Source organism: Brachyistius frenatus, unplaced genomic scaffold, assembly GCF_029030835.1.
Source record: "Brachyistius frenatus isolate BFR_SWC_R1_liver_20210118 unplaced genomic scaffold, ASM2903083v1 Contig_340, whole genome shotgun sequence".
Classification (NCBI taxonomy): domain Eukaryota; kingdom Metazoa; phylum Chordata; class Actinopteri; family Embiotocidae; genus Brachyistius; species Brachyistius frenatus.
Window position 1 is genome coordinate 5,254 of NW_027210939.1, and position 71,469 is coordinate 76,722.

Below are 71,469 nucleotides of genomic sequence, written 5' to 3' on the forward strand. Positions count from 1 at the left end.
GACATCCTGAGCTCCTGGTCATTATGTCGGATCCCTGCTGTGAGATACTCAACGACACGGTGATCTGAAGACGGTGAAACATCTCGCTGTGACTTACGGATGGACGATCCGGCCGATCCTCCTCGTAGGATCTGGTTCAGGACATCGTCGGTGTCGCTGGTGCTCGCCATGCTGTTCCTCATCTGCATCATGGACAGCTGAGAGCACGAGCTGGGCTGACGGTCCATCTTCTTCACGGCCTGAGACACACCCACTAATCATCATCAGTACCGTCAGGACCTCATGATAATCATGAGATTAATCGTCGGCGTCGGACCCACCTTGTCGCTGAGGGTGGGGTCGTTCAGAGAGTACAGCTTGTTGGTGATGTCTTTGCCGATGAGGTACCTGAACACCTCGTTGAGGAAAGTGTCCGACTCCAGGAAGTAGGTGAGCCTCTCTCGAGACCAGCACAGGAACTTACAGTTCTCCTCCGCCATGATGGTCACCTGTCAGTCACATGCAGCAACGGCAAGATTCTTTGTTTGATTATTCTTTATATATTTAGCCTGAAACATGTTTAATCTTTGCTGCAGGTGAGCAGAAACACGGTTTGTTCTTCTCTGATCTTTACCTGGAACTTCTCTCCTCGGTGCATGTCGGTGGACCTGAACTCCGGAGAGTCGATGAACGAGTTGGTGTAGATGTTGTGGAGGAAATGGCCTCGGTATGAAACCTTCATCCTGTCACACACACATTCAAAGTCAGTCAATCAAATTAATGCCTTTATTCGTGATTTGTGCAACAAAGCGGTATTTACCATATAATAATGCATCAAAAAAGAAGACATCATCAACAAAGACAACACACATTCAGATCATTATAAAAATAAGTGTGCATATAAAAATGTGAATTGTAATAAAAGTTATAAATACTCTGTATATATTGCACATATCCCGCAGTTATTGCACATTGTTGAGGTGCAGGTCTTAATAGGACTATAGCGCCCTCTAGAGGGCAGCAGGGTGAGGTGGTTGCCTGGGTGATCGGGCATCGGCATCGTCAATATATCGATTGATCCAAACGAAATGAAATCTATTTCTAAGTTATTTTAAAGCTTTTCGTGTTAAAGACAGCAATTTGAGTTTCTACGTGAAACCAAACAAGGAAGTTGCTGTTCGGTGTAAATCAACAAATTAATGACTCACAATATAACAAATTCACTGTCAATATGATTCAAAGGTTCAGTGTGTAAAATTTAAAGTCAATAGAATGTGTCCATCAGTTATCTCGGTGTTGTTAGCTAAAGTCACTCCTTCTTATTAGTTTTCTGGAGGTCCATCTGAAAATAATCCGTCTTTAATTAGAAAATAATCTTTAAAAAAAAAAAAAAAAAACGTGTTTTTAGGGCCGTGTCTGTTTGATTGACAGGCCTGTGGAGCAGTCAGGTTACAGCTATCGGTGGGCAGGACGTAGTATCGTCAGGTTTCCAATCAGATCAGTCAGATCCACCGCTGGCTCCTCCCCCAGCTCGTCCAAATATGGTCACTTCCTGCTCCAAACCGCTCCGAACTAGTAAAGATGGTGACGGACAGAATCTGAACTGGAGGCTTCATGACGTTCACAAACCAACGATGACATCACTGATGGTTGATGACATCACTGATGGTTGATGACATCACTGCTGGGTGCTGGTTACCCAGAACAGACAAACTAAACATGGACTCTCGTCAACCTGCAACTGCCACTAAATCCCGCAGACTGCTCCTTTAAAGAAATCCAAATTTATCCTCATAATTCCCTTTATGGTCCCAAATTAACTGTAAGGTGGATTCAAGTAAGCAGTTGCACCAACAGTCCCAAAAAACAGCACCTACTTTCCTTTGAGGAGGATGCTGAGGCGTTCGTCCACAGACGTCTTGTCCTCGGCAGCGTAGGCCTGGCCCTTCTTCAGCGTCTGGATGGTGCAGAACTGTCCTGTGAGCCTCTGAAACAAAGCCTCCTGCACGTGGAGAGGCTCAAACATCCGCTTGTAGACGGACCGCAGCTCCCGGTCGATCTTAACCTGACAGAGAGCAGACACAACTACAATTCATCCTGATGATGAAAACCTGTGAAAACACATTCAGAGAGGAGGACGGTTCTCCTGCCTCATTATGAGAAGTCCTGGTCTGGTACCATAAGGCAGGACCAGACACCCCCCCCCACACACACACACACACACACACACACACACACGCGCACACACCTGGAGCACACACACCGACGGGCTGCATATAAAGTGACAGAGGATGTAAATGAGGCAAACTCACCGGCCTCCGCTTGTACACGAGGTAGAACAGATGCATGAAGTTGACCACCAGGAACACCACGTTCCACACCATCACATCCAGGTTGCACCTGTACAGCGTTGCCCAGGCGATGAAGAGACCACATCCTGTCCGATGAAGACACAGATCGAGGTGGGTGAAGAAAAAGATATGTATTTGTAGGTGTGGGCAACTTTTCTGGTAATTCTGAAAACACAAACGCAGATGCGACTGTGGTGTCGGGTGACAGCGGTGAAGTAGAAGGAATAGATCATCAGGTGTTTCTCAGCTGATCAGATCACCTCCTGTCCTCTGATTTAAAACCTCTGTGCTGCAGCGTGTTCTCAGCCTGTAATGACTGAAGAAGGAGCAGACCGACACCCAAACTTTAACCAGGAGGAAACTGACAGACTTGTCTGGAGGTTCAGACTCTAATCTCTGAATTTATGTGTCTACAGTCGGCCTCCACCACGATGATGTTAAATCAGCTGTGAAGAGGTCACTAATATTACAAATAACTCTTCACTGGTTTTACAATAACTGCTGCCCGCTGTAGGAAGAGACTCAACGATATAAGAAAATAACCTGCGTCTTAAACACTGGCATTATTTAAATGTCAAAGTAAGCAAAGAACATAATATGTCCAATAAACATCCATCCAATACAGTCAAATCTATCTATCTATCTATCTATCTATTATCTATCTATCTATCTATCTATCTATCTATCTATCTATCTATCTATCTATCTATCTATCTATCTATCTATCTATTATCTATCTATCTATCTATCTATCTATCTATCTATCTATCTATCTATCTATCTATCTATCTATCTATCTATCTATCTATCTATCTATCTATCTATCTATCTATCTATCTATCTATCTATCTATCTATCTATCTATCTATCTATCTATCTATCTATCTATCTATCTATCTATCTATCTATCTATCTATCTATCTATCTATCTATCTATCTATCTATCTATCTATCTATCTATCTATCTATCTATCTATCTATCTATCTATCTATCTATCTATCTATCTATCTATCTATCTATCTATCTATCTATCTATCTATCTATCTATCTATCTATCTATCTATCTATCTATCTATCTATCTATCTATCTATCTATCTATCTATCTATCTATCTATCTATCTATCTATCTATCTATCTATCTATCTATCTATCTATCTATCTATCTATCTATCTATCTATCTATCTATCTATCTATCTATCTATCTATCTATCTATCTATCTATCTATCTATCTATCTATCTATCTATCTATCTATCTATCTATCTATCTATCTATCTATCTATCTATCTATCTATCTATCTATCTATTATCTATCTATCTATTATCTATCTATCTATCTATCTATCTATCTATCTATCTATCTATCTATTATCTATCTATCTATCTATCTATTATCTATCTATCTATTATCTATCTATCTATCTATCTATCTATCTATCTATCTATCTATCTATCTATCTATCTATCTATCTATCTATCTATCTATCTATCTATCTATCTATCTATCTATCTATCTATCTATCTATCTATCTATCTATCTATCTATCTATCTATCTATCTATCTATCTATCTATCTATCTATCTATCTATCTATCTATCTATCTATCTATCTATCTATCTATCTATCTATCTATCTATCTATCTATCTATCTATCTGTTAGGGGGGTGGGCCTCACTAAGATTTAAATGTGTATTTATATTTATTATTTATGTAATTATCATGATTAATATAATTTGACCATGAACCCAGCAGCTGTTCGTTCACTCTTCTTCTTTCCTCCGTCTCTTCTCTCTGAATTCCTCTGACCCTCATCATTCATAAATGAATTGTCAAAAATTACAACCACATTTGCCATAACTCTGGCTGCTTCCTGTCTGCACTCTCCCTCCCAACACAAGATAAACACATCCCAAGTGCTTTTTCCATTCCCCCCCCCTCCCCCCCACCACCACCACCACCACCCTTATCCTCCATTGTCAGAGCCTGTTGGGGCCTCGGCTCTGTTCGTGGGACAGAAAAACAAATCCTCCACAAGCTCATGCTGAAAATGTTCTGATGCTCTGTTGAAGCTGTGACAACTTCAGTTTGATCTGCAACTGTTTTACGTGAAGAATGCGATCAGCAGGGGGCGCTGTGGACCGACCTGTCATCAGCAGCAGGCGCAGCAGGATCATGTGCAGCCCGACGGTGGTGGGGACGAGCAGCCCCAGCAGCAGGGACACGTTGCCCAGGTGGAAGAGCAGGTGGTGGACCTGCTCCCACTCCTGGCACGACGTGGCGTTGGCCTCCACGGCCGGGGTGTCCAGCGTGGATGAGGGGAACGGGGACAGCGTGGAGAAGAGGACGGGCGTCAGCCCTGGGGTAGAAGACATCCTGCTGCAGGGTCACCTTGACGACCGGGCTGAGGTTGGAGAAAGAGTGGAGGATGATGAACTGCTCGGGGCTTCGGTAACATGCTGTCCTCTACTGTACGACATTAAAGAAGTGCAGATGATTCCAGACGGAGAGCCGGCAGCCTTTTGGAGTCATAAATCAGGAAATCTGTGAGAATCTTTGTTCTACATGTTTGTGGAGAGATCTCTGATAAATTCTAAGTCTCTGGTTTGAAATGACATTCATGACTGAATTCAACCACTTAAGAGACTTCACAGTCCGACAGACAGATGTGTGCGTCCATGTTTTCTGCTGGACGGTGAGACGTGCAGAGTTTCACCTGCACACGAGGCAGATGACGGTTTGTGGGCCAGAAAATCAAAGCAATCAGAGTTTTTCTGTTTCATTTACATCCAAATAAAAAACAGTTGCATTTGAATATCCTTGTGTTTGCTGAGTTAGCTCCACTCACCCACAGGACCAAAGCTTTGACCTTCATTTTGTTGTTTTCTTTTTTGTGTTTGTTTATAAATTTAACGTTGATTCTTTTTCATTTTAGGCTATTTAATGCAGGTTTTATGGTACAACTTGATTTGCATCCATGTCCTTTTTGAACATGTTTGTGTGTCTGATGTTGGAACCACAGAATGTGAATAAAAAAGATTTACATCACATTACATTTAGCTGACGCTTTTATCCAAAGCGACTTACAATACATTACATTTTCAGCCCAGACTTCCTCAGGACAGCTCTCATATCAACATTATATATTATAGATATCTATAATATCCATAATAATATTCCCGTGTAGTTGGGGGCTCTGGAGGCCAGTAACAGTGAGAGCTGCTGTGTTTTTCTTGGCTGCTGCTCTGGGAGGACTCTCGTGTAAAAATAGATGCGGGGACAGCCATGCAGTTAAAAAAGGAATTTCTCACAGCTCCAACTTTCTAACTCATGCTCAAAGTACGGAGAGGAAACCGTTCGGTTACTTACCGGGAGTTGAGCGCGACGACCGGAGCCGGTCGGGTCGGGTTCGTGTGAAAGACTCGAGGCGCTGCTGGTGTCGGCGGACTCGACCCTCCGATGGGGGTCTGCACAATGTGCGTCGCACATTCCACAACTGACAGGGAGCGACTAAAATGGGCAGAAAGATGAGAGCAGTGCGAGAGAGCTCCGGCAGGGGGCGACAGATCCCCGGTTAACCCCGGAAATCAAAGCGCAAACGGACAAGTGAACACTGCTGAACCGAAGTTGTTGTTGTTCTTAAAATACTTTTAATATTCTTCATATATCCTCCTCTTGTCAGCAGCTGAATGAGACATATTATTGCAGCAGTAAAAACATTTGAAGTGTATAAAAGTGGTGATGAAGGAATGAAAAAACAAATCAATTAAATTGTTTTATTCTTTGGCATGTTTTAATCGTGAGTAAAATATTTGCAGTTGTGATTTATTCAGAAAATAATACTTGTGTGAGACAAATAAAGCTGATCAAAAAAAACACCAGTTGGAACACCTGACAACTAATCAGGTTACCATGGCAACAGATCATTAACATGATTGTGTGCAGATGATTTCAGAGAGGTCAGAGTCTCTCAGCAGTGAAGATGGGGAGAGGTTCACCACTCTGTGAAAGACTGTGTTGGAAAATAGTTGAACAATCTAAGAATAATGTTCCTCAACGTAAAACTACAAAGAATTAGTGGATTTCATCGTCTACGGTTTATAATATCATTAAAAGATTCAGAGAATCTGGAGAAATCTCTGAACACAAGGGACGAGGCTGGAAACCAATATTGGATGGTGGTGATCTTCGGGCCCTCAGGCAGCACTGCATTAAAAACACACTATTCTGGAGTGGAAATCACTGCATGGGCTCAGGAACACTTGTGAAAACCATCATCTGTGAACACAGTTCATCGCTGCGTCCACAAATGCAGGTTAAAACTCTCCAAAGAAGAAACCAGATAGAAACATGATCCAGAAACACCGCCGCCTTCTCTGGACCGAGATCATTGAAGATGGACTGAGGTGAAGTGGACAACTGTCCTGAGGTCTGATGAAATAAAAAAAAATTGAAATCATGGACGCAGCCGGTTATCAGTGGTCAGTTAAACAGCCGGCATCCATGATGGTGTGACGTCGTATGAGTAGCTTGTACATCTGGGAAGGAACCAGTAATGCTGAACCTTTCTGAAACCTTATTGCTGACATCAAGACAGACAGACAGGCAGAGAGAGAGAGAGAGACAGACAGACAGACAGACAGGCAGGCAGACAGACAGACAGAGACAGGCAGGCAGACAGACAGACAGACAGAGACAGGCAGGCAGGCAGACAGACAGACAGACAGGCAGACAGACAGACAGACAGAAGTCCCAAAGCTGCACAATGATGTTACAGTATTACAACTTTCATGGTCACTTTACTTATTGATAAATCACTTCTTCACAAGTAAAATAAAACATCTTTTATTCCGACAACATAAACAGATTATTTACATCCACGTTTCACAATGTTACAGAAACACCAGCTGATCCGATCCGATAACACATCACAGTCTCAGGAGGTTCAACTTTCTACGTTCACTATGTTCTACACATTCAGGGAAGGATGAAATAGTTTCAGTTTAACAACACCATCTATCACTGTCACACACACTGGTACTTCAGAGCACATTACGTTGACATTAGATTCTTTTCTTGGAGACCCGACCCGAGCCGAACCTTCATCATTAAACCATCCCTGCGTTCTAACATCAGACTATTCAGTTTGCCAGAAACAGATGTTGTACGTCCCCAGGCAGGATGCCTGAAGTACCAGGATGTTCTACCACATCTGGTCGTATTCTGCCGCCTGCAGGTCAGCATGTTACTCCGGCTGTTCTGACCCACAATCGAATGCAGCCGAGAGATAAGTCGCATCGACTGAGCCGCCGAGACAGTTGGTGGTGCTGATGCTCCGCCCACAAAAGGAAGAAGAAGAGGAATTAAAAGGAAGCGTACTCGTTCCAACTTGCATCCTTTTTATTTTAGCTTCAAACGTCGCGCTATGGATCATGACAGATTTGACCAAGAGGGTCAAAGGTCAAAGTGCATTTTTATGATGACGTAATATGTCCCAATTGTACACATACTACATGCAACAGTACATACTTTGTACGGGTAGCAGCAATGTGCTGAAAGTAAAAAGACATGGTGTGAGATTGGGAAGTCTGCTTTAAAATGTGATGATTATCATCACGATTGATGACTCAGCATGCGGACAGTGACGTAAACCAGTGGTCAGGAGGGACGAATCAGCTCCTCAGTCCGAGCTCTACATTTTATTTCAGGGTCACGTGACCGGACGATGTTTTTCCGGTCATTCAGGTCTCAAGACGACTTGATGAGAATGATGAAAGACTTATTTCATCATGTTTCATTTCACTGAAACAGGAAACCAGACTGGATTTAAATAAGACTCCACTTTGACCAACCAAACTCAAACCCATTCCTGTGTGTGTGTGTGTGTGTGTGTGTGTGTGTGTGTGTGTGTGTGTGTGTGTGTGTGTGTGTGTGTGTGTGTGTGTGTGTGTGTGTGTGTGTGTGTGTGTGTGTGTGTGTGTGTGTGTGTGTGTGTGTGTGTGTCAGGCAGCCCTCCCTCCCTGCAGCGGTACTTGCAGGAGCTCAGCTGTCTTTTCTAATTCGGTCCCTGGCATGTGGCAGTAACTCGGCAGCCGGAGGTCGTAGCGGCGTCCCGAGCTGCCGACGGCCTTGTCGTTGAGTGAGTACAACTTCTCTGCGATGTCGTTGCGCACAACCAGCGCAAAGACCTTGGCGATGTAACGATGCTTCGCAAAGAGCAGGTAGAGCTTCTTCCTCCTCCACGCCACGTATCTGCAGGGGTTGTCAGCACGCAGCGTCACCTGGACAACAAACAGCTGTGAGGACGTTTCCAACTCAGCGTAATACCAACACTCAGTCAGGAGATGGATTTGTCCCCAGATCATATTGTACATGCAAACTCGCTGCACAGCTGTTCTTCATAATGATGCACCTGCATGGACCTCCAGCTGATATAAATATAAATATGTATTTTATCAGGAGTTGTCTTCATGCATGAGAAAGAATAAAACTGATGTTATAAAGAACAAACCCTCATTAGACGTTGTGTGATTTGTCCTTCCTGTCTGTGACTCTCAGCTTCTTACTGAAGACATTCAACTTTAAAAGCCGCTCATAGTTTCATCTTTACAACACTTTCAATCATTCCCTAAAACAAGTGGAGCACAGACCTGCACCAGGTCTGGTAACCGGGGGTAACCACTGGGTATCACGCGAAAGGATGTGCAACGGGCAAAAATATATTCCTATAAAATCAGAGGTGAGAACATTTGTGGAAATATTAGGAATAAGTTTTTCTAACATATCATCTCAATATCGTGAAGCTTAATCAGATTACATTTATTTTATTGTGAATGATGTCGACGTAACCTTTGACCCCCTCAGTTCACCAAATAACCAGACGTCACTCACCAGCCAAATATGGTGAATTGTGATTTGAAATCAAAATAATGTGTCTCAGAAAGTAACAATGCTGTTCATGTTGTAACTGCATGTTTCTAATCTCTCAACCTGTCCAGTGTTTGTTTACTGTCTCTCTATGCTGCTCTTTTCTCTCTCTGCTCTCCTCTCACCCCGACCTGACCTCTGACCTCGGTTCTGTTGGAGGTTTCTTCAGGTTAAAAGGAAGGTTTTTTTTCACCAAAGTTGTGAAATAGGAATTGTTGAATTTGAGGTTTTACTCAGAGCCCCGAGATGATTTATGCTGTGATTTGGTTTCATTGAATAAAACTGAATTAAATCATGAATTGTCCGACACTATAATTCTCACGTTGATCTCTGTTGTAAGTTTGTTTGGTTTAATTCCAACAATGTGAGAAAGATACGCTGTCGTTTCATCTTGTATGTTTTAAGTAGTTCTGCAATTATCTGCCATTCAATCTGCATTTGACTCGAGACCTCACTTTCAGACTTCAAAGCGAGTATCTGTGTCGTCTCTCTGGTTCGTCTCTCTGGTTCGTCTCTGCGGTTCGTCTCTGCGGTTCGTCTCTGTCAGCAGGACGACTCGTGTTTATGAGTCCGTGTCAGACCTGGAGATAACTGCGACCGGCCGGCTGCTGGTGAAGCGTCAGCTGAGCATGTTTGGTGCTCCGGTGAGTCATTCAGGCAGCGAGAGGATGTTCTGGGTCCAAATAAACAACAGGGTGTTTCCATGGTAACGAAGAAAGAGGTCACCCACGGCAACATAGTGGCCGACAGATGTGTTGTTAATCGTTTGGATAGCAGAGATAAGGGCAGGTAAATGAAGAACTTTATCACGAGATGTTTGCCGTGTGTGTTGTTGTGTTGTTGTGTTGTTGTGTTGTGTTTTCCTGACGTGTCTCTTTGCTCTCTTTAAGCTGCAGTGTTTTGAGCTCTCGTGGCCACCGTAGTTCAGTTTGAGGACATGTCGTTCCACTGACCCAGTAGGCACAGAACCAGGACCTGAAGAACGCTGTCATTCATGTTAATTATGCTATTATGACGTGTCCAACTTACTGCAGTGAAAACTATATCGGTCTTTCATGTGATTGGATAACAGAGACAACGGTGAACTCATCCTGCACACGAGGCTTTCTGGACGGATGAAGACGACCCTCCGCCTACAGGCAGAAAGGTTTGATCTCTGCTGACAGTTGAATGAATAAACAATCCTACGTTACTGATATGTAAAATGTTTGGGACCTGGAACACGCCCTCCTCCGACGGTCGCAGAGAGTCCCACTCGGGTGAATCCAGGAACTGGAACGGGTAGATGTAATGCAGGAACTCTCCGTTAACGGTCACACGGATCCTGTGGGAGAGCGGAGGCAGAGTTATTCACTGATCGCCATGACAACAGGAAACAGAAAGTCAAGACTGCATCGCACGGGACACAGAAACCGCTGTTAAATCCACAGCCTGCATGAAACAAAAAACAACACGTAGAGAAGTGAAGTCCTGACAGATTAAATATCTGACGTATCGGAGTTGAGAGTCGCTGCCTGACTATTTATCAATATTTTCTATCTAATTAGCGTGTTTTGAGAGGGACAGGTCTAATCAGCTGATTTATAAACTGTGGTGATGCTGATTTACATGAGAACTAATGTCAAATAGAGGATGAAGCCTGAACAGAGATTACAGAGAAGCTGTATGACCTTTAACCTTTTAACAGGCTGCTGTTAAAACAGTAGGACACTGAATGAACACTGAAGTGGATCTGAAGACATTTCTTCAAATCAGGATCAGATCCAACAGGACATGAGTGTTTCTGGGACTTGATATTTTGCACATACACCACTTTCACTCACACACTGTGATATGTTTGTGTGAGAACAAGTTGTGTCTTTGCATGCAAAAGCAGTATTTGTGAGCTTTTTATGTTCATGTATGAGAAAAAGTAGAATAAGTGCACTTTCCTACGTGTGTGTGTGTGAGAGAAGAGAGGAGTTTATGGGGAAGCTTTCTTGATCTGTGACCTAAACGGCACCTCGGATTGTCTTTTCAGCTTTAATTCAAACAAATGTGTACGTGCAGTTCGTCACCTGCCAGACAGAAGCACCGACAGCTTGTCTATCGCAGTCTTTCCTTCTATGGCGAAGCAGTGGTCCGTCTCCAAGGTGTGGACGTCTCCCTCACTGGAGGCCACTATCTTCCCAAAATGTAGGAGCGACACCCCGAGTTTTTTAAACATGCAGTTGTAGAGGTCCTGGTAGTCCTTGTCGAAGGAGACGCTCCTCAGCCGGTAGGAGACGTGCAGGACTTGTCCCAAACACACCCCGAAGAGCGCGAAGCTCCACAGGAAGGAGTCCGTGGTGCAGGAGTCCGACCAAGCCCACAGCGTGCAGCAGAAGAAGCCCAGAGTCAGGAAGGTGAACAGGTACAGGAGTCCGTAGAAGCCGCTGCCGCCCATGAAGCCGAGGAAGAGGAAGATGTGCGCGAGGTGGAAGACGGAGCCCTCGGCGCCGTCCCTCCACTGCGCACACAGCCGGTACCCGGGCGGGGCGGGCTCCGCCGTGAAGTTCAGGGCTTCGAAGTCCGGAGGCTCCATGTTTTGAATAGAAGTGAATCAAACTAGCAGCACATTTAACGCAGAGTCAGAGGAGAAGTCAGAGACGCACCGGAGACACCCCGACTGTCCAGCTGATCGTCGGTACAGCGCCGACACCTGCCTGAACTCCGCACGCGACCGGAAACAGCCTGCCTAAGAAAATAAAATACCGAAGGAAAAAGTATTTGATTTCATGAAGCTTAACACGCTTTATTATTGGAGCTAAAAGAATAAGGGAATGAGCCCAATTTAACATTCAAACAAACAATTATTTATTTAGTCTATGGCATTAAATAAGTAAATGCAATTTATATGGTTAAAACCCAGCATATTTAAATTGCATTATTATTTTTCAGTGGGCTCACTACAGAACTGCACTATAAGAGAACACCATACAATAAACATAAATATCAAATGATTTCGGTGCATCTTCATTTCAAGGATCAAGTGAGAGATCCTGCTGAAGAAAACCGAAAACATTCTGCTGATGCAAAAGAAAAGTCTTTTTTTTTTTTTTAAAAAGAGATTGAATTAAATTAAATTAAATTAAATTAAATTAAATTAAAGAGATTAAATTAAATTAAATTAAAGACAAAATAATGTGGAACCAATCCACTTCTTTCTATTGATTCAGTCTTATAATTTGGCATCCGTTTTTAATGTAATTTTATATTTTCCAGTCTCGTATTTATTAGTTTGGCCTGTGCAAATGAGGTTTGCATTTGATCAGTTAGTTTCAATCTGACTCCATCTTGAGATAATCTGTGTTTAGATGCTTTGAAATGTTCATACTGTTAGTTTGGGGCAACAAAAGCTTTAAATAGATTCAAATTCCAGTTTAAATGCACAGAACCTGATTTTTGTATTTATCCACAAACTTTTAAAACAATTTTTTTTTTAAAAAGCCAGAGTTTATCAGTGAGTGGGTTATAGGGACAATAATGTGTATAATGTGACTCTAAAACAATAATCAAACACTTTTATTTTGATACCCAGAGGAGCTCACTTCTGATGTGTCTATCTCTGTCTGACTTTACACAGCAATAAAAACTTTAAAAAGTGAAATGGTAAAGACAGACTAATGTAGTCCAGTGAAAAAAAAGAAAATATGAATGAATAAAATGAGTTGATAGTCAGCAAAGAGTGAGCTGCAGCCTGTTTGAGAAGGAGTCGCAGACAGAGAGCTGGTAAACCAGAGCAGTGGTGTGAGGATGGAGATCTTTGCAGACCAGAATAGTAGCGGTCCTCCCTCTGTGTACCTGGCCAAGGTGACTTTGATTACCTGCTGGATGGGTGATGTATCTGGGGCAGTGGAGGAGGACAGAGAGCCCGGGGGGGTTCACATCATGTCCGACATGTAAGGAGCGAATGCAGGAACACGCTCAGCAGGTCTGACCTGCTTTTCAGATGAAGGGTTAACGACAGCGGAGGCAACAGGACTGAATCAGATGGACCTGTTTTCACTGAGGAGGAGAGACCATCACACAACTGTAAAGTTATGTGTGCATGTGTGTGCCTGCACATTCCACCACATGCATGAGGCTCCTATAAAGGGATTCATCACCATACGTATCACCAGACAGCAGATATTTTTAGTGCATGTTGACCCTGGATGGTCTGTGTGTGGACGTGTGATTACAGGAAGGAAAGTGTGTGTGTGTGTGTGTGTGTGTGTGTGTGTGTGTGTGTGTGTGTGTGTGTGTGTGTGTGTGTGTGTGTGTGTGTGTGTGTGTGTGTGTGTGTGTGTGTGTGTGTGTGTGTGTGTGCAGGGAATAAGGTGTGTGGTTGGGAGCAGAAGTGTCCAATCACACACCAAAACACACTCCTGAAAGACAAACAGCAGAACAAGAGCTTCACGGTGTTATCGGCCCGTCTCTTATTTTTAGATCCCGGACTCTCAGGGTGGAGCAGCAGATGCATCGCTCCGTTCCAGAGTCTCCGGTTTCATTTCGCACATCACGCTTATCAGTGTCTCTACTTGCACGTGATGTAAATACAAAAATGGGCCACATTGATGGTGCATTGTGGGATTTTTTTAAATTGTTCTTGTTTCAAATAATGCACCCAGATTTGACCTCATCTGACGACAAATGAAATTTGAAACTCCCTGTGAACTTTTCTTCATCACATCAACACATAACTGCACCAAGCAGCGCTTTTACATGAACTCTGAGTCACAATTGTGTGAAATATGACTGAACACACCAGTTATCATCAACAAGCTGCTTCACGTCATCATTTTCCCCTCTCATCAGTGAAAACGCTCCTGTTAACAAGTGTAACGCTGCCTGCTCTCCACCCAACAGCAACATGGACACACTGACCGGTGAACATCTTCAAAGATTTTAGGCAATTTTGTTGCATAAATTTTAGTTCCTGTTCCTGTGAAACGTAAATAAAGATCTTAGTTTTCCTTCTGTGAAAAGATTCCCAGCAGCTGAGCTTCATGTTTTTATCCAGTTTGCTGCGCTGCAGGATCTGAGTGTTGTTTTTACCTGTAAGTTGGAGCCTCTTCATCCGTCCTGCTCACCTCAGGTTCCACTTTAGTCCAGACAGCAGAGTCCGGCTGCAGAACACAATCCTGTTTTGGAAGTAAGTGTTGTAAATGTTCCTTTTTGCAGCATCATATAAATTTATGAAAAATAATGTGAACTAACAAATGAATGAACGAGATTACCAGAACACTTCCACAATCCTCCAGCTCCAAGCTTCCAGAAGGTCCTTGTTGAGACACACAGGATTCTATGAACATATAAAATCATACGATAACCGTTAATGTGTTGTTGATGTGCTTCGTAACACATTTACATTTTCCTGCATGTTTTCTTCCTCAGCAGCGACGAGAAGAGAAAACTCTTTACTGACGTGCTTGATGCTTGTTAACGAACGGAAAGGAGATAAAACCACAGAAAATACGGGAAACACGGGGAATAATGTAATAAAACAAAAGACTACGTAGAAAACCTCTCAGAGAATCTCCACCTTAACGTGGTGGGGGGGTTTGAGTGGCTCAGTGATCCTGTGCTGGTCATCAGCTCCTGGTCGGGTCTCCCAAGTCAAACTGGTCTCAGGAGAGTTCAGACTAAGAGCGGATCAAAAGTCCTCCGATGAACAGTAGCACACGGACTCCAGCAAGCATCTGGTGGCCGGGCCTTCGCCCAGGGGGCCCGGTCGGGCTCAGCCCGGAGAAGCATCATAGAGCAGCCCCCCTGTGGACCCACCACCCGCAGGGACAAGCATCGGGGTGGGTGCAATGCAGACCGGGCGGCGGGCGAGCCGATTGCAGGCAGCATAGACCAACTCTAAGGACGTGGAACGTCTCCTCACTAGCGGGAAAAGCGCCGGAGCTGGTCCAGAAGGTGGAGCAGGAGCTGGTCCAGGAAGTGGAGCAGGAGGTGGAGCAGAAGAAGGAGCTGGTCCAGGAGGTGGAGCAGGAGGTGGAGCAGAAGGTGGAGCAGAAGCTGCTCCAGAAGGTGGAGCAGGAGGTGGAGCAGAAGCTGCTCCAGAAGGTGGAGCAGGAGGTGGAGCAGGAGGTGGTCCAGGAGCTGGTCCAGGAGGTGGAGCAGGAGGTGGTCCAGGAGGTGGAGCAGGCGGTGGAGCAGGAGCTGGTCCAGGAGGTGGAGCAGGAGGTGGTCCAGGAGGTGGAGCAGGCGGTGGAGCAGGAGCTGGTCCAGGAGGTGGAGCAGTACCAGCTACATATAGTTGGGCTCACCTCCAGGCACAGCACAGGTTCTAGAACAAAGATCCTGGAGGCTGGACTTTGTCCTTTTCTGGAGTTGCCCAGGGTGGGAGGCGCCAGGCGGAAGTGGGGAGACTCAGGAGCCCCCGGCTGAGTGCCGCCATGTTGGAGTTCTCCCCGGAGAACGAGAGGCTCCGCCTCCATGCGCCTGTGGGTTGTAGGGAGGAAGACTGACTGTTGTTTGATGAACTGAACAGCCGTTCGGAGTATCCGGCCTTCTCGGAGTCGGGAGGAGGAGTCGCCTGCCGACTCCATCGTTCTCCTGGGAGACTTCAACGCTCGTGTGGGCAACAACGGAGAAACCTGGCGGCTGATTGGGAGGAACGACCTGCTGATCTGAACCTGAATGGTGTTTCATTATTGGACTTCTGTGCTAGCCACGGTTTGTCCATAACAAACACCATGTTGGAGCATAAGGCGGCTCATAAGTGAACCTGGTACCAGAACACCTTCGGTCGGAGATCGAGGATCGACTTTGTAGTCGTATAATCTAATCTGCAGACGTATGTCTTGGACACTCGGGTGAAGAGAGGAGCAGAGCGGTCAGCTGATCACCACCTAGTGGTGAGTTGGATCAGATGGGAGTCGGCTGGAAAGACCTGGCAAGCCCAAACGTGTAGTGAGGGTGAACTGGCAAGGTCCAGTGGAGGAACCTGTCAGGGAGATCTTCACCTCCAGAAGAACTTCTCACATCCCGAGGGAGGTTGGGGACGTGGGGCGTGTTCAAAGCCTCTATTGTGGATGCGGCCGCTAAGAGTTGTGGTCAGAAGGTCCATCGTGCCCGTTGTATCAGCTAACCGAGAACCCGGTGGTGGAGACCGGGAGGGACGGGAACTGTCAAGCTGAAAAAGGAGGCCTTTTTGTGGGGTTGCTGCAGGTGTACGGGGTCAGCACCTCCAAATCTGAGGCCATGGTGCTCTGCTGGAAACCGGTGGATCTACTCTCTCCCCGATGGGCAGCAGCTCTAGGTCGTCACCGAAAGAATGAGGTCGCGGCTACAAGCGGTTGAAATGAGTTTCCTCCGTAGGCGGCCGGTCTCAGTCTTAGAGATGGTAGAGAGGGGGGAGCTCTGACATCAGGAGGGAACTCGGAGGAGAGACGCTCCTACTTCACATTGAAAGGAGTCAGCTGAGGTGGTTCAGCATCTGATCAAGATCCTCCTGGGCGCCTCCCTCTGGAGGTCTTCTGGGTCCACCCAACTAGCAGGAGACCTCTGGGAAGACCCAGAACATCTGGAGGATCATATCTCCCAGCTGGCCTGGGAACGCCTCGGGATCCTCCAGGATGAGCTGGAAGATGTTGCAGGGGAGGGAAGTAGTTGTAGTTGTAATTAATTACAAATACTGTCTGAAAGATCGAAGAATACAAATGATTGGAGCTTCATGTGGAGTTGAACTACAACCCTTTTTTACCGCGTTGCTCAGCGGCTGTGGAAGACAGTCCGGCTGTCTCTTCACCTGCAAACATGAGGAAGACGCAGATTTAGAGGCTGAGGAAGAAAAGCTCGACCAAAGGACGGTTCACATTTATTTCACATCAATGACTCGGAGTGATGCCGAGACGTAAAAGTCTGTTGTTTGAAGTAAAAGAAATGGTTTTCTGAAATTCACATTTTCATTTGGCTTGACTGTTTTTTACTTTCAACTTATTCTAAATATAAATTATACTTAAATTTTTATTATAAAAAATATATATTCTAAGTTTTAATCAGGTGTTTTTTTTCATCTTAAAAAAAAGTTTCAACCAGAATTCATTTTTATTAATCTTGATCGAAATTAAACTTTATTGGAGTGGTTTTTTTTTTTGTATCTTCGTACAACAGAAGTTTGTCGGTGAGCTGCAGCCTGCGGATCCGCAAGTTCTGCAAAACGTGCACGTGAAAGTGAAAGTAAAAAGAAAGCAGTCTACTTTTACTAGTTGGTTTTTGTCTTTTTTCTATTTTTCGCTTGTTTACCGAGTCTCTTTGCAATGTCGCAGCAGCCGATCTGGTTCAGGAGGTCCACCGTCACCAGAACAGCCCCCTCCTCGGTCAAATGGTTAACCAGCATGTCTGCAATCTCCATGTAGTTCTTCACCTCCACCCTGTTGCGTCTGACGTCCCGGCGGTCCAGAAGATGGAAGCAGAACTTCTAGAAGTCCTTCTCCGTCAGGTCCTCCAGAGCGCCTGCTACAGCTTTCCTGAAGGATGAACCAGCCATCTTTCTGGGTCTTTATCACAAGCTGCACGTAACAGCCTCACGGACCTTAATGCGGTTAACCACCACTGTCAGGACCTGCGGGGGACTCGAGTTCTGCATTTGATTAACCCTTTAACCTAGAGGCCCCCAATTGGGGGAGAAGGGAGAAGACTTAGCAAAACTATTTTTAAAATATGGACATATATACTGATATTTACACATCTGAACAAATCTCACAAGTGTTCCCTTTATTATTAAAAATATATATATTTTTTAAATTATTTATTGTGGTTGCAGAGATATACTCTTTTTATTATGGGTATGCAATTTTTGAGCAGAGGCCTAAAAATAGGTGTGTTTTTAAAAGGTTAATAAAAAAAAGGGACCATATTTGGACGAGCTGGGGGAGGAGCCAGCGGTGGATCTGACTGATCTGATTGGAAACCTGACGATACTACGTCCCGCCCACCGATAGCTGTAACCTGACTGCACCACAGGCCTGTCAATCAAACAGACACGCCCCCAAAAACAGGTCTTCTTGAATCTTCTTTTCTAATGAATGAGGGATTATTTTCAGATGGACCTCCAGAAAACTAAGAAGAAGGAGTGACTTTAGCTAACAACACCGAGATAACTGATGGACACATTTTATTCACTTTGGATTTGATGAGAGAAGTTGAATGGGAGTCTATGGAGCCGGAGGCTTTTTGGAGCCGACCTCTAGTGGCACTCGCTGGTATTGCAGCTGAAGACACTTCTGCATCGGAACCATTTTACAGACCTGGAAGCTACGAAAGCTTTTATATCCAGACTATGGATGGACAGCACTCAGGAGGAGAAGATAAGCCAATCTACTCTTCTGATTTCCTTCATCCCAGAAAGCCTCTGTTTCCTCAGTCACTCTCAGTCCTGCTCACTATCGCTCCATCAAAGTGATGCTGATGAGTCTTTACAGACTTGACAAAGGAAATGGAAGAAAAGCACCTTTTATAATCTCTTAAAGCTGTGAGAAGAGCAGGCTGTCAGTCTGACCTTTTTCTCTGGGTTCCTCTGAGACGTTGAGGGAACAGACTTTCTCTCCTCTAAAGGTGAACAGAGGGACATCTTCACACTTCTATAGACACTCTTCAGACCTCAGAGATGACAAAAGCTGCTGCAGAGCCGACATGCACGTCACGTCTTTCTCTAGTGTGGTGCAACACCTGCGGTGACCTGCGGCAGATTGAAAACAACCCAATTTGGGTTATTTTGGTCACCAAAGAGGGACCGACCCAACCATGGGTTATTATAAACCAGCAGGCTTGGGTTGAGTATTTAACACATCATGTTGGGTCATATTTTCCACCTAAAAAAAAAATGGGTATAAAACACTACTTTGTTGGATTAAAGCTATCAAAAAATGAGTTGAAAAATACAACCCAAATTCTGGGTTATCAGTTAAACTTAAAAAATTACATATTGTATTTCAGTTGACTTCTGAATTAAAAAATGCATCAATAAAATTTAATGGTTTTGAATTTATGGGTGGCATAGTGGTGCAGTGGTTAGCATTGTCACCTCACAGCAAAAAGGTTCTGGGTTCAAATCCAGTCCTGGGCCTTTCTGTGTGGAGTCTGCATGTTCTCCCTGAGCCTGTGTGGGTTCTCTCCAGGTACTCCAGCTTCCTCCCACCATCCAGAAACATGCATCACAGGTTAATTGGTGATTCTACAAATTGACCTCAGGTGTGAATGGTCTTTGTTTGCGTCTGTCTATAAGTGTTGGCCCTGTGATGGACTGGCGACCTGTCCAGGTGAACCCTGCCTTTTCCCAAAAAAGTGAGCTGGGATAGGCTCCGCCCCCCTCTCACCCTGTTCAGGATAAAGTGGGTATAGATGATGGGTGGATGGATGAAATTATGAAACAAGCACATCATGTCCAAACAATTTTTGATTGCCTCAAGCAAACAATATAATTATAACTAATTTAATATTCCAATACATTTAATTATAAAATGAATACAATGGTATTGAAATACAGTGAACCCTCGCTATAACGCGGTTCACCTTTCACGGTCTCGCTGCTTCACGGATTTGCATCGTGCATTGAAATCACATTACGACTATATGTAACGTAGATATATTTAATGTCCAGTTCTATCTATTTCAATTGTAAAATAAAGGTTACTACTTCACGGATTTCGCCTATCACGGTTTCTATTTGGAACGTAACCCCCGCGATAAACGAGGGTTCACTGTATATATAAAATGTATTTCATGTGCATGTTCTTCACACCAAACTTCATTTAGCAAACAATTGCACGTTAAATATAAAAATCACAACAAAAAGCAGGGTTTCTTTTCATGGATTAATTTGTCATCAAATTAAGTGTTTAAGTGTTTAATTTGTGTTTTTTTAAGTGTTTATTTTTTTATTTTTACAAACAATGAGGACTTGAACCTTGAACCAGGGAGTAATGACTCCCTCTATCATCAGAACATAATAATAATGTAATATTATGGGCACTGTTGTCGCTCTGGTCAGGTCGTCCACCATGTTAGTTCCAATCTGAGTAAAAAAACAAGCTTCTTAAAAGTAGTTGCAACGGGTTAAACACCAAACCACTGCCCACTTTACACAAATGACGAGGCAGTGATGTTGGCACACAGACTATTGCCAGATAGCAGTCCAGTGTATCTGTTTTGACATCATAATATAGCTGTATGTATTATTATTATTATTATTATTACAGGTTTTTGTTTTTACACGCTGTGGCAACGCGGACCGATGTACTGTTCGGGTTGCACTTGGCATTAAAATGGCGGACTGCAAAAATGATGAGTCAGCGCCAACCCAATGGGCGGGGTCAATATTTATATGTTCTATACAAATATCTACAACCCAATATTAGGTCAAATCAACCCAATGTATGACCCAACAGCATCAGTTTATTAAAACAACCCAGCATCACACCCATTGTCAGTTATGTGAGTGTGATTCTTTAAGATCGGTTGGCCATGATTTTTTTTTCCTTTGTTTCAAACCCTGTTTAAGGATTAATGTGTTTCATGTTGAGCCTGATGAAGGCCACAAACCGAAAAGCATCGTTCTGACAATAAAGTTGTTCCACATGCTGCAAGTGTCGCTGGAGTTTGGACCTGAATACCTGTCACAATGGTTCACATCAAACTCATCAAAATCCATATCATATTTTGAATTATTTCCTTCTGGAATGAAATCAGAAGGGCCATGAATGGGCACGACTGTGTGGCTCAACCTGCCTCATCAGTTCAGGATCAGATGATAAGTTGGGCTGAGTTTTATATATATATATATATATATATATATATAGGACAAATATACATACATATATATATGTATATTTGTCCTCCACCTGTCAGAGTTGACCTCCCGTCTTTATTGAAAGGCCAGTCTGAGCGTTCTGATGTTGTGGACCACTCAGTGCTCCTCCACACACACACGACTCCACATAACCATGACAACCCTGATGTTCATCTCCTTACGCCCCACTACACTCTCACTTCTTGACTCTTTGATTTTCTGTCCACACTTATGATGCCAAGTGAATCACTGAGGCATATCAGTCCTTGATTTTAACTCCAAGGACATGAGCACCATAAATAAATAATCTGAATACAGTAGAGTTACAAGAGAGATAGAAAACACTGCAGAATGATCTCAGTTCGTTATCTCAATCAACACAGGTCCAAATGATCATCAGTGTATTATATAAATCATATACACTGGCACGGTGGTGCAGTGGTTAGCATTGTCGTCTCACAGCAAGAAGGTTCTGGTTTCGAATCCGGTCCTGGGCCTTTCTGTGCTGAGTTTGCATGTTCTCCCTGTGCTTGCGTGGGTTCTCTCCGGGTTCTCCGGCTTCCTCCCAACATCCAAAAACATGCACCTCAGGTTAATTGGTGGTTCTAGAAATTGCCCTTAGGTGTGAATGAGAGTGTGAATGGTCTTTGTTTCCGTCAGTCTCTCTGTGGCCTGGGAGGGAGGCTGCAGCTCAGTCAGTAGACTGGGTTACACACCAATCAGAAGGTTGGTGGCTCGGTCCCCAGCTCCTCCTGCCCACATGCCCAAGCACCCTTGAGCAAGACACTGAACCCTAAAAAAAAAAATTGCTCCCGATGGCGTACCATCGGTAAGTTGTAAGTCGCTTTGGATAAAAGCGTCAGCTAAATGTAATGTAATGTAATAAATTCAAGCTTCACTTCAGTGGCTTCAAGTGCAGTTCAGGACTGATTTCATTGGCACTCATCACACCATCCGAGTGATTAGCTGGTACGAGAGGTGCTGCTCCAACAACTAACTCTCCACATCACTGCTGATGAAATAGAGCACAGGAGGCAGCCATTCTGCAGTTTGAATAACTTTACTTACAGTAGAAAAATGTATTTGAGAAAAAGAAGGTAAAAGAATGTGTTTTATTTACTGATCACATTTGTGTTTGAGTTTTGAGTGTTTCCATAGTTGGAGGACTCACGCGACAGATCAAACCAAATAACGAACAGTTTAATGACACTTAGTGCTGCCAGAGCACTTTTTCTGTCATACTGCACACGGACTCGTATTTACAGTAGTTAAAATAGCAGCAGCGCTCGTGCAAATATATGATTACGCATTATTCAACAAGTAGCTCCGCCCCAGAGATGTGATTGGTCAACTGAACATTTGGAACAAATCATCATGACATCACATCCTGCTCATCACCAGAAATATCACTCCACCTCCTCAATGGCAATATATAATTAGAATGGAATTTCATATGTGTAATATAATGTTGTTTTTACTTGTCACAGGTCTATTAAATGACCCATTTGCTCAAATCGGGTCTTTCTTTGTCCTTTTTGGTCGCTCCGAGCACCCGTGGTAACACCACGGATAGTCGGGCACTTAAAATCTCCGTGGCAGCTATCCTGACTGAGTTTTAACACGACAATGTGCTAATATTTTTTTTAAAATACACGAGTCCATGGATTTCTTTTTTCATCAGATGTCTTTATTAGAACCAGACTGAGCCAGCGGAGCAGTTTAGTGTTTCTATCTGTATTTATTCAGTTTGAGAAATCCCACCATCTCTGGAAAGCATTAAAATGGACGAGAAATCGTCACTGAGGTCAGGCCAGCTTCCACTGTAGTTCGCAGTACCTATCTATACTAGACATTACGGTAATACGGCAACAGACCTGATTTCAAAATAAAAGTATTGTTCCTGTGAACACGGCGGGCCGCGAACAGAGAACAAAAACCATAAAAAGATTATTCAGACTTTGATTTTGACAATAAAAGGACTTTAAAATGAGAACTGGACTAAAATCTCCCTGAATTCACACGATAATTACGAGAAAATATACCGATTTGACCGACCAATTTTACGGGACATTAATAGTAGACCACGTCAATGTGTCAATCAGACCATATCAGCTCATTTCGATCGTCATAATTAAAGTCCTCTAAAATGTCAAATATGAGCAATATGACTTCTGATTTCAGATTGATATTAAAAGGAAACTCCCCGTGTCCATAGAACAATTCCACTTCAGCGTGATGGTAGACGCCTCAATGTGTACCTCCGAAAATATCACTTCATCCTGATGTGGATTTTCAAAATTAAAGCCCTCCAAAATGCCCTACATTCCTACTGATTTCAAGTTCCTATCTTAAGACAACTTCAACATGTCAATCAAAACATTTCAGGTAATTCTGATGTGGATTTTCAAAATAAAAGCCATCCAAAATGTCATACCTGAGTGGTTCATATTTAACAAAAAAAGGTTCGACAGAAAAATTCCACTTGAGCATGATATTACAACATCTGATAATGTCACTCGGGTAAATTTCAGGTCATTCTGAAGTGCAGGAGGTGGACAAGCAGGCTCTGGAGGAGAAGTGTGACCAGCTGACAGCCATCCTCCATGAAGCCAGCAGCAACAAGAACGAGGAGCCCTCCACCCAGCCACGAGAGGAGAGGCTTGTCCAGGGAGACGTCCAGCCACAGGACCCTGCTGCTTCTGTTCAGACCAGACCGCCACAAAACAGCAAAGCTGGCAGGACTGCTGGACGGACAGCTGGTAGAACAGCTGATGGGACAGCTGGTATGACAGCTGATGGGACAGCTGATGGGACAGCTGGTAGGACAGCTGGCAGGAGCGTTGTCCGGTAGCGCTGGCTGGTAGCGCTGGCTGGTATCACGCGCTGTTAGCACTGAACAGGTACCGGTACTGGAGCAGGAACTGGAACTGGAACAGGACTGAGGACAGACGGACGGACGAACAGACTCACTGGCGACAGATGGTGGGAGACTGGCAGTAACAGGCAGCATCTGGTCGAAACTAGACAGAATCTGACAGCAACTCTCAGTATGGACCGACACCCGATGACTGCAGGGGCAGAGCAGATATAGTCTGGTGAGGTGATCAGTGGAATCAGACACCTGGTGGTGATCGGGGAGAGTGGTGGCAGCTGCTGAGACCGGTGAGGGGAGTGGCTATGGGAGGTGACAGGAGGCGGGGAGAGGAGAGGAGGACATAGAACACATGGGGACAAAATAACAAACAGACAGGGGAAATACAGAACACATGAGGAGAAGCGACTGGGGACAAAACAGAGGGAGACACACCAGGGTGATACAGGGACCCTGACAGGTGGACAATCATAAAAGGGCCCTGCAGAGGACCAATCACCGTCTTCTAGAGGAGCAAAGGAGCATACAAAGGGCCGACAACAACAGATACTGTGACTGGAAGAGAATGTGTGTGGTGGAGAAGCAAGTGCAAAAGGACCAGCACACCAGACTCTGCTATGAAAAGGAGGCGAGATGGTACAAAGACATCATCCAATACTTGAGATGCTCCTCCAGACATGAACGTCTGGTTGAGTCCAGTAACATGAAGAAAAGCAAAGGGGAGCTTGTGTCTGCGATCCTGAAGGAAGAGCTGAGGGCTGAACGACTCCGGACACAACTATCCGGACTTCCGATAGATGGCGCCGTGCTAGTGGCAGCCTGTTACAGCAGCTCCCCCGAGTGTATTTTGTTTTAAGTATTTTTCTTTCTTTCTCCTCTTCGGAGTTGTTGGTTTTTTTTTCTTCACGTGTGTTAAGTGACAGTCAGACAATGGACCATAACTTTTCTACTTTTCTGGTGGCTCTTCTTCTACTTTTTTCCCTCTTCGTAACGGAGAGCTACGCACAGTGGACCGGGGCCATTGTTTACTCTCGTGATCAGCTGATCGCGCTGAGTAGACCTCTACTGCTGCTGCCCGGAGCGAGGCCTGAAATCCCGGATGAACTTCGGAGAAGACGTCGGGGTTGCAGAGCTGGAGCTAAGCTGAAGGCGAAGAGGAGGAAATATAAACCAGCGGTACCGAAGATCTTAATGGGGAACGTGAGGTCGTTGGACAACAAGACGGACGAGCTCGGCGCGCTGGTAAAGACCCAGAGAGAGTACCGGGAGTGCAGCATCATGTGTTTCACCGAGACATGGCTGCACTCACATCTCCCGGACCACAGCACGGCCGTACCGGCTTCAGGACTGTTCGGGGGGACGGAGACGTTGTTCGGAGCGGTAAGAAGAAAGGTGGAGGGATTGAAGTCTATGTGAACGAGAGGTGGTGCAATCCCGACCACGTGTGTGTGAAGGAACGTTTTTGTAGCCCGGACATTGAACTTCTAGCCGTGGGGATGCGCTCGTATTATTTGCCGAGGGAGTTCACGTCCGCCATTGTTATCGCTGTGTACGTTCCTCCATCAGCTGACGTAGAGGCAGCAGTGGACACCATCCACTCCACTGTGTCCAAACTTCAGACTAAGCATCCCGGTGCATTTTTGTTAGTTACTGGAGACTTTAACCAGTCTGGATAAAGTACTGCCAACTTTGCACCAGTATGTGAACTGCCCCACAAGGAACAATAAAACTCTGGACTTACTGTATGCTAATGCCATGGATGCATACAGTACTACTGCCCTTCCCCCCCTTGGTAGATCAGACCACAACCTGGTCCTGCTGACTCCCAAGTATGTTCCTCTGGTGCAGAGGCAGCCTGTAACCACCAGGACTGTGAGGAGGTGGACACAGGAGGCTAAAGACGCCCTGCAGGACTGCTTTGAGTCCACGGACTGGAATGTGCTGTGTGGACCATATGGGGAGGACATCAACAGCAGAACGGACTGTATCACAGAATACATTAAATTCTGTGAACACACCACCGTACCATCCCGGACTGGACACTGCTTCCCCAACAACAAGCCATGGATCACCAGTGACCTGAAAGTTCTTCTTAATCAGAAGAAAGCAGCCTTCAGATCTGGGGACAGGGACGAGCTCAGGAGAGTGCAGCGCCACCTGAAAGAGAAACTCAGGGAGTGCAAGGACTCCTACAGGAGGAAGCTGGAGGCTAAACTCCAGCAGAACAAAACAACGTGAGGGAGGTGTGGACCGGTATGAAGGAGATTACTGGGTTCAAGGGGAGAGAGAGACAACCAGGGGGAACCTGGAGAGGAACAATGAGCTAAACTGTTTCTTCAACAGGTTTAGTTCACCACCCTCATCTGTCTCCTCCACACACCACACCTCCCAAACACCTCTGCTGCCTCCCCCCTCTGTCCCCCCTGGTGAGCTGCATAGACACAGAGCCCTCAATCTCAAAGGGCTCTTCCTCCATGGACACCATGACTCCCTCCCCTCCCCCCCGCCCTCTCTGTGACGACTGGCCAGGTTAGGAGACAGCTGGAGAGACTCCACCAGCTCAAGGCTGCAGGACCTGACGGCATCAGCCCCGGGGTCCTGAAGACCTGCGCCGTCCAGCTTGCTGAAGTCCTGCAACACCTCTTCAACCTGAGCCTGATGCAGGAGGAAGTCCCGGTGCAGTGGAAGACGTCCTGTCTGGTTCCAGTCCCTAAGAAGACGACTCCATCTGCCCTCAACGACTACCGACCGGTTGCCCTCACATCTCATGTGATGAAGGTGCTGGAGAGGCTGGTCTTGGCCCACCTCAGGCCGCTGGTGAAATCTTCACTGGACCCTCTGCAATTTGCGTACCAGCCTCATGTGGGAGTGGACGACGCCATCATCTACCTGCTGCAACGAGCTCAGTCTCACCTGGATGGAACCGGTGAATCTGTGAGAATCACTTTCTTTGATTTCTCCAGTGCATTTAACACCATCCAACCACTGCTGCTGAGTGAGAAGTTGCGGGTGGTGGGGGTGGACATGTCCACCGTCTCCTGGATCAATGACTACCTGACAGGCAGACCACAGTTTGTCCGTCTGGGCAGTGTGCTGTCTGATACGGTGGTCAGTGGTACTGGAGCTCCAGAGGGAACTGTTCTGTCTCCTTCCTGTTCACCTTCTACACCACTGACTTCCAGTACAACTCAGAGTCAAGACATCTGCAGAAGTTCTCTGATGACTCTGCAGTGGTAGGATGTATAAGGGATGGACGGGAGGAGGAGTCAGTGGTCGGGTGTATAAGGGATGGACGGGAGGAGGAGTCAGTGGTCGGGTGTATAAGGGATGGACGGGAGGAGGAGTACAGGGCAGTAGTGGAGGACTTTGTGGAGTGGGCTGGTAGAAATCACCTCCTCCTGAACGTGGCCAAGACCAGAGAGATGGTGGTCGACTTCAGGAGGAAGACGACGGCTCCACAACCGCTGAGAGTTCTGGGAGAGGAGGTGGACATGGTGGAGGAGTACAAGTTCCTGGTGTCTCCATCAACAACAGACTGAACTGGAAGACCAACATCAACGCTGTCTACAAGAAGGGGATGAGTCGACTCTTTTTCTGAGGAAACTTCGATCCTTCAATGTGTGCAGCGAGATGTTGGAGATGTTCTACCATCTGTTGTGGCCAGTGAACTGTACTTCGCTGTGGTCTGCTGGGGGAGCAGCATTGGAGCCGGAGACACCAACAGACTTAACAAACTGGTTAAGAAGGCCGGCTCCATCATCGGCTACAAACTTGACAGGTACAGGAGATCATTCCTGATACAGGAGATCATTCCTGATACAGGAGATCATTCCTGATCATTCCTGCCCACTGCAATAAAACTGTACAATAACTCACCTCTGGCAAAATCCATCACACAACAATAACACTGTTGTCTGTGTTTCTTGTTTGTTTAAATATAAAAAAAATTATATATATATATATATATATATACTGTACTATATATACTGTGCATTTTCATATTTTATATTTTTTTTTACTGTTATTTTATTGCTTTCATGTATCTATAAATGCTGCTGTAGCGAAAAAGTTTCCCCTTGGGGATTAATAAAGTAACTACCTACCTACCTACCTACCTACAACTAGAGAACATCAATCTCCAGCAGGAGGAGGCCAGGAGGGAGAACGTCACTCATGATGAGCTGAAGGAGCTGATAAAGCAACTGGAGGACAAGAACAACTTCCACATTGAACTGTCCACCACGCTTAAAGTCCAGATGGGGGACAATCAGACCCTGACAAGGAAGGTGGAGGAGCTAACGAAGCAGCTGAAGTACTCCATCAACCAGCAGCCCGAGGTCGTCTCCCAGGGGTCCACGTCAGAGGACAACGTAACAACGCTCTCTACACCTGGAAAGATCTCCACGCTAGAAACCATCTCAGGGGACTCTGAACTGGAGGAGGACGGCGACCACAGTCCTGCCCTCGTCCTACAGGAACCTACTCCTGAGGACAACTTTATAACAGTTTCTACTCCGGAAAAGATCTCGAAACCACAAGAGGGCTCAACACCAGAAGAGATCTCAAATCTAGAAGAGATCTCAACTCCAGAAGAGGTCTCAACACCAGAAGCGATCTCAAATCTAGAAGAGATCGCAACACCAGAAGACATCTCAAATCAAGAAGAGATCTCAACTCCAGAAGAGATTTCAACACCAGAAGATCTCAACTCCAGAAGAGATCTCAACACCAGAAGATCTCAACTCCAGAAGAGGTCTCAACACCAGAAGAGATCTCAACTCCAGAAGAGATCTCAAATCTAGAAGAGATCGCAACACCAGAAGAGATCTCAAATCTAGAAGAGGGCTCAACACCAGAAGAGATTTCAACTCCAGAAGAGGTCTCAACGCCAGAAGAGATCTCAAGTCTAGAAGAGATCTCAACTCCAGGAGAGATCTCAACATCAGAAGAGATCTCAACTCCAGAAGAGATCTCAAATCTAGAAGAGATCGCAACACCAGAAGATATCTCAAATCTAGAAGAGGGCTCAACACCAGAAGAGATTTCAACTCCAGAAGAGATCTCAACACTAGAAGAGATCTCAACACCAGAAGATCTCAACTCCAGAAGAGATCTGAACACCAGAAGATCTCAACTCCAGAAGAGGTCTCAACACCAGAAGAGATCTCAACTCCAGAAGATGTCTCAACACCAGAAGATCTCAACTCCAGAAGAGATCTCAACACCAGAAGATCTCAACTCTAGAAGATCTCAACTCCAGAAGAGATCTCAACACCAGAAGATCTCAACTCCAGAAGAGGTCTCAACACCAGAAGAGATCTCAAATCTAGAAGAGATCGCAACTCCAGAAGAGATCTCAAATCTAGAAGAGATCGCAACACCAGAAGATATCTCAAATCTAGAAGAGATCTCAACTCCAGAAGACATCTCAACTTCAGAAGAGATATCAACACCAGAAGATCTCAACTCCAGAAGAGATCTCAACACCCGAATAAATCTCAAATCTAGAAGAGATCTCAACTCCAGAAGAGGTCTCAACACCAGAAGAGATCTCAAATCTAGAAGAAATCTCAACTCCAGAAGAGATTTCAACACCAGAAGATCTTAACACCAGAAGATTTCAACTCCGGAAGAGGTCTCAACACCAGAAGAGATCTCAAATCTAGAAGAGATCGCAACTCCAGAAGAGAGCTCAAATCTAGAAGAGATCTCAAATCTAGAAGAGATCTCAACTCCAGAAGAGATATCAACACCAGAAGATCTCAACACCAGAAGATCTCAACTCCTGAAGAGATCTCAAATCTAGAAGAGATCTCATCACTAGCTGAAGTCTCTAAAATAACAAAAGTGTCTCTGTAGAGACGGTTTAAGAAATCAGTGACACCAGATCATCACTGCAAATATAAACATCTGAAGCAGAAGCAGGATCAGTGAAAACACACACCTGCTGGTACGTCTATCTTTGTGAGGACTTCTGTCAAAGAACAACAGAGGTCCAGTGTTTAATATTTAATTAGTGTTTATTTAGTATTCATTTAGTGTTTAGTCAGTGTTTAGTTTGTGTTTAGTTCGCGTTTAGAGGTCAGGGTTTAGGGCATTTTCATGCGTTTTTCTCCGGGTTCTCCAGTTTCCCTCCAAAAAATGTTTCACACCAGCAGAAAAGATGCTATTGTGTATTTTGGTGGGAAAAAGTTCACCTCTAAAGTCCCATGAAACAATAACACACCCACTTTAAATAAATGATGAATGTTCATCAGCTCAAATCTGCTGTCTGTCTGACTAATCACATCTTATTAGGTTATTTATGATTTTCTAAGCAATGACAATTCTGTCCATGTGCATGATAATTTATCGAACCACAACAACTCACTAGCCCACCAAAATGTGTCTTTTGCCTAACTTGGCTACTTCATTGATTGGAGCCGATATTCACGGCTGGAATATTTCATATTATTTAAAATGTGAACGGCCAGATGCTCCTCAGGAGAAAGTGAGAAGGTCAGGACCGCTGGCTTCACCCCCGACAACGTAAAGCTCCCCTTCAGAAGCTATTTAGATGTCTGAGATGCAGCTTATTTCTGTTTTCAGAGCACAGAAAACACCTCCGACGGGCCTGAGCATCCGACGGCCAGCCGGGCCAAAGACGTAAGACTTTGACAACCTGTTGGAGGTTCGGACGGACGTCTGTGGAAGTAAATCAAGAAGGAACCTTTTTATTTTTAAAACCTAATTTGTGATGTGAAGTGATCATCTCTTCTCTGGTGCTCCTTTTCCAGCCTGTGGAGAACTGAAACCAATGGATGATTCTGATTTTCCTCTTCGTGAGCTTCTTCCTCCTCCACGTCTTCAAAAAGCCAAACAGCCGGTTGAAACATGTTGAAACTCTTCTGAGAGCTGAGACTCTTTTTTTTTTTTATTATTATTGTTTTTACTCTTGATTTGATCCTTCACTTTGAGTATAAAAGTGTTGATTAAGCATCTCTGTGCTGTTTGTTTCATACAGTCTGTGTTTAGAGATCAGATGTGTTTCAGAGCCTCTGGAGGCGCCTCATTATGAGTCCTCCTCCCCCGCATGGCGTTGCACACACACACTCTGTGTACGACGTCATCACAGTCCTCGGTGTCCTCGGTATCCTCAGCGTCCAGTAATGCAGTTTTATATGCAAAAAATGAATGTGTTTATTTTTTTAATCATGTGTGACGTGGGAAACTCAACCGACATCTCTACTGCCGACAGAGCCGTAAATGTTTTGGGCAAAAAAATAGAATTGTGTAGAAGACAGTAGAAAGCCGATTGAACGGGCTGTGACTGATCCTCTGCTGCAGGCTGGTAGTTCCTCCTGCATCCAGCAGGATTTCCCGGCTCACCTGGTGTCCGCCTCGCTACGAGGCGCCCGTCCTCTAAACCAGCTCACCGTCCTCATGTTGGATGGTTCAGGATCGAAAAAGGTTTTAGGAGTTCGGATGTGAGGCGGAGAGCCATCCCTCCTGGAGGTGGAAGTCTGAGCTCGGTGCCTTCAGTATCACTGATTTTGTGATTTGGGGAAAAGAAGTGGAGGAAAAAAATGTGAAAGGGAAAGGATTAAATTAAAAAAGGTCTCCGGAGTTTTATCATGCTTTCCCACAGCAGCTTCCCTGGAATGAACAGTTACATCGTGTTAACACAATCACTTCTTCCTCCTTCACTCAAAGCCACACGAGGGAAAAACACGTATATATACACGAGGGAAAAACACGTATATACACGAGGGAAAAACACGTATATATACACGAGGGAAAAACACGTATATACACGAGGGAAAAACACGTATATATACATGAGGGAAAAACACGTATATACACGAGGGAAAAACGTATATATATATATATATACACGAGGGAAAGACACGTATATATACACGAGGGAAAGACACGTATATATATACATATACGAGGGAAAACACATCTATACACGGGGGAAAACCACGTATATATACGAGGGAAAAACACGTATATATACACGAGGGAAAAACACGTATATACACGAGGGAAAAGCACGTATATATACACGAGGGAAAAACACGTATATATATATATATATATATATACACGAGGGAAAAACACATATATATACACGAGGGAAACCACGTATACTGTATATACACGAGGTAAAAAACGTATATATATATATATATATATATATATATATATATATATATATATATATATATATATATATATATATATATATATATATATATATATGAGGGAAAACACGCATATATACACGGGGGAAACAAACGTGTACATATACACGAGGGAAAAACACGTATATATACACGAGAGAAAAACACGTATATATACATGAGGGAAAAACACGTATATACACGAGGGAAAAACACGTATATATATATATATATATATATATATATACATACACGGGGGGAAAAAAACATATATATATACACGGGGGAAAACCACGTATATATACATGAGGGAAAAACACGTATATATACACACGAGGGAAAAACACGTATATACACAAGGGAAAAACACGTATATATACACGAGGGAAAGACACGTATATACATGAGAGAAAAGACATGTATATATATATACGAGGGAAAACACGTATCTATACACGGGGGAAAAACACGTATATATACACAAGGGAAAGACACGTATATACAGTGGGTACGGAAAGTATTCAGACCCCTTTAAATATGTCACTCTTTGTTTCATTACAGCCATTTGCTAAAATCAAAAAAGTTCATTTTATTTCTCATTAATGTACACTCAGCACCCCATCTTGACAGAAAAAAACAGAAATGTAGAAATTTGTGCAAATTTATTAAAAAAGAAAAACTGAAATATCACATGGTCATAAGTATTCAGACCCTTTGCTGTAACACTCATATTTAACTCACATGCTGTCCATTTCTTCTGATCCTCCTTGAGATGGTTCTACTCCTTCATTGGAGTCCAGCTGTGTTTAATTAAACTGATTGGACTTGATTAGGAAAGGCACACACCTGTCTATATAAGACCTTACAGCTCACAGTGCATGTCAGAGCAAATGAGAATCATGAGGTCGAAGGAACTGTCCAAAGAGCTCAGAGACAGAATTGTGGCAAGGCACAGATCTGGCCAAGGTTACAAAATAATTTCTGCAGCACTCAAGGTTCCTAAGAGCACAGTGGCCTCCATAATCCTTAAATGGAAGAAGTTTGGGACGACCAGAACTCTTCCTAGACCTGGCCGTCCAGCCAAACTGAGCAATCGTGGGAGAAGAGCCTTGGTGAGAAAGGTAAAGAAGAACCCAAAGATCACTGTGGCTGAGCTCCAGAGATGCAGTAGGGAGATGGGAGAAAGTTCCACAAAGTCAACTATCACTGCAGCCCTCCACCAGTCGGGGCTTTATGGCAGAGTGGCCCGACGGAAGCCTCTCCTCAGTGCAAGACATATGAAAGCCCGCATAGAGTTTGCCAAAAAACACATGAAGGACTCCCAGACTATGAGAAATAAGATTCTCTGGTCTGATGAGACCAAGATTGAACTTTTTGTCGTTAATTCTAAGCGGTATGTGTGGAGAAAACCAGGCACTGCTCATCACCTGCCCAATACAATCCCAACAGTGAAACATGGTGGTGGCAGCATCATGCTATGGGGGTGTTTTTCAGCTGCAGGGACAGGACGACCGGTTGCAATTGAAGGAAAGATGAATGCGGCCAAGTACAGAGATATCCTGGAAGAAAACCTCTTCCAGAGTGCTCTGGACCTCAGACTGGGCCGAAGGTTCACCTTCCAACAAGACAATGACCCGAAGCACACAGCTAAAATAACAAAGGAGTGGCTTCGGAACAACTCTGTGACCATTCTTGACTGGCCCAGCCAGAGCCCTGACCTAAACCCAATGGAGCATCTCTGGAGAGACCTGAAAATGGCTGTCCACCAACGTTCACCATCCAACCTGACGGAACTGGAGAGGATCTGCAAGGAAGAATGGCAGAGGATCCCCAAATCCAGGTGTGAAAAGCTTGTTGCATCATTCCCAAGAAGACTCATGGCTGTACGAGCTCAAAAGGGTGCTTCTACTCAATACTGAGCAAAGGGTCTGAATACTTATGACCATGTGATATTTCAGTTTTTCTTTTTTAATAAATTTGCACAAATTTCTACATTTCTGTTTTTTTCTGTCAACATGGGGTGCTGAGTGTACATTAATGAGAAATAAAATGAACTTTTTTGATTTTAGCAAATGGCTGCAATGAAACAAAGAGTGAAAAATTTAAAGGGGTCTGAATACTTTCCGTACCCACTGTACATGAGGAAAAGACACGTGTATATATATACGAGGGAAAGACACGTATATATACACGAGGGAAAAACACGTGTGTATATATATATATATATATGAGGGAAAACACGTATCTATACACGGGGGAAAAAACACGTATATATACATGAGGGAAAACCACGTGTATATATACATGAGGGAAGCCACGTATACTGTATATACACGAGGGAAAAAAACGTATATATATATATATATATATATATATATATACGAGGGAAAACACGTATCTATACACGGGGGAAAAACACGTGTGTATATATACACGAGGGAAAACACGGATATATACACGAGGGAAATACACATATGTACATGAGGAAAAGACACGTGTACTGTATATATACACGAGTGAAAAACATATACACGAGGGAAAAACACATATATATATATATATATACGAGGGAAAACACATATCTATACATGGGGGAAAAACACGTATATATACACGAGGGAAAGACACGTATATATGCACGAGGGAAAAACACGTATCTATACACGAGGGGAAAACACGTATATATACACGAGTGAAAAAAACGTGTATATATATACGAGGGAAAGACACGTATATATACACAAGGGAAAAAGACGTGTATATATATATATATACAAGTGAAAACACGTATCTATACACGGGGGAAAAACACGTATATATACACGAGGGAAAGACACGTATATATGCACGAGGGAAAAACACGTATACTGTATATACACGAGGGAAAAAACGTATATATATACGAGGGAAAACACATATCCATACACGGGGGAAAAACACGTATGTATACATGAGGGAAAAACGTGTATATATATACACGAGGGAAAAACAGGTGAATATATACACGTGAAGGAAAGACACGGGTTATATACACGAGGGAAAAACAATTAAAATCCTCTTTGCTATCCTCTTTAGATTTAACATGTTCACTCCACCCTTCCATAGTTCCTTCATCAGTTTTTCTCGATGTGTTCGCTTTTAAATGTTCACTTCATCCATATTATAAAAAAAAATGTTCTTCCTCCATCAGTGTACAGGACACACAATGCTGCATCATCAACGACAGAAAAATAAGTCTATAATTTTGTCTTTTTTACAAGAACATTTCACTGCTTATAACAAAGTATTTTATGTAGTATTTATATCAAGTAACTTTTCCTCTTATTTCTCAAATCAACATGTCTTGTTAACACTGATAAATTCATACTGGGAGTCAATTATACTCGCATGGAGTTTAGTTTGTTGTCCTTGAAGGTCATTTTTTATTTATTTCTCTCCTCTGTATTGAGGTTGTATTGAGGCCACATTTACTGTTCATATTGATAGTTTCAAATCAAACAGTAAGTTAATGTTATATTGTTGTTCCCCAGCAGTGTGTGTTGCAGTCAACACTTTCTACAGGGTCATACATTACTGAGGGACCTTAACTGATGACACGTTGATATTCTTCAGGTTTTCCTGGTGATAATTGTGTGTTTCCATGGGGATATACAAAATGTCCTAAAGTAAATGAACTTTGGTTATTTAAACATCAGGTGTGTAGGTGTCTTTGCGTCACGGTTAGCAGCGCCCTCTGCTGGAAAATAAATGAGATACAACACAAGCAGTACCTCATCAAGTGGAACTGACCACTGTCCTGACTGAATGTTTTATCACGTACAGCCCGGGATGACTGAATAACTCTCCGATCTCACCTCTCCTTTAACGTACTGGACCTGTGGTGATGAATTAATTCATGGGTGCTATGAATGTATGCCTTTTTTCCATCAGAAAATCCCCCTTGCAGCCATCAAAACTGATTTGAGGCGGATGCAACTCCCTTTAATTGTAATTGGTTGGTTGGTTAAAAAAAATGAAGCTTAACATACTTCAACCCCAGTGCATGTAAACGTCTGACTTTAAATGTGTGTACAGTTGAAGCTTATGTAATTGCTGAAGTTACTTTTTATGCAGACAGGCCAAACATGTCATGTTTTTAGCTTCTTCGAGTTATTTTAACAATTCTACCAAAAAAGCTAGAGATGTTTGAAGGTGTCAGTCAGACTTTTCCTGATAATTTACAAATCATACAATCAATTCATCATGAAATAAACTAGCAGATTAACATTTAATGTTAATTATCTTGCATTTTTATCCAGTTAAATTATTACCACCACATAAACAAGGTGCAGCAGTAAAATGCTGTTTACACATGAATGTGTCAGTAATAAGACTCTAATGACGTGATGCAATTTATTATATAGTTACGTATACTGTATGTCAGTTTTCACCTGGTTTTCTTCTATTCTGTTACAGTGAAATATAAATGCAGAAACTATGTGGTTTAAAAATATATTTTTTTGTCCTCTTGAAATGAAATTACAAGATGTGTCTGGATATTTATGAAATGACTAACTAGATATGGAGACTGGACTATATCAGTTATAAAACGCATAGGATCACTCAACTTCAACTTGTGTTTCATTACAGAGTAAACACTAATCATTTGCTAATTCCCTTTTATACAGTCTAATACATAAATAACCAAATTATACTTTTATATGCAATTAATCTGTCAATTTACATGTTAACCATTTTTAAATGGTTAATTATTAGTATTCATTCCAACTGGACTAATAAAGTGCTCTGATTTTCCAACACTGTTACAGTACTGAAGCAGGTCCAAAGTTACATCGAGGATACAGGAAGATGATGTTTTTATTATATGTAGTGATTAAAGATGGATTCATATTTTTCTTGCTTCCCTGAGGTGACTTTGGGCTCACCGTTCTGCTTGATGAAAGCCTGAAATAACAAAACACACAAAGTCTTAATAAGGACGTCTTCTTCTCTCACCATTATCATTATTATCAGTGTTTCATTGCCACTGTCTCCTCTAGATTTAGTAGTTACAATAATTAAAAAGCAAGAGAAGTGGTCACAAGTGTTTATCTGCGACGGTTAGAATTGGTGTGTTAAACCAAAGAACAAATCCTGTTTATAATCTGTATATTCAGTGGGACTCCCACTGAGGAGCTGAACTGGAGTCTCACCTCCATGTCCTCTAACGTAGCCGAACCCTCCTCCACCTTCTGTCCGAGGCCTCGACTGAAGCTCGAGTATCGCTCCTGTCAAACATTCGTACATTTACTGAAACCACTGCACACAGAAATCCGAGTCTGTTTTAATTGGACGTATCTGCCGACGGACCTTCACCATCCCGGCGACGAGCCCGTCTTCAACGATGCGCACGGCGTTCCTGAGTCCTCTGGCGAAGGCGTCCATGGCGCCGATGTGAGCGATGAACAGGTCCTCCAGGTCGGTGGACTCTCTGCGCACCTTCGCATCAAAGTTCAGGCCTCCGGGCTGCAGCCCGCCTTGTTCAACGATGGTCTGGAAGATACAGAGGAACAAACGGCTTCCTTCACCGCCGCTCTTATCTGTTATATATATATGACCTTTATTTAACCAGGTAAAATCAATTGAGAAGCAATTCTCATTTACAATGATGACCTGTCAGCACAGTCCACACAGTGACACAAACAGCACAGATACAAAACAGTATGACAAACACATGAGGAAAAGGCTAAAGACAACATGGGTAAATGAATAAACACTATGTACCAAAATAAACAATACAATTAATAAAAATAAATAAATAAAATGAAAAAGGCAGATTACTGGATTTTCTTTATGAGAGAAAGAGAGAGAGAGAGAGAGAGAAGCAAGGGCTGGTCAGCAGGTACAGCAGTCAACTATGATTTGTTGCAGCTTTAGTTTGAACATGTTGAGAGAGGTGAGAGCTGTTAGTTTGAGTGTGTTTTGAAGTGAGTTCCAGTCGTTTGCAGAGGCAAAATGAAAGGCGTTATGACCAAACACAGTACGGACTTTTGGAACGATGAGCCTCATGAAGTCACTTGGTCTTAAATGGCGATTGCTGTCCGAGATGTGCAGAAGATTTGAGAGGTAGCGAGGGGTCATTCCCAAAAGGGATTTGTAGACCACGAGCAGCCGGTGTTGTAGCCGCCTGGTGTGAAGGGAGGGCCAGTCCACCAGTCTGTAGAGATCACAGTGGTGGGTGGTGAAGGGGGCACTTGTGGCAAAACGGATTGCTGAGTGGTGGAGTGTGTCCAGTTTTCTGAGGGTGGTCTTAGATGCCATTTTATAAAGTATATCGCCGTAGTCAAATAGAGGAAGGATGGTCATTTTCACAAGGGTGAGTTTGGCAGAGTGTGTGAAGGAGGCCTTGTTTCGATACAGGAAACCCAGTCTAGCTTTGTTGCTACTAGAGCGAGACGAAGGATTCAAAATCCTTCCTCCAACATGTTTTTACAGATGTTGGTTCCCCAATTGAACCCTGCTTGTTTATTAGTTGGTTGTACAAATATATATTTCTATTTTTGCAGTGCATCTATTGATTATATATCATGTGAAGGTGGATGCTCCTGGTGATGAACAGACTGCGGTCCTCCTCCAAGGCCAACAGTCCACTCTGACACGATATGCAAATCTGCCACCACAACCACATTCACAGTACGTCTCCACATATATACAATTATGGCAAAGTTACGATTGTACTAGTTTCAGCTCTCCTCTGTAAAACCACCGTCCAGGAGTGCTGCACGGTGTCGTCCTGGCCATTGGACGTACGGTGAGCAGGTGAATCTACAGATCCGCTCCGAGCACAGAAATCCAGAGGTGCATTCAAATAGCCCAAAACATGACCTCCTAAATCCTTTCCTGAGCTCTAATCCTCGACCCCGGTGGAAAACGTCACGAGGTCAAGGAAAGACGAGAAGAGAACCGACTCCACTAACACGAGGCCACGTCATTATGGGATGGCGGATGTTAATGACGTGTTCTGGCCACTGAAACTACAACTTTCAGACGATGAACTACAAAAAGCATCTTAGTCACTTTGTCCCGTGTGTCTCACCGTGTTGTCTCATGCAGGCTGACTAAACGTCTTCACTCATAAAAGGCACGAAGCTCAATAACAGGCTCCAAATAAATAAACTAATAACATAAACTTAATCAGCTCAGATCTGCTGTGTGCTGCTGATAATCACGTTATTAGTCATTTTATTAGACCATTAGTGTTTGTTTTTATTGGGCTAATTATTTCCACATTTGGGTTGTTAGTGTACGTTATTGATCAGAGAGGTCACGTTAGTTATAGAAGCATCTTTACACACAATAACACTACAACATCCTGCTGTGAGACCGAAGCAGGAATCTCAGGAAAATATGTCAGACTTCAGTCAACAGATCAGACTTTTACAAACAGTAAAATCAAAATATCCCGACAGCCGTCATGAATCCTCACTGAGAGGACGGACGGAGGACCAAGAATTCACCTGAGTCTGAGACGGCTCACCTGTCTGAGGCGGGAACATCTTCATACCGTCTTTATTGCTCCCGTCAGATCCATCTGCTCTCTGTGTCGGGAAGCTAAACGTACCTTCATGACCAAGGTGGTGTTCCTGATGTCCATGGGGAACTGGTCCGTGTCCCAGCCCAGGTCAGGAGAGCCGGTGTTTGAGTCAACCGAACCCAACATGCCCAAACTGTCGGGGACGAGACAGAACATCATATACGGCCGTGTGGGGCGTCAACAACGCTGTCAACAACGCTGTCAACAACGCTGTCACCTTAAATATGAAGACTAGTTTATGATCAGAGTAAAGACGTCTCACGCGGAGGCCATGACGACGTCGTGTTCGTAGGAGTGTCCTGCCAGCGTGGTGTGGTTGGGCTCGATGTTCAACTTGAAGTGCCTCTCCAGACCATAATGCTTCAGGAATCCGATAACACTCATAGCATCTGCCCAAGACAACCGGGACGAAGGGCAGCGTTAGACGCGTGAGACGATGACGTGCCCGAGTTCAGCGAGGACGCCTCACCGTAGTCGTACTGGTGTCTGCACGGCTCTTTGGGCTTCGGCTCGATCAGAAACTGACACTTCAGCCCGATCTTCTCTTTGTACTCTGGAGAGAAACGTACAGACGTGAAACCGAAGCACGACGCTCTCCGCTGACCGACACGCCGTCTGTCGATGACCTGCACGTCTGCACTTACTGACGGCCATTTTGAAGAAGTCGGCCATGTGCTTCAGTTCGGCAGCAACGTCGGTGTTGTGGACGGAGAGGAAACCTTCTCTTCCCCCCCAAAACACTGAGGAGACAAACGCACCGATCACAGCGAGGAAGCAGCGTTTCAAAGGAGAATATCAATATTTGACACGTCACACCTACCAAAGTTTTCTGCACCCAACTTCTTGGCCACGTCCAGACCCTTCTTCACCTGAGCGCCAGCGTAGGCCAGGACGTGGCAGTCCGGGTTGGTGGCGGCGCCGTTCATGTACCTGTCACATGACGTTCACAGGTCACGTGTGCAGGACATCAACAGAACATGTCAGATCAGCTGTTTTAACGGTTTCAACATCTCATCACTCTGCTAGTAAAACAAGGTCTTCCTCCCTGTGAGGTAAAATGTCCAAAAACAGTCAAATGTGGACCTCGGGTGGGCGAACAGGTTGCAGGTGACCCACAGGACCTGGACGCCGGTCTGGTTCTGCAGCTGGAGAGCCAGATCTGTTATTTCATCCAGAGTCCTGTTGGACTCGTCCAGGCTGGAGCCCTCGGGGGACATGTCTCTGTGGGGGACAGAGGACTCCGGATCAGAACACCGGGTCCACACTGTACGTATTCGGACAGCTGGAAACTACAATGAAGTCACAGCTTTAATCTGAGTTGGTTCCATTAATATGATAAACGCGCCGCTGGTTTTAATGTATTTTGGGCTTCTTGATGAGTTCACTGCAGGTGGAAGTATCAGGATGAAGGACGAGACATTCAGGAGCCATTTCATCATCCGGCAGGACGACGATCCTGAAGACACGTTCAGGATCAACACATTAAAACCATGCGGCACCCCGGTTTGAATGGAGAACTGGATTTGTCTCCATTTTTGTAACTTTGGACAACTGGTTCAGTTTAACTTGATGTTTAAATGTATGTTAAACTATTAAGAGACTTTAAGATTTTTGATTAATATCTGCATTTGTTTTTTATCGTCCGGACATTATGTGTCCTATCATGTGTCTTTACCTGCTCCCATCTACTGGGCGACAGTTCATTGGTCCATACGGGTCATGTGACCACAGATATCAGGTCTATATTTGTAGCTGCCCTGACGAAGGCCTTCGAGGCTGAAACGTGTTGGCATGAGTTTTTACTGTGAATGAATAGAAATGACGGATTAAAGGCTTTTTAATTAATCGCCCTCTTGAGTGCCTCAAATTTCTTCAAGTTTTCAGCTGGTTGAGTAAAAGCAGTCACAGAGCTGAAGAGTGAAGAGGAGGACTGCGACTACATCCAACAACAGTACACATGTACTCACGTACATTTGTGCTTCCAGAACTTTGAGGAGTCAGAAACGTGATGTCACTCACCTGTCGTGAAACGTGTAATACTTCACCTGTGGAAAAAGAGCAAAGGTCATGAAGGAGGCGCAGAGAGATTCTGACCGGCTGCAGGGTGTAAAGTTCATCTGGAGCTCCTCACACCAAGCTTGGTGAAAAACTCAAAAGCAGCTCGGAGTCTCTTCTTCGCTGATTCCATCGGAGTCCCTTCGTTCCAGCGCCGGTGGAGGGTTGGAAACCCGAACGGATCGGCACCTTCCCAACAGAAAACACAGCAACAGCACACATTCACATAAACAGGATGATAAAATCCCAAAACTTTAGAACAGCGGGAGTGTGTGTGTGCGTGTGTGTGTGTGTGTGTGTGTGTGTGTGTGTGTGTGTGTGTGTGTGTGTGTGGGAGTCACAGCCTGAACCGAGTGTCGGCTCAGCTGCTGCAGTACCGGTTCCACAGAAGGAGTGCCAGAAGCAGACGGAGAACCTCAGCCAGTCCTCCATCGTCCTCCCCATCAGCACCTGCACACACCGACACGCAGCATGAAACCGCCGACGTCTAGGACAGGACCAGGAGTCCTGGAGGACGTTCAGAGGTGCAGCGACGTGTGTGTGTGTGTGTGTGTGTGTGTGTGTGTGTGTGTGTGTGTGTGTGTGTGTACCTCCTCCGCATTGTAGTGTTTGAAGCACATGACATTTGCAGGTCCAGCAGCTGGAACATACTGGATCTTGGGAATACCTGTGAAATGTTTGCCAGCTTTTATATCCAATCTACGTTCGCAATACTCTACTACAACAATACCAACTTCTCTCACTCTTCTCTCACTCTCCTTCTGTCAGGTGGCACGTGGGAAATGTAGTCGAGTCAGGTCCTGTGAGACCGCAGCAGGACAGAAGCAGCGCCGGTGTTGTGTAACACTTCGGCTCGCTGCACAAACTTTCTGTCCACAACACACACACACACACACACACACACACAAACACGCAGCAGACATTGTATAAGTTACAGCACTTTTGAACACAATATCATTTACCTGCAAAGAATTCCTCCTGCGCTGACATTTCTGAATCACAACTTGCAGAGTTCCTGCAAACAGGCTGCGACTTTTTGTCCACGTCCGCCTTCTGCTGCCGCACAACTAACAGCGCGCTTCCATTTCCGCCCACAAGGTGTCGCTGAATCCCTTTTTAAAAACAGACTCTCCGCAGCAACCTGGAAGTTCACGGCTGGAACACGCGCTGCATTTTCGTGGGAAAAAAATTCAAGTTAAGTTGTTTCAGTTCATTTCGTTGAGAAACAAGGCACTCACTGTTCTGCAGTGAATATCAGTGTTTCTTTCTCACCTACGTCCACGTTTTATGTGTTGGCTATTTAGTCACATATATCATGTTCAGTATATGAATATAGGCTATACTGTATACAGTGGGTACGGAAAGTATTCAGACCCCTTTAAATATTTCACTCTTTGTTTCATTGCAGCCATTTGCTAAAATCAAAAAAGTTCATTTTATTTCTCATTAATGTACACTCAGCACCCCATCTTGACAGAAAAAAACAGAAATGTAGAAATTTGTGCAAATTTATTAAAAAAGAAAAACTGAAATATCACACTGTCATAAGTATTCAGACCCTTTGCTCAGTATTGAGTAGAAGCACCCTTTTGAGCATCTGTGCCTTGCCACAATTCTGTCTCTGAGCTCCTTGGACAGTTCCTTCGACCTCATGATTCTCATTTGCTCTGACATGCACTGTGAGCTGTAAGGTCTTATATAGACAGGTGTGTGCCTTTCCTAATCAAGTCCAATCAGTTTAATTAAACACAGCTGGACTCCAATGAAGGAGTAGAACCATCTCAAGGAGGATCAGAAGAAATGGACAGCATGTGAGTTAAATATGAGTGTCACAGCAAAGGGTCTGAATACTTATGACCATGTGATATTTCAGTTTTTCTTTTTTAATAAATTTGCACAAATTTCTACATTTCTGTTTTTTTCTGTCAAGATGGGGTGCTGAGTGTACATTAATGAGAAATAAAATGAACTTTTTTGATTTTAGCAAATGGCTGCAATGAAACAAAGAGTGAAAAATTTAAAGGGGTCTGAATACTTTCCGTACCCACTCTATATACATGAGGCACATATATGTGACATAATGTGTGAATAATAAGGAAGATGTGTCATTGCTTCTGTTTACATTTAGTTACTACAGCTTCCTCAGTGTCTCATAGAAAATTGATGTTTCAATTCATCTGTGTTCTATTAATATATGGAGTTAGTTTTTGGATATGAACATATTGATGTGTGAACAGATAGAAAAATAGGTACATATATATAAACATGTTTTATATAGTCTATCCTGCAAGACGACGGCTCCACAACCGCTGAGAGTTCTGGGAGAGGAGGTGGACATGGTTGAGGAGTACAAGTACCTGGTGTCTCCATGACAACAGACTGAACTGGAAGACCAACATCAATGCTGTCTACAAGAAGGTGATGAGTCGACTCTTTTTCTTGAGGAAACTTCGATCCTTCAATGTGTGCAGCGAGATGTTGGAGATGTTCTACCAGTCTGTTGTGGCCAGTGAACTGTACTTCACTGTAGTCTGCTGGGGGGGGGGGGCAGCATTGGAGCCGGTGACACCAACAGACTTAACAAACTGGTTAAGAAGGCCGGCTCCATCATTGGCTACAAACTGGATAGTCTGGAAAAGGTGGTGGAGAGAAGGACACTGAAGAAAGTATTATCCATATTTACGGAGAAGCAAGAGGTGCTTTGCTCGCTCATTTGCCACCACACCTTTTTGATCATTAGACTCGTCAAATGGGTCACAGACAGTCATAAATATATCACCAGACAGGAGATCATTCCAGATACAGGAGATCATTTCTTTTTATGAGATCATTTAAAGAAAAAGGAGATCATTCCTGAAAATAGGAATCAAAATGTAAATCTGTTCAGATACTGTATCCATATTGGATCATTCCTGACCACCCTCTCCACCACCTGCTGAAGGGACAGAGGAGATCATTCTCCATACAGAGATCCTCCAGATCCGCTGTCACAAGGACAGATACAGGAGATCATTCCTGATACAGGAGATCATTCCTGATACAGGAGATCATTACTGATACAGGAGATCATTCCTGATACAGGAGATCATTCCTGATACAGGAGATCATTCCTGATACAGGAGATCATTCCAGATACAGGAGATCATTCCTGATACAGGAGATCATTCCAGATACAGGAGATCATTCCTGATACAGGAGATCATTCCTGATACAGGAGATCATTCCTGATACAGGAGATCATTCCAGATACAGGAGATCATTACTGATACAGGAGATCATTCCAGATACAGGAGATCATTCCTGATACAGGAGATCATTACTGATACAGGAGATCATTCCAGATACAGGAGATCATTCCTGATACAGGAGATCATTACTGATACAGGAGATCATTCCTGATACAGGAGATCATTCCTGATACAGGAGATCATTCCAGATACAAGAGATCATTCCTGATACAGGAGATCATTACTGATACAGGAGATCATTCCAGATACAGGAGATCATTCCTGATACAGGAGATCATTACTGATACAGGAGATCATTCCAGATACAGGAGATCATTCCTGATACAGGAGATCATTCCAGATACAAGAGATCATTCCTGATACAGGAGATCATTACTGATACAGGAGATCATTACTGATACAGGAGATCATTCCAGATACAGGAGATCATTCCTGATACAGGAGATCATTCCAGATACAGGAGATCATTCCTGATACAGGAGATCATTCCTGATACAGGAGATCATTACTGATACAGGAGATCATTCCAGATACAGGAGATCATTCCTGATACAGGAGATCATTCCAGATACAAGAGATCATTCCTGATACAGGAGATCATTCCAGATACAGGAGATCATTCCTGATACAGGAGATCATTCCTGATACAGGAGATCATTCCAGATCCAGGAGATCATTCCTGATACAGGAGATCATTCCTGCCGACCGCAATAAGACTGTACAATAACTCACCTCGGGCAAAATCCATCACAGTACAATAACACTGTTGACTGTGTTTCTTGGTTTGTTTGTATATAATATAGATATATAATGTACTGTATATACTGTGCATTTTATATTTTTTACTGCTATTTTATTGCTTTTCTATTATTCTATTCTATTCTATTCTTTTATTCTATTATTTCTATTATTATCTTATTGCTTCTGTATGCTGCTGTAGCGAAAAAATTTCCCCTCGGGGATTAATAAAGTAAATACCTACCTACCTACCTATACAGCGTTTATGTTTGTATTCTTTTTTTCTCATGACCGTTTTGCAAAAGTGAAGAAGTGGAGGCTGCTGCTTGTTCAATACATTATGTTTATTCTCATTTACAATGGTTGCTTTTATAAAATATCTGATGCAGAAACATCAACAGAAACATAGAAATGATACCATACACACACAACCCATAAATACACATGAACACACTTTAGAAAAGTACACGCTGTCCTTTAGAGCCTTTGGCCCGGGACGTACAGACCAGGTGGAAACAACAACCATCAGCAGAAGAAGAGTTTGAAGCCCTATCATGTTTCACATCGACACAGATTATCCAGTGCACACAGGATGCCTGTGTGTGTGTGTGTGTGTGTGTGTGTGTGTGTGTGTGTGTGTGTGTGTGTGTGTGTGTGTGTGTGTGTGTGTGTGTGTGTGTGTGTGTGTGTGTGTGTGTGTGTGTGTGTGTGTGTGTGTGTGTGTGTGTGTGTGTGTGTGTGTGTGTGTGTGTGTGTGTGTGTGTGTGTGTGTGTGTGTGTGTGTGTGTGTGTGTGTGTGTGTGTGTGTGTGTGTGTGTGTGTGTGTGTGTGTGTGTGTGTGTGTGTGTGTGTGTGTGTGTGTGTGTGTGTGTGTGTGTGTGTGTGTGTGTGTGTGTGTGTGTGTGTGTGTGTGTGTGTGTGTGTGTGTGTGTGTGTGTGTGTGTGTGTGTGTGTGTGTGTGTGTGTGTGTGTGTGTGTGTGTGTGTGTGTGTGTGTGTGTGTGTGTGTGTGTGTGTGTGTGTGTGTGTGTGTTCGCTTTCTCGCATTATCAAAGAATGTTTTGCATTGATTAGGGATCTGCAACCGTGCGGTTTTCATAACGCTAAAAGTCTTTGCATAAGATAAAGACAGAATGGAAGGCGAAGCAAATCTAACCAAGCACCAGGCACTGGAGAGCGAGGCACTTGAGCACCTAACACCTCTGGTTTGGCATCATGACGTTTGGCACATGAGGGTTGAAGTGTGTGTGTGTGTGTGTGTGTGTGTGTGTGTGTGTGTGTGTGTGTGTGTGTGTGTGTGTGTGTGTGTGTGTGTGTGTGTGTATGTGTTAGAGAGAGAGAGATAGAGCGAGCCCTGTCCAGGAATCCTCTTCCTACTTCCTACCTGTTGTGCCTCTGAAAACTAACGAGGTGGGTGACTTACATTCATTCTCCACATATTTACACTCGCACCATATAAAGTACACAGTCCTGCAGGTCAAGAGTGATTTGTGAGCTTCTCTCTCTCTGAGGCTGAAGATGAACGTCTGAACTCGTCGATCCGGACGAACCACTCAGAGGGCTTCCAGTCCGTCGAGAAACAAAAAGAAGTTCTCCGTCGTGCCACACCTGGACTCTTCTCCACCTCGCTCGGCTTTCACGAAGTCAGCGGAGCGATCCCGGACGAGAGATGCAGCCGCTACGACGTGGAGGAGTCCGGCTGGCCGAGACCCCTCTTCCTCTTCCTCTTCTTCTTCTTCTTCCCTCGGCAGGGCTTGCACACGCAGCACAGGATGCAGGGCGAGGCCAGCAGGAGGAGCGGAGACGTCACCAACACGATGATGCTGAGCCCCACCAGGAGACCCACCACCTGAGGGACGGCACGGCAACATGCTGAAACCTCCTCCATCACCGCTTTCATATCAACACTGGGTCAAACGACTCACTCAGAGTGGAGACCTCTTAAAGAAACACAGCATTTTAACATCTTTCAGCTTATTGTTTTCTTTTTTACAGAATCAACTTTTACCGTTTAAATTCACTTCTGATATATTCTGATTTTCTGCTGCCCCAATCAGTGGTCAGAAAATAAATCTTTTCCTGCCTTGAATTAATAAAACTGTTACGACCATTATTAAGAGCTCCATGTATACAATACAATTTGGCCCAGGCAGCATTTTAACACATAAAAATCCTCATCATACTTTATTGTTAGTACTGTAAACAAATGAGCTTCCACTAATGATTTATTATATAATGTTATAAAATGTGCGATGTTATTCTGTATTTTTATCGTACGGTTGGGCATTCATTTATAGCACACAAAAAAAGTATAAATAGACATATAGATTTTAGCTGAAACCAATAAAAGAGACATTTATGGAGAAATCATGTTTGTGTCAGGACACAAAGGGGATTATGGGTAATGCAGTCCTCAACTTGATAAACAAAGCACAGTTTATGCTGTGCTCTGACTCTCCAGACGCTCCCAGTCAGGAGGCTCACAGCCAGCTCGATGCTAATCATGTGATGCTGGAGCAGGAAAAGCAGAAACAAAGTAGGTTTGGCGGCCGTCTGTGATGAACGGACGGCGAGTGACGTCATTCCAGGGCAGGAATCTGAGATTAGAGCCGGGATTAGTTCAGTCTGATGAAGGACTTGTTGAGCACACGGGTGGAAAACAACGAACCACAAACAGTGAGCTGGCTCAGACTTTACAGGTCTTTAAATGCAGCAGCTGATCAACAGAAGGAGCTCGCTGCTTGTGGTGATGGAGGAGAGCTGATATTCGTCTCTTCGTTACGGCCCTGCGTGGAGTCCTGCGATGCCCTCGGTGAGCGCTTCTAACAAACTGCAGGGCCGGGATGAAGTCCAAAATCTTTTACGGCCGACCCGGGTGGTGTGATGACACAGTTACACTAAAATGAAAGCCAGCCCTCGCGGACGGCTCTGTAGGGTAATCCGTTCAGACAACCACAACTTCAACACAAGGCTGAAATGAATGAACACGGTAGGTCCTCACCTGCGTCCTGTTCCACATCACAGAGGCCCTGGAGTGTCCCAGCTTGTTCCTGCACGGTCCCTTATCATAATGTCTCAGGAAGATATCACCCTGCATTCAAACACACGCGCACGCACGCACGCACGCACGCACGCACACACACACACACACACACACACACACACACACACACACACACACACACACACACACACACACACACACGCATGTAATAAGACTGGAGATGGACTAAACAGGTGGTTAGTCTGCGTGGTTACGCTTCATGTTGTGGTGTAAACGGTGTATCAGTCATGAGACTCACGTCCAGACTCTGCAGACAGTACCAGCAGAAGGTGTGTTTGCAGCTCTTGCACAGCATCTGTGCACAACCCTGGTTCCTCTCGATGTACACACCGCACATAGGACACTGCTTGATGGGCGTCTCGGAGTCGCTGTCGGAGCGGGACCTGTGTGTCAGGAGAGACATCAGTGACGGCGTTAATAGGAGTTAACGTCGGAGTATGAAGCCGTGACGGCCTCAGGAGGAATGTGTGTTTAGCAGCAGGGTGAAGGGTCAGTGCCTACTTTCAACTGGGTTCATTATTTTGGGAAGCAAAGGTATGAGAGCAGTAGTCCCAAAGTACAATGCAAGACTGTAACTACTGCTGGCCTTTAAGTCTGACTCAGGGTTTCAATAACACTATAAAATAAACAAGGCTGAGTCACACATTCTTACATTTATTGTCGAATGAATTGCTTTTGTGGCCAGGATGACGAGCTCTAACACTCTGGTTCGCACATTTACAAACATAATGAGCAACATTAGCGTGCAGTTGGACCAACATTTAATCTCCTTTGAGCTTTGCAGTAAATATCTGGCTCTCTAGCGAGCCCCTCTGTTGGGCTGCTGCTGTGGTGTCGGCTTAAAGGAGCTTTCCTGCCTGTTGCAGCTGGAAACTACGATGAGATGAGAGCTTCGAAGAAATACGGCGAAGACACGGCCCTCAAAACCAAAACAATGAAATGAAAGACGCTAAAACGCTCCACAGAGCTTGGGATGAAAAAAGTGTGATTATCCTCATCTAATGTGAAGATGTCTGGTTGCAGAACGCTTTGAAGGCGGGGCTTTCTGATGTCAATCAACTGTGCTGAAGCCAGAAACGATGAACAAAACTAGAGAAACGTGATGAAACCAACAAACCAAAAGATTGTTGTGAATAAACGCATTGTTAAATTAGTTTTAGTTTTTTTTTTATTAACATGAAAAATATTCCGTTAAGTGGTCCCCAAGCTGTTGTAGGTTTTGTGCTGAGAGAAAATAATACTGGTTGAACAGAAGTGACACTTCTAAAAAGTCCTCTCAAACATGAAGACACTGTCAGGCTGATACAATAAGTGAAACTGGAATAACAAGTCACGGCGATCGTGGGGCGAGACTAGGAAAAAAAAGTTACAGAATATATAACAGGAATTTAAAAGAATAAAGCTGGAGGTTGGCTTTATTGAGTGTTTGGTGGGGCGTGGGTTGTTTCTGGGGAATGCAGTATTTTTGAAATCCCAGCTACATCCTGGGCACAAACACGAATCCAAAACCCTCTGCAGCCGGAGATTTATGAATATTATGCTCTGAAACTCATATGTGCGGGTCGCTGTCCTCGTCCCTGCTGCAGAGACCAGCGCTTCACCGCAGTGCACAGCCTGCTGCTGTACAGCCAACCGACTGGCCCGCTGCCTGTCCTCCTCCCTTTGGCACCGAGACAATGGAATTCCAATATAACTCCCCGATGACATCAGTCAGTCTGGCAGAGCTCGGAGCAGTAATGTAGCTGAACAACAGGGACAACACAGAGGGCACTGCCGAGGAAGACTAAGCTATTAATCCTGAAATAATGGTTTTATTCATCACAGGGCTTCTGCTGGGGGACGAGGAACTCTACATCACTGAAATAATCCAGTCAGTAAACATCCTGCCTCAATAACTGTCAGCTCTTTTATATATATATATTAGAAAAAAGAGGAGCATGGGATTTTCCTCATAATATAGAAGTTATGAAAAGTTATGCAAATAATATCTTATAAAAAGTATAATTAGTCAAACTTTGTGTACTTGTGGTTCACAGTTAGTTTACAGCAGTAACAAGTGTGTCTTTGTGGATCCTGAACTAACACGCATCCTGCTTTCAGCCCGGTATCATGTTCAAAGTGCAGCTCTGACCGGCGGCCAGCTGACTGACCTTCTTTCATGAGAGGGCGACATCATGGGCTGTTGCTCTGGGCAGGCGTGGCCGTCCTGCCAGCGCCCCCTACAGCCGGAGCAGAAGACGGCGCGGCAGGTCGGGCAGGGCACGGCGGCGGGTCGGCCCTCGGTGCTCGGCTGCATGCTGCACACCGCCTGGCACTCCAGCACCGGGCACCAGGCTCTACCGGGGTCCAGCGTCACTTCTGGGGAGCAGAAACACAGGAAATACACTTCAAAATAAGGTTCAATTGTTTGTTATGGAGGCTAGATTTCTATGTCATCAGATCATTTCGACTTATCCGCATTGTCACTACATAAGAGATATTGTTTGTGTTATTTCTAAAGGGGGGGGGGGGCTGTGATATGAGTATCATCTTTAAAATTATTTTATCAATCAGGTTATAGTTTGGATGTTCTTCTGTTTTATATCCTTGTAAACAGAGTGACGTTGGGTTTTGGACTGTTGGTGGGGGAAAAAAAGAATAAAAAATACAACTGTTGACTGCAAAAAAATGAATGTATAAAAAAAAAAGTCACTACAATAACTGACAACAACAACAGATCGTTTACCTCAGACGATGAAAACTGAACCGACTTCTGACAGAAGCATGTGCTTTGTGCTAAATGCTAACATCAGCACGCTCCCACTGATAATTGAACTGTCTACCGGTAATTGGAAGCAGGTTATGTTTATTATGTTTTAACATCTTGTGAGCATTTGCTGAAAAGTATTTGAGTAAAGCTGAGACTGATAGAAATGTAGCATGTGGCTGAAAACATCTGACAGAAGCAGTCTTCTAATTTTTATTATTTTTCTGAGAAGGCTTCCTGGAAAATATGATCTATAAATGTTCTAAGAAATTTGATCCAAAATAAAACCAGCTATCATGAGGTAACTCGGACCATTTACTCATACTTGAATACGTGAATCATAACTGATGGGAAACGCAGTTTCACAACAGTATGCACTTTGCACTTCCAACAATATGAGTCTTATGATTTATAGCTAAAGTAAACAATAGCTAATATTGGCCTCGCAGACCAATACAGCTGCAAGGCAAATCAACCTCAAGTGGCAATTCATGAATGTCAACAGAAAGCTACTTGAAGCGTCTCTCAGCTCTCCGGCAGAGAACAAACACTTCCACAGTTTATAGTGCACCTGGCCAGACACACATCACACACATTACTGTAATTATAACGTTAAATAGATCAACAGAATCCAGATAGAAACATGGATCTGTAGCAGCGGTTATTATTATTACTGGAGCAGAGCAGGAGGACAAAGGGCAGGAGGCCCAACACTATGCCAGGCATGTGAGCCTCAACCCAGTGACCTGAAATAGCCCACCGCGCCTGCCAACATGTGAACGCAACAATACCGACCTCTCTCAAACTTCAGACGCTGGTACAGCTCCACATGATCAGCTGCAGCCAAGCTGGCAATCTGCAATCACAGAGCACAGAGCGAAGCTTCAGTCAGTTCATTTCCCTCAGGGATCTCAGGTGTATGAAAAAAACAGGATTTTGGATATTCAACTTTATGAGGTTCATATGAAGTTCTTTGAAACGCAGCATCTGTTTTGAACCACAGTGGGTATTCAGAAAACAACCAGATGAAAATGAGTCTGTTGTTGCTGCCAGATCATCTGGATCAGATGGTCACCTAGCAACTGCAATGTGCTGCATTGTATCCAAGACACCTCAGCAGGCAGTGAACAGACACGGGTCGACAAAACAAGGGTGGATTGATGTTTTATAGAAACAAAATAAACTGCAAACTACTATTAAAATGCCATTTTTCATTTTAAGTAAAATCTTTATGTTTGTTTAACATCTGCCTGATTTCATTGCTGCGTTACAGGAGACAGAAATTATACAATCAAAACAATTGTATTTTAGACTGAGGGACCATGAATACTAGTCAGACTGGGATTTTTCCACAGTGAGTGTCTTAAAAGTTGTGTTCAGATGAGAAACACATCACAGGAGCAGAACTTCCAGTTGTGTGCTAGTCAGCATTTTGAGTTTCTTCACTGAAGTGGTTCACATTACTTCATTTTACTCTGCACTGAAAAACAAGTAGAATTTCCTCAGAAATGTACACAGCATTTACGCAACTCACAGTCTAACACACAGCTTTCAAAACAAAAGGGTGAAACTTCAACGTCACGCTTCTTCAGAGGTGTGATTGCAGCATTCAGGACTGAACACAAACTGGAGGAACAAGCAGCTGAGAAATTCTAGGAATGATCCACAACCAAAACAATAACGATGCTGACATGTTTCCAGGAAACAGGCCGTACCTCAGAGTCCAGGAACATGCCAGTCTGCTGGCACGCCATATCTGGGCAGGTGATGGGCGCCCCCCCGCCCTCCATTATGGCGAGCTGAACATACTGCTGCAGACACTGGAGAGGGAAGAACAACATGGCAGCATTAGACTGCTGAGAGCTGTCCCACAATGCATCACAGCAAACAGCTATTGATCTCTACTGTCTGAAAAGGAATACACAACATATTATAAAAATAAACAGGTATCATGAAACGAGTAAAATGAAAACAAAGCAAAGGTAAAAACGAGCTGTTGGAAAAGCAGGAGGACCTAAATGTCACAGAAACACGAGTTCATCATCAGCACTCACACGTCAAAAGTCATGTGTTGCCTCAACCATGAAGTCTGGAAAGGTTGCAGGAACTTTGTTGCGCAAAGGGAGACAGCTATGAGGAACAGAAAGTCAAATCATAGAAATATCCCTTTTCTGTAAAGAAAAAACAAAACTCGGGCAGAAGTCGTACTGGTTCTACATGAACACAAGGATCAGATAGTAAAAGAGATATTTCACGTCAATACAAGAACAGAGAAGCAGAGGTTTTCCCCTCTTCCTCCTGTGTGTGTGTGTGTGTGGGGGGGGGGGCAGAGATTAACACCTGCCTCTATCTGGGCTCTGCTGGGTTCAGAGATGCCGGCAGGAACAGACCTCTGTACTCCCACGATAAATAAATCAGCTGTTTTCTAAAGATAGCACTCCTGCTCTCATAAACTCACTCTCACTCCGTTTGTGAGCTGATAAATCACTGAAAATGTAGACGGGAGGAGAAGTCGGCCAGACCTGTGTTGAAACCACTTCATTTCACTAAAATGGAAATGTGCTAGATTTGCCTATAATGAGGATCTATTTTAAGGTCTTAAAGCAGGAAGTGGCGCTGCAACAAGGAGCATCTCCTCATATACACACTGGACATTTGCCTAAATTACTGAGATAAAAAGTCTGCTGTTGGATCACTTCACGGCCTACAGAAAGACTCAAAGCATGAGCAATAATTCTGTTCCTGTTACAAAGGTTGACAGGTTTCATTCTCATAACAGCTCATGTTGTACAAACATTTGGATCAAACATAATCTACTGTAAATACGTCTTTAATAAACCGCCCACCTCCGTCTACCTACCGCTGTGCAGTAGATGCACCTGCAGCTCTGCAGGTCCTTGGTGGCTGCAGAAGGCTGCTCGCTGAGGCACAGCTTGCAGAAGACTTCTTCTCCCAGCAGGGGGTCAGCGCCCGCCTGAGGAGTGTCCGGTGCCTCAGGTGTGTCCGGTGTGTCCGGTGCCTCAGGTGTGGTGTGTCCGGTGCCTCAGGTGTGTCCGGTGCGTCCGGTGCCTCAGGTGTGTCCGGTGTGTCCGGTGCCTCAGGTGTGTCCGGTGCCTCAGGTGTGTCCGGTGCCTCAGGTGTGTCCGGTGCCTCAGGTGTGTCCGGTGTGTCCGGTGCCTCAGGTGTGTGTGTCAGGTGTGTCCGGTGCCTCAGGTGTGTCCGGTGCCAAGCGCCGCGTCACCCAGCTCGGGGTGGGACTCCCGCTGGCCATGGTGGGGACGAGGCAGGCAGGCGGGGGGGAGTGAGGGTGGGGGGGGGGGGTCAGGCTGCTTCTAGCCCTTCTGCTGGGCACGGACAGGAGCTTCAGCCTCCATGTTCCTGAAAGCAAAGACAACACGGATGTATTTGTCCATTCAGGGTTGGAGGAACTGGAACACCAACTCTGATGAGTTCACTGAGCCATGAATTAGTCACGGTTAGAAATGACTGGTGCGTGAAGCAGGATGTGATTATGTGTGATTACTGGGGTGTTATTGATCCCTCGTCAACATCCTTTTTTTTCTACATATATTGGTGTCATTTATGAGGCCAGAGTCTGATGTCTGTTCAGCAAGCCGGTTATCGACCAGCTCATTCTGACAGGACGGATCGATGGTCGCGTCACTTTTAGAAACATGGTGACGCTGCAGGCTGCTGTGGCCTCAGCAGTGAACACAGCAGACACACAGGAAGGAAGGCGGAAAGAGGAAGAAATGAAATGAAACCTTTTGTAATAAACTGTTATGATATGATAGCATTGATGAGCTACATTTCAGTTGCTGCAGCGGGCTGAAGTATTAACAGTCCGCATGTCGGCACATCAGTGAGTCTGGAACTGCACGCTAACATGCTAACGGTTAGCAGGTAATCATGTTCACCATCTTAGTTTCATGTTAGCACGTTAACGCTGTGGATTAACACAAAGCGCCGCTGAGGCTGCTGATGCCATCAGACGGACATGAACCGAATGTCAAGGCAACACGCTGGTTGTGGGACGGCTGCAAATCTCTTGGTGTCCCGAGAAGATGCAGGACCAACAAACACAGACTGGTTCATCCTCTGAGGACCACGAAAGCAGAATTTGGAGGAAAGCCTCCCAACAGCTTTCTCGATATTTCAGTTTTTTTGTCGACCATCTTGATCATCTTGACCATCTTGATCATCTTGACCATCTTGACCATCTTGACCATCTTGACCATCTTGACCATCTTGATCATCTTGACCATCTTGACCATCTTGACCATCTTGACCATCTTGATCATCTTGACCATCTTGACCATCTTAACCATCTTGACCATCTTGACCATCTTAACCATCTTGACCATCTTGATCATCTTGACCATCTTGACCATCTTAACCATCTTGATCATCTTAACCATCTTGACCATCTTGACCATCTTGACCATCTTGATCATCTTGACCATCTTGATCATCTTGACCATCTTGACCATCTTAACCATCTTGACCATCTTGACCATCTTGATCATCTTGACCATCTTGACCATCTTAACCATCTTGACCATCTTAACCATCTTGACCATCTTGACCATCTTGATCATCTTGACCATCTTGACCATCTTAACCATCTTGATCATCTTGACCATCTTAACCATCTTGACCATCTTGACCATCTTAACCATCTTGACCATCTTAACCATCTTGCTGCAGCACGATGTGGAAAAGTGGATCCAAGCATCTGTTACTTGCAGTCTGGTGTGTTGTAACTCCTTGTTGTCCGGACGTCCCTCCAACAGACGCAGCAGCACATCACATTTCTACCATATTAACTTCTCTTCACTGACTTCCCATAAAATCAAGAACTGAATTCAAAACTCTTCTCCTAACTTACAAAGCTCTTAGAGGTGGAGCTCCATCTTATCTCACAGATCTTATACCATCATATTATCTTCCGTCTCAGTCCTTGGCTGCTGGAGGTTCCCAGAGTTTCCAGATGTAGAACAGGAGGCTTCAGCGTTCAGGAGGCAGACGCCTTCTCTACTTTAAGGTGAGGATTAAGAACTGAAACTTTCCTATTTGACAAAGCTTATCGTTCCGTACTGGTGACGTTGTTACAGGCTGATGCTGTTAGAGGACCTCCCAGGATGCACTGAGCTCTCACAACAGTTTCATCTCATTAACGCCATGCTTTCTCTGTCCTGTACTTCGGTTTACTGTTTGTTGTCTCTTCTCCTTGCTTGTGTAGTGTTGTGCTTGTTTTGCAGGTATCCGTGGTCCTGGAACAGGACCGGGACCGACCTGGACCTGGTCCTGGTCCTGGTCCTGCAGCTGCATGTTTCTACTCTGTGATCCCTGGCCTCACCAGCAGTTTACTGTCTCTCGGATCATTAAGAGCCTTGAAATAACCTTTGTTGTGATTTAGCACAATGTAAATAACTACAATATTATTGAATTGACTTCCACCTTTGGTTATCAGACATTATTCCCTCCACAGCAGGAAAGAGGTGGCTGGACAATAAAAACTCTAAACCGGAGTTAAAGAGAACCAAAGTCACCAAACCCCCAAAATTATCCCTTTGGTTCGGTCCAATCTCAAAAAGCCTGAGAAAGAATAACACCATATCTGGGATTTGCGATTAATCCCGTGAATAACTGGTTGGACACAGAACAGGGTCACACAGGAAACTGTGGCGTTAGAAACACACTCTGCAGCCTGAGCGGCTGTTGAAATCTCACATTGTTCTGTGCTGCAGCAGACTGTAAAAGTTGGCGAGAAACTTTGGAGCAGCTCGATGGATGCGGCCGCCGCCACCACTGTCCCACATGTTCACCGAGTGCTCTTTTATTATCGATCAGCGGCGGCTCGGCTCACGTGCAGATCACGGAGCTTGTCGAGCTGGTGGCGTTGTGCCTGCTGCTATTTCTGCACCGTCACGTCCTGCACTACTTTCAGCCAGACGAGCTGAGCCGGCTGCTGTCGTCGTCATCCCACGGCGCCGCCGGCCTGTCCTGTCTGCCTCAGCACAACCAGCCTGTGGTCTCATGTTGCAGACAAACAACTTTCATCAGAAGTAAACAGGCTGGAGATTACCTGGGAAACCATTCAACAACAGAGCAGACTCATGTGAAGTGTTTCTATGCCAGAATAACAACTGATATGATGATATAAAGCAGTTTGACTGTGAATCAATACTTCATCTGATTCTAAAGCAACATAGTGATCAGATTTAAATTGAAACAAAAGAGGATTAGACCACAGTTTGTTTCACAGGCAGAATATTTGCATATGAGACTAAACTAATCTACAAACATCCCTTCCAGTACTGGCCTCTTCCTGATTGCACTCCCTGCTCCCAAAAAGACCAAACCTGAACCTCCACTTCTGGAGCTCCATAATCAACCCCCCCACCCCCCACCCCCCTGAGCACGCAGTTTCTTTTGGAGGTGGCCGTTCTCTGATTAGCAGTCCTGGCGGATCAAGGTTTCGATGTGCATTCCAGACACAGAGGGGTTGGTGGTTGGTGGTGAGGCCGAATCAAAGCATCATTGTTGACCAGAGAGGCAGAAACGGAAAACCAGATCTGCCCAGTGAAAAGCTGCTGCTGCTGCTTTTCCACAGAACACCACTGTGTTGTGGAAGGAGGCAGCTGGGAGAGGGAGCCTTCAGGGGGGGTGCAGAGCAGGAAGTGAAGGGCATCATTTGTACAGCTGCAATCACTCCCTGTCTGCCTGCCTGCCTGCCTGCCTGTCTGCCTGCCTGCCTGTCTGCCTGTCTGTCTGTCTGCCTGCCTGCCTGCCTGCCTGCCTGCCTGCCTGCCTGCCTGTCTGTCTGTCTGTCTGTCTGTCTGTCTGCCTGCCTGCCTGCCTGCCTGCCTGCCTGTATGTCTGTCTGTCTGTCTGTCTGTCTATCTGTCTGCCTGCCTGCCTGCCTGCCTGTCTGTCTGTCTGCCTCAAACATGAGAACGTACAGTTGTGAAAATAGAAGACTTTGTCTCGTGTGCAGCAGTTTAAAACCAATCAGTTTGTTGGATACTGAACAGGTAAATGTGATTTAAAGGTATTTGGCCTGTTCGCTGTGGTTTGCACATGTTCACACCGGGTCTAACATCTAATCTGACATCTACCCGGCGGATTGTCGGCTCCTCACTGCCAAAGCTGAGGGATATCCCCTCGACCATCTTTACAGATGGGCAGATAAGAAGAGGAAGCCCCTTCACACCCTTATCACACCCCTACCACACCCTACCACACCCTGATCACACCCTGATCACACCCTGATCACCCCTTATCACCCATTATCACCCCCTATCGCCCCCTGATCACCAGCCTCCCCTCCGCAGGCTCAGGGTCATACCTGCTTCCCCAGGGAAACAAACAATGGCTGAACTGCTGCTGCTATAACTATGGGATAATGAGCAATACTATTTTTACTGTTTATAGTTTTTGTACAGAGCGATGCACATTTTATTATATTTAATCTATATATATGCTGCCATACGAAACTTCGTTGTGTATTTACATGTAATGACAATAAATAATATTTTGCGGACCACAAACAATCTGACACATCTGCATTCCCGTCAAGGTTGCGCACGAGCACAGGTCAAATCTGACAACCTGAAGGTTTTGATTTCAGAAACAGCTCCGCTGGTGCGCAGTGATGCCGAAAAAAGCCCCCGAAAGGTGCTGAACGTACCTCGGATGTGGACCACTGGGTGTAGGAGCAGCTCGAGTCCAGATCCGCAGCCGCAGTGCTCTTCTTCCTGAGCCACCGACACATGTGTTGAGACAGTCTGCTGCTGTAATAACCTGCTGCCCCGGTACGCCCCGGTACGCCCCGTTCACACACGCACCGGGCTTACGGGAAAACTAAAAACATGTTTCAGCGTCCTGTTCGCTCCTGTCTGGCCTGTGGGTGTGTGTGTGCGCTGGTGTGTGTGTGTGTGTGTGTGTGTGTGTGTGTGTGTGTGTGTGTGTGTGTGTGTGTGTGTGTGTGTGTGTGTGTGTGTGCGCGCGCGTGCTCGTGTGTGTGTGTTGGCTCTGCTGCTGCGTCTCGTTCCCATCCAGGAAGCTGAACTCGCTCCACTCATCTCTTGACTGCTCCTGCTGGTTGTTTCACTAAACTCACGCTGCTTTCAGGTGCACTCGGAAAAATGCACGCCGTGAGCTGCACAGGAACACACGGTCAGAATAAACATCCTCTACGTCCAGTTTGTTGCTTAATTGCTGACTTGGTATAATTTTGTAGAATTATTTATAGATTACCTGACACTATTAATTAATGTAGGTGAAGTTTAAACTGTTAGGATCCATCTTATAGTTGCATTCAAACTGAGGCTATTACAACGATATAATGGGTGTAAGTGAACGCATCACAAAATGTAAATAGATTGAACAAAAGCACAATTTTGTGCCTCAAGGACACGTTAATGACCCAGTGACATGAGGACACCTTAAAGACTCTTCTAACCTCCAAAATATTCAGTTCATTGCACAGGAACAATAAATACAGTCTGTGGTAGTAACTGTCTCTTACAGGTCACCATCTTTGTTTTGGTTTTGATATTAAGGGCTAATGTTGGCAAATGGGTTAAAAATCTTTATTTTATTTTTTTTATCATTTAGTGGATGGAAGATGGTGTTTCTGCTTTTAATACATCAGTATGTTATAAAAGATCTGGTTGTGTCAGACATGTTGGTCAGTTAACTTTTGAACAGCTGAGCTGATAAAACCAGCTTCCCAGCAGGAACGTTTCTCGCTCCTCAAATGCCAACAGACTGGAGTCAGGCAGGTGTTTGGATCTGTGGGAGATGAAGTCCAAAAACACAATTACTGCTTATCACAATAGACGCCATCAAAGAGAACAAAACAGGACTGGAATTTTAGCCTAAATATAAATTTTTATTTTATGATCTTATTTGTACTTTTTACACCACTGCATTTATCTGACAGCTACAGTTACAAGTTAAGTTCAGTTACAAGTTACTTTAAAAAAAATTACATTAAAAAGTAGAGTATTGTAAAATATTACTGTAGTTCCACTAAAAAGACATTTCCCCCAAACCTCTCTGATGGTTACATTTTAATGGTTTGAGGCCCGAAGAAAATGATCCAATATTTATCAAACAAGCAAATATCAGAGGGAAAATCCTCCCAAAATTAAATTGAACATACAGTGCATCCGGAAAGTATTCACAGCGCTTCACTTTTTCCACATTTTGTTGTTACAGCCTTATTCTAAAATGGATTAAATTCATTTTTTTCCTCAAAATTCTGCATGATGATAACGTGAAAAAAGTGTGTTTAACATTTTTGCAAATCTATTATAAAATAAAGAAGCAGCAGCTGCAACATGTCATTGCTATTTATGTGATAAGATTTCAGCCTATATAATAATCAGTCAAAATAGTGTTGAATGTGTTTTGATATTGATATTTATCGTTTTTAATCCTTTGTTATGTGCTTTCATAATGATTGGTTCTCTTTTTATCGAAGCTTTTGTTTTTGACACTTCCAGCGATTGTTTTTACAAGATGCCACAATTAAAATGGATTTCTTTACTATCACATTATTACACTTCAAAAGTATCACGTTTAAAAGCTTTGATTCTCTGATTACAGTGAGCACTGTAAGCAGCTCAACCACAAGCCAAAACCTGTTTGCATACCAGTTGCGTCATTTCTTGCTCTTCATTCAGTGACATCTTATTTGTGAGCATAAACAACATTTATGATGAGAACTGCTTTGATTTGATCCATTGGGTTAATGAAGGCTGTATTCATGTGCTGTATTTGAACGATGAACGTTGCATCTGTAAACTGCAGCGGACAAATGAAATATTTGTCTAAAAGTAAAGGCAAGTTTAGTTAGACATATGACATAACTTAATCGTCTATAACAGTACGTGCTGTATATTGTGTCGAACACGTATTCGTACTGAGACTCCCGTTCAGATGTGACTGAGCATTTCCTCCGGCTCAGGGTTCAGCTCGGAGAAACCTCTTCTCGGAAACCCCACGTTGAAGTGCGCATGTGCCGTTTTCACCGGGGACTTTTTCGAGAAACTCTGTATATGAGCCGGTGTGAGATCTTTTAGGAGGACAATATCACAACCACACGAATGATGAACAACTCGAACGGTCCCTCTCTGAATCCTTTCATTAACAGCACGTTTACAATGAAGAAAGAAACAGCGTCTTTTAACCAGGTGAGCTTCTGAAGTATTTCCACTACTGCGCATGAGTGGCTCTATCTGAGTATGTCGTTCTTCTGTTTATTATATCTTTTATATATATATGTATATATATGATCAGTCCTTGAATTAAATATATACAAATACAATGCTCAGGTGTGATGTACTTTCAGAACGGTTTCTCCGTCCAACTTTAGCCTCCACTATAACTACATTTCCGTATTTTGTTTTCGAACGTGAAAACAAGTTTCCGTCCTCCGACCTGCAACTGAAAGTGCACGTGACCCAGAAAGCCTGCGCCGAGCATCAGGTGCTTTCTGCCGAAAAGTCCGACACGAGCCGCACGCAGATGAAACCATCGCTGTTTTAAAACATGACAGAAAATACGATGTTGTCTTCGTCCAGGTGATGACCAAAGCCTCCAGCATGCGCAGGATCCTCCAGGTGATGCAGCAGGTGGCGCAGAGGGGCTACGTCAGAGCCTGTGAGCTGCTGTGCCTCTCTGTGGACTCTCTGAGGTGTGAAAAGGCCATCTGCTGCTCAGGTAACCTCTCTTCTTGTGACTTGAATGCTTTGTTACACCAGTTTGTGTGCAGAGTGTCTTTGTGTCTAAAAACAAGAAGTGATATTTCTGTGCTGCCTGATAAGCTGGCAGCATGGATGTTAGAATATAAATTATGATGAGCATGAATGTAACTTTCACTGCATTTACAGCTCAAAGCCATCAGCCCACGGAGGACAGAGACAAACAGGGTAACGTCACATTTCTGGTTTTACAAAATAACGTTCTCGTCCTCAAATCTTTCGTTTCGTGTTCTCGTCGTCTCATTTTCTTTACATCTAAAAGCCAACTTTTTATTCTTATTTTCACATTAGCCTTGTAACACAGACTTAGTGGCATCCCACAATGCATTTCATTACTCATAGATTGTAGTGAAATAATCCTCTGGATCCACTGATTCTTGAAACATACAGAGTACTTTTCCATCAGTTACTGCTGCAGTTTGGGACCAACTCGTTCTGGGCTCAGAAGATTTGACATGAACAACAATAATTTGTGCTAAAGTCATATAGAGTCAGAAAATAGCTTTTATATCGTTTCCGTATCTTCAGGAACTTTGACAAGTGACAGTGATGCCTTTCTGCTATTGCATTACTCTGGAACGACAACTTCCCGTTTTCATATTCTCTTCCCTTTTCTCCCTTTCCCCGCCTCGCCCACTCACAAACAGCTCAACCCTGGAACTCGCCGTCCACCATCCTGATCGTCAACATCAGCAACTCCACCTTGATCGACTGCGCCATCGGGAGCGACGCGTACCCGTCCGCCGTGGCTGAACGTCAGCCTCTGATGCAGGAAGCCGGGCTCTTCATGCACGGTGGGTAACAGCCAGGAAATCTCTCCTTAAAAGCTGCACTTTATATCCACATCAGCTCTCACATGGCACTCCTGAGACCAAATAGTCTAACCAGCTCTTGTGTTACAGATCAGATGAGGTGCAGCTGCAGCTGTGGACAGCAGGGGGCAGCAGAGACCGCTCCCCCTCCTCCTCCCACTCCTCCTCCTCCTCTTCCTCCTCTCCTCTGTCCTCCTCCGGCAGCAGAGCAGTTGACCATCAGCATCCACAGCTCCCACCTCAACTGCGTCATCATCGGAGACAACAACTACCTGCACGCTGAGCAGAGCGAGCTGGACTGAACGCAGACGGACCACGAATGGGAGGCTTTGGCCACACACACACACACACACACACACACACACACGCACACGCACACGCACACACACGCACACGCACACACACACACACACACCAGTCTGTGACAGGCTTACAACTTCACCTCAGTATTACGTCAATGTCTCCACGAACATTTTTTGGGATCATTTATCTTTGTCATTCAGGGTGCATCTTAGTTCACCGTTTAATCAGTTCATCTGTGAAGTGTTTTTTTCAGTTATATCAATAATTGTTTGATATATAAATGTCAAAAGACCAGAAAAATATGAGCTAACATATCATGTGCGTGTCTAAGATATTCAGTTTAATATCATAAAAGAGTAAAAACACATTGAATAAGCAGAAAAATGAAGTGAAGTGAAGTGCTGACTAATTACTTCCCACATTTTGACGTCCTGACTGACGTCTGTTGCCGTTTGCTCCGGTTTCAGTTTTGATCGTCAGACCTGACATTTATGATTTAGAAACAAAACCATAAACCTCCTTCCAGTGTTGTGATAATTCAGTCCACTCAGACACACGTCAGCTCCGTCAGCTCTTTTCCTAAAATATAAAAAGTGTTTCCTGTTTCACAACGTCGGGTCTTCTGCTCCTCGGTCAGACGGAAGCGCTTCCAGTTCGGAAGCAGTTGGACATTTTAGCACGTTGAGTTTCAGTGACTCATCTCTGTCACTTGTTCTCATATCAAACAGATGCTGTGTGTCTGTGTCTGATGTCTTATCATGTCCTGATAAAGGCTTCTGCTCGATGTATGGCCTATGGTCATTAACTGTAGACTACTCAGTCGTGATCGCTGCTGGAAGTCATTTACATTTCCTGCATTTATGCGTTTGGTGTTATTTAAACTTTATGACATGACATTTCTGTTCAGAACGTGCTGTACATAAATAATAAGATAAGAGGACCTTGAATCATGATGCTACTATTGTGCCCACTGATAAGTTCATATACGATGCTGAAATATTGTTTGGTACCAGCTGACTTGTTGATGTTATTGTGGGATTATTGTTATTGTTTGTGAATGACAAAAATGTTTTTTACACTTTCAAATAAAGAAGATACAGAAAGTTTCCCATGTTGCTGGTCTTCGTTGAATTCTAAACATGATGTCAGAGTCATTTCTTCTTCTTCTTTGCTGCCTTCTGTCTTTTCTTGCGTCCGTGTGCTTCCTTCAAGCTGCCGAGGCCGCGGCGGACGGTGCAGCCTCTCCACCAGGCCTGCAGCTGCACACAAACAGGAATCAGAGCACCGAACAACAACAACAACAACAACACCACCACCACCAGGACCTAAAAGAGCATGAAGGCTGGTGGATCTGAGCTCTGATTGGATGTCGTTACCTTGGTCGCAGCTCTGGCCTCCGCCTGCAGCAGGCGCTCTTTCTCCTGCTCCTCCCTGTCCTCCAGCACCACCTGCTCCATCTCCTGGAACTGAAACCAACAACTAATTAACCTCCACGGAGCCGTCAGCTGTTCGGCACCGGGAGCTGCTCACCTTCGTCCTCATCTCCGTCAGCCTGTCCAAGTTGCTTGTCCTCTCGCGGCAGACGTCTTCCAGCTGTTCCTTCTTCTCCTGCAGCATCTGCTCGGAGCGCCGCTGCAGCTGCTGCTTCTTCTGCTGCAGCTCCTGATCAGCGACAACACCGGATCAGCTGCAGCGGTCCACACATCAAATACTAACGGTAGAATTAATAAACACGCCCTGGATGGTAAACCACAATACTAATACTAATACTAATACTAATACTAATACTAATACTAATACCGGAGAGGAAACCGAAACGGGTTCTGTGTTGGTCCACTTGTTGAATAAACGTGTTCTGATGTTCCCGGTCAGCAGAACTACTTCCAGCATGTTTTATCATTCATAGTGCAGTTACATTAAAGATGGAAATACTGCATTTATCTACACTCTTCGTTAGAGCCCAAGGGATTTTTGATTGACCAATTTAATTGTCCCACATTGACTGATCACAGGTGTTCCCGTATCAATATATATTTGGACCCATAGACTCCAATGTGAAACCTTTTTTATACACAAAGCAGAATAAGATGTTTGGGGTGATTTAGAAATTGTTCTATTCGTGTGTTTGTTTTTAGGATTTGGACTCAAAAGTTTATCATCAACCTGTAAAATATCCTGCCTTCATTACACTTCTTCATCACAAGTCTTTGTTCACCATATGTCGGTCAATATGTTGATATCAACATACTTTGACCTCCTTTTAATCCAGACAACATTGAACTTTTCCTAAACAGCGAGGACACAACAGGATGATGTTCGTGGTGGTGTTGCAGCACCAACCTGCTGCTCCTCCTGCAGGAATTTCATGACAAACTCATGAGATCTCATCTCCTCCTTCAACTGCGTCTCCAGCCGCTGAGACAGAAGGACATCATTTAGACATTTAACATGGAGTCTAAAGTCCTGGTTGTTTGTTAGAGGGAAGGAGGGACTGGATGGACAGTTGGACACACCTTCAGCTCGTCCCTCAGCAGAGTCTCAGCCTGGCAGGTCTCTCTCTGGGTCTGCTGGACCTTCTGCTCGGTGCTGCTCTGCTCAGCCGTCTTCTTGCCGTCCAACTTTGACTTCTGCCTCATCAGCTCTGATTTCAAGTGGGAGCAGAGAGACGTCCTTTCCTGAGGGACAGACATCAGACCCCCATAACGTTTGAGTTTGTTCTCAAAGAAAGGGTCAGTTCGCCCATATTCTCCCTCCTCCCTCAGCCATCGGTGAAGACTCCGTTTCTCACCCTCAGTTCCTCACACATGTGTTGGAGCTCGTCTTTCTGTCTCTTTAAGGCCTGTCCTCTCCGTCCCAGCTCGTCCTCCAGCTCTCTGGGTGGAGACAAACTTCAATTAGACTTTTCTCCTCAATGATCTCCCTTTCTCCAGCCTTCTCTCCTCCTCTCCTCCTCTAGCTCTCCTCTGCTCAGAAATCACACCGCTGGATGTCCAGTCAGGCGTCGATGTCCTGAGGACGGCATTTTGTAAACAATTCAGTGATGAACCTTTTCATTTCTTCCTCCTTCTTCTTCTGCTCCTCTTCCTCCACGACCGGCTGCAGACAGCTGAAGGTTTGTTTCTCCTGCAGCTCCAGATGCATCTCAGACATCAGCTCGGACATGCGCTGACTGCAGAGACACGCAGCCAGAGACATGCAGTCAGAGACACGCAGCCAGGGACACGCAGTCAGAGACACGCAGCCAGGGACACGCAGCCAGGGACACGCAGTCAGGGACACGCAGTCAAGGATACGCAGTCAGAGACACGCAGTCAGGGACACGTAGCCAGAGACACGCAGTCAGAGACACGCAGTCAGAGACACGCAGTCAGAGACACGCAGCCAGGGACACGCAGTCAGGGACACGCAGTCAGAGACACGCAGCCAGGGACACGCAGTCAGGGACACGCAGTCAGGGACACGCAGTCAGAGACACGCAGCCAGGGACACGCAGTCAGAGACACGCAGTCAGGGACACGCAGCCAGGGACACGCAGTCAGGGACACGCAGTCAGGGACACGCAGTCAGAGACACGCAGTCAGGGACACGCAGCCAGGGACACGCAGTCAGGGACACGCAGTCAGGGACACGCAGTCAGAGACACGTAGTCAGGGACACGCAGCCAGGGACACGCAGTCAGAGACACGCAGTCGGGGACACGCAGCCAGAGACACGCAGCCAGGGACACGCAGTCAGGGAACAAGTTGATGCAACACAAGTTCTTTGTGTGTTCTGGTTCTACTCACCATTCTCTTCTCAGCACGGTCAGCCGGCGTCTCTCCTGTGCACACACACACACACACACACACACACACACACACACACACACACACACACACACACACACACACACACACAGACACAGACACACACACACAGACACAGACACACACACACACACACACAGACACAGACACACACACACACACACACACACACACACACACACAGACACAGACACACACACACACAGACACAGACACACACACACACACACACACACAGACACGCACGCACGCACGCACGCACACACACACACACACACACACACACACACACACACACACACACACACACACACACACACACACACACACACACACACACACACACACACACACACACACACACACACACACACACACACAGACACAGACACACACACACAGACACACACACACACACACACACACACACACACAGACACACACACACACACACACACACACACACACAGACACACACACACACACACAGACACAGACACACACACACACACACACACACAGACACGCACGCACGCACGCGCACACACACACACACACACACACACACACAGACACACACACACACACACACACACACACACACACACACACACACACACACACGCACGCACGCACGCGCACACACACACACACACACACACAGACACACACGCACACACACACACACACACACACAGACACGCACGCACACACACACACACACACACACACACACACACACACACACACACACACACACACACACACACACACACACAGTTAAGTCATTATTTCAGTCAATACATGTGTCTTACTGAGAGAATAATATCATGAAACATCTGGCCGACAGATGTTCCTCTGGGCTCTGATCACCTGTGCAGCTGAAGTCCCTCGCGGCCTGCTGGCCTTCACGTGCAGACTGTGTCCCAATATGTCCAACTGCAGTGAGCAGTCCTCCACGACAGCTGCCGTCCTGAGACTCTGACTCCGGGACAGAGACATCCTGTGGACAACAGAGATGACCAAAGACAGATAACTTATTTTCAAGTGGATGTTGTTCACAGGATGTGACCTTTCAAAGTAAGAGACATCTACAACGGCGTCTGCTACAGCTAACACTTGAACCGCAGCTTTCCGTTTCATGTCCAACTGATAAAAGCAGTTTCTTACTTTGGTTCTTTCAGTAACTTTAGTTCTCAGTCTGATAATTATTTATTCTTCGACAAAAATCCTTTCAGTTTTTTAAAAACACATCAAACGCCCGCTCGTATTAAACTGACCAGTCTTCGTGTCACTATGGTAACGGAACGCTTTTTTTTCTTGCAACTTTATTGACAAAGTAAAACAACTTTATTTTGTCATCTTTCTGTTTATTTTTAATCATTTAATTTTTTCACAGTGATTGACACAAATTAAACATACCTCATTATTATTATTATTATTATTATTATTATTATTATTATTATTATTATTATTATATTTACAGTTTCCCCTACCATTATACGACTTTGGTGCATCACCGAGGCCAAATGAATGTACAACTGTAAAATCTGTGATGAGCATCAAAACTGACTCAATGACTTTTCCCAGGTGTAATGGTTGTAGTTGCTCCCCACTTGAAATGTTGATCAAGTTTTGTGGTTTTGTTTATTTATCTGCTCTCGTTTTTCAAAATGTTTGAAAAAATTCACACAGATATGGTAACAATTATGGTCAAATGACGTAAATTAAGTTGTGTAACTTTAAGTGAAAAAATAAAACATCTTTGGAGGCCAAATATGTACAACATATTTAGTTGTTCGGCACTAGAAATTGTAAAATGAAACCAAGAAATAAGATGAATATAAAAGTGACTTCCACCAGGAGAAGAATATCCTGCGTTCAGTTTCTATGCTCCATATATCTGGAACAAAGACCCAGAAAGCTGCAGGTCTGCTGAGACTCTCAGATGCTTTAAATCAAGATTGAAGAAGTTTGTGTTTGATGCTACCTTTAATTGAACCAGATTTAAAGATATTGATACATTTCTTGCATTTCCTCATTTTACTATTGTATTTTATTTCTTAAACTGCACTGTAACTTTTATTCTATTTTTACCTTGTTTAATGTTTTAATGACTGTTTTTAATGTTTTAATAACTGTTCTTAATTGTTTGGTAAATGTCCTTTTCTTTTGCGTTATGTTTTGATGCTTTTAATGGTTTTATGTCAAGCACTTTGAATTGCCTTGTTGTTGGAATGTGCTCTACAAATACACTTGCCCTGCCTTGTGTTTTGCATATTTCAAAATAAAACACAGAAGACAGTCGTCAGGTATTGCATTACAGTTTATTGTTGTTGTCATCATTTGTTGCACTCTCTGCAGGGAGTTACAGCTTGAAGGTAATACAGACTGAAGGTACAAGCTACTCTGTAGTACATGCATGATGCTGTCTGTCACACTGTGAGCTCTCCTCTGCAGACTCCCCACTCCTCCCCTCCTCTTGGACCTGAACACACCACACTGGGACCGCTTCCCTCTCAGAGACGCTGTCATCAGAGGCAACACACACCTGATCTACAAACAAACCATTAGAAACAAAGTATGTACAGCAACAGTAGATGACTGTTCAACGTACAAGAGTGATCATAAAAGGCAACTTTTAAGGCAGAAATATGGAGGAAGATGAGGAATGTGATGAAGAATAAAATGAACATCCAGGACACAAGGCAGGTCGTACTTTTCTGCCAGTAAGTGACGAGAGGAAATCAAAAAGGCATAATATTAAGACTTATTGTTAGACAGCAGGACAGTGATGTCAGTTTTGCTGCCTTTACAGTGAACATGGATTTCATCATCTGTACATGAGGCATTTCATCATGACTACTCTTTACACAATGCAAACATACACACACAAGAACTCAATGTAAAGAAAAGCGGAGGAGTTAACATATACTATATATTCATCAATGTTAAGGTAGATAAAAAAAAACCTACAAAAATATGCACATATTTCATGTAAATTATTAAAAGGCAAGTCTGAAAAATCCAACGAAGAGTAATCATGTTTATATTTCTGCTGTGCTCATAAGTAAGTAATGATCAGGCAATGTGCTTTAAAGGCCCTCAAACTTTCTTTTCTCAATCCTCCTCAAGCTACGACTGATGAGAATCTACATGACCTCAACATCTTCTGTCAAAGTTTGGACAGTTTGGGTTCTTTCACATGAAAGATGTTTTGCTTGTGCTTTCCTCACTGGTTTGAAGTGGGCGTGGCTTAGTTGGAAACAGGTGATGTCATGCACATGCCTCCATGCACCAATCAAAGCACACCAACACAGATGCAAATTAGTTTTGTTTTTGAGTTAAACTCAACCTAACGATGTTTCTTAAGAACCTTGAACATTGCGTTTTCGTTTTATTTTGAAGGGAGACTTGGTTGCAAGACCACTGCAAATATACACCAAAGAAATAACTGCCTTGGGTGACATGCAGATGAGAAGGAAGGTCTTTTTTTTTTTTTTAGCACTAATCACCATAAAAACAAACACTAATGTTTGTTTTTGTGGTGTAATCTTTGGAGGAAAATCAAATATGGGGAATGTTTTCCTTTAATTCCACAAAAAAACAACAACAACAGAAGCAAAGTTCAGAGTAGGCCGATCAGCAGAGAGGAGGGAACATCTCCCTGAGCATCATCAGCAGAGAAAAACAAAGGGGTGACATTTTATTGAACAATCATTTACTGTTCACACACGCACACGTAAAAAACTAAATTAGGACCCATACAAAATGTAGAGTTTGATATTCTGTATTTTTTTGAGCGCCACTCTGTTTCCAACACGATCTCTCTCCTGTGTTGTGCTTTGAGCTGGATGTGAGTTGGGGTGGATGACCGTTGTGCCATCAGAGGGGAGGGAAGTCAGTCCCCTTTGATTTTCACTTCCTTCTTCTCTGTTTAGTTCAAACATCTGCGGCCGGAGATGAAGGGATCCTCTATGATACAAGTGATGCTGTAGAAATCCAAAAGGACCTGCAGGTCTACAGTCTGCTGTAGGAGCTGTACATGATGATCAGGACACAGCAACCAAAACCACACTGTCCACCACCGAGGTTCACACCAGCCTTTCTGACACCGAGGTCGTATCCACAGTCGAGCCTTTAGATTTGTGCCATCGGAGCTGGAAGCAGCCAGACGGAGAGATGAGGCGTTTCAGATCTCGTTGATTGTTCGTTCGGAGGGGCGGTACTCCTCCCTGCCTTTAGGGGAGGACAAG

General features: G+C 44.3%; 6 protein-coding genes across 10 annotated transcripts in view; 1 reads left to right on the forward strand and 5 right to left on the reverse strand.

Moving 5' to 3' along the window:
* Positions 1-11,897, reverse strand: part of LOC138635942 (uncharacterized) — a 15,776-nt gene extending 3,879 nt beyond the window's left edge. Inside the window, exons 1-10 of the mRNA XM_069723681.1 lie at positions 11,315-11,897; positions 10,473-10,581; positions 8,334-8,611; positions 5,700-5,840; positions 4,477-4,718; positions 2,292-2,416; positions 1,857-2,044; positions 614-722; positions 321-488; positions 98-239 (exon numbers count right to left, since the gene is read on the reverse strand). Coding sequence (XP_069579782.1) covers positions 98-239; positions 321-488; positions 614-722; positions 1,857-2,044; positions 2,292-2,416; positions 4,477-4,718; positions 5,700-5,840; positions 8,334-8,611; positions 10,473-10,581; positions 11,315-11,820 — 2,008 coding nt within the window. The 5' untranslated portion in view covers positions 11,821-11,897. The remainder of the gene's footprint in view (positions 1-97; positions 240-320; positions 489-613; positions 723-1,856; positions 2,045-2,291; positions 2,417-4,476; positions 4,719-5,699; positions 5,841-8,333; positions 8,612-10,472; positions 10,582-11,314) is intronic.
* Positions 11,898-36,384: 24,487 nt separating this feature from the next.
* Positions 36,385-42,775, reverse strand: LOC138635940 (uncharacterized). Its single transcript, XM_069723679.1, has 14 exons — positions 42,685-42,775; positions 42,313-42,389; positions 42,100-42,172; positions 41,799-41,911; positions 41,687-41,712; positions 40,751-40,888; positions 40,488-40,597; positions 40,312-40,407; positions 40,137-40,220; positions 39,930-40,056; positions 39,695-39,800; positions 37,444-37,626; positions 37,287-37,361; positions 36,385-37,038 (listed from the first exon to the last, which is right to left on the reverse strand). Exons 1-14 carry the CDS (start codon positions 42,710-42,712, stop codon positions 36,955-36,957), a joined length of 1,320 nt encoding a protein of 439 aa, XP_069579780.1. The 5' UTR covers positions 42,713-42,775; the 3' UTR covers positions 36,385-36,954.
* Positions 42,776-46,744: 3,969 nt separating this feature from the next.
* Positions 46,745-54,798, reverse strand: rnf144b (ring finger protein 144B). Its single transcript, XM_069723677.1, is given in 9 exon segments — positions 46,745-47,556; positions 48,709-48,798; positions 49,010-49,154; positions 50,922-51,129; positions 52,313-52,373; positions 53,233-53,337; positions 54,378-54,544; positions 54,547-54,681; positions 54,713-54,798. Coding segments are annotated over 9 exon segments (1,158 nt in total). The 5' UTR covers positions 54,789-54,798; the 3' UTR covers positions 46,745-47,385.
* Positions 54,799-61,527: 6,729 nt separating this feature from the next.
* LOC138635935 (uncharacterized) lies at positions 61,528-63,597 on the forward strand. Its single transcript, XM_069723675.1, has 5 exons — positions 61,528-61,722; positions 62,113-62,251; positions 62,422-62,460; positions 62,940-63,086; positions 63,195-63,597. The coding sequence occupies exons 1-5, from the start codon at positions 61,636-61,638 to the stop codon at positions 63,404-63,406; spliced, it is 624 nt and encodes a 207-aa protein (XP_069579776.1). The 5' UTR covers positions 61,528-61,635; the 3' UTR covers positions 63,407-63,597.
* A 137-nt stretch (positions 63,598-63,734) lies between these two features.
* LOC138635934 (dynein regulatory complex protein 9-like) lies at positions 63,735-68,470 on the reverse strand. 2 transcript variants are annotated; one of them, XM_069723673.1, is made up of 10 exons: positions 68,384-68,470; positions 68,087-68,216; positions 67,193-67,227; positions 66,454-66,576; positions 66,196-66,280; positions 65,921-66,082; positions 65,748-65,822; positions 64,938-65,069; positions 64,784-64,873; positions 63,735-64,666 (listed from the first exon to the last, which is right to left on the reverse strand). In XM_069723673.1, the coding sequence occupies exons 2-10, from the start codon at positions 68,213-68,215 to the stop codon at positions 64,559-64,561; spliced, it is 939 nt and encodes a 312-aa protein (XP_069579774.1). In that variant the 5' UTR covers position 68,216; positions 68,384-68,470; the 3' UTR covers positions 63,735-64,558. The 2 variants fall into 2 exon arrangements, with proteins under 2 accessions (XP_069579774.1, XP_069579775.1); XM_069723674.1 differs by lacking the exon at positions 65,748-65,822.
* Positions 68,471-69,521: 1,051 nt separating this feature from the next.
* Positions 69,522-71,469, reverse strand: part of LOC138635928 (protein spire homolog 1-like) — a 46,859-nt gene continuing 44,911 nt past the window's right edge. For all 4 annotated transcript variants that reach the window (XM_069723662.1, XM_069723663.1, XM_069723660.1 and 1 more), the window contains one exon: positions 69,522-71,469. This exon is cut by the window's right edge and continues 192 nt beyond it. In XM_069723662.1, coding sequence (XP_069579763.1) covers positions 71,406-71,469 — 64 coding nt within the window. In that variant the 3' untranslated portion in view covers positions 69,522-71,405.

Bases quoted from the DNA above. Each gene is read 5' to 3' on its own strand.
- LOC138635934 (XM_069723673.1), bottom strand. From the start codon at position 68,215: ATGTCTCTGTCCCGGAGTCAGAGTCTCAGGACGGCAGCTGTCGTGGAG. The intron at 66,281-66,453 runs GTTCATCACTGA...GTCTCCACCCAG, and splicing joins AAGGAGGAAGAAATGAAAAG to AGAGCTGGAGGACGAGCTGG. The intron at 64,874-64,937 runs GTGAGCAGCTCC...TGTTGGTTTCAG, and splicing joins TGACGGAGATGAGGACGAAG to TTCCAGGAGATGGAGCAGGT.
- LOC138635940 (XM_069723679.1), bottom strand. From the start codon at position 42,712: ATGTCAGCGCAGGAGGAATTCTTTGCAG. The intron at 39,801-39,929 runs GTGAGACGTCTT...CGTCCCCGACAG, and splicing joins GACGTCGTCATGGCCTCCGC to TTTGGGCATGTTGGGTTCGG. The intron at 37,627-39,694 runs GTACGTTTAGCT...TGTATCTTCCAG, and splicing joins ACACCACCTTGGTCATGAAG to ACCATCGTTGAACAAGGCGG.
- LOC138635935 (XM_069723675.1), top strand. From the start codon at position 61,636: ATGATGAACAACTCGAACGGTCCCTCTCTGAATCCTTTCATTAACAGC. The intron at 61,723-62,112 runs GTGAGCTTCTGA...GTCTTCGTCCAG, and splicing joins AAACAGCGTCTTTTAACCAG to GTGATGACCAAAGCCTCCAG. The intron at 63,087-63,194 runs GTGGGTAACAGC...CTTGTGTTACAG, and splicing joins AGCCGGGCTCTTCATGCACG to ATCAGATGAGGTGCAGCTGC.